We start from the raw sequence: 72,089 nt of genomic DNA, 5'->3' as shown, positions 1-72,089 counted from the left end.
CACTTTTAGTAGCTGGCTATGTCAATTTTGCTTTGGCAAATGACCTACAAAAAATCCTTTCGCTGGACTGTAGTTACCTGCTATATTATTTTCCACATTGTGCTCCAACTTAAGTACGTTCCCCCTTGTTTCAGGCATCTCATACTATTCATCAGTAAAATATTGATAGAGATTAAACCTAGGCACTATGGGGACTTGGCAAGATGGCGGCAATTCTGTAGAACTGCTGTGGACAGCTCTGCCTAACGCCAAGACATACTGGTGTTTTTTGCCATCCCTGGCCAACTTATGAGGTGCAATTATTAGTTTTAAACCTTATTTGGGAGTGGGAAGGATGCCAAAGGGAAAAAGAGCAAGCAAGCAGCAGCAGGGAGGACACTCCCCTGCAGCATCAGGCATACCAGAGACAGCAGCAACAGCAGCCTCTCCTGGACCCTCCGGGCACCTGACAGACTCGCAGGAATTGGCTGCGGCGATGGAGAGACTTACCTTGAAAGTTGGAGCTGCGATTGAGGAGATCCATGGCGAGATTCGTGCCCAGGTCCAACCTATCGCATCCATGCTGCAGAAGCATGAGCAGGAAATCCAGGACCTCGGGGAGTGGCTGGAGGACGTGGAGGTTTGAACTAAGGCCTCGGAAGTTGCGATGGAGTCCTCATCCAGTCAGATCCAGGTGCTGGAGTGAGAGGGGCAAAAATTGCGAGACCATATCGACAACCTCGAAAATCAAGGTCGGAGGATAATCTCCGAATTGCCGGGCTCCCTGAAGGTGAGGAAGGTGAACAGCCAGTCAGCTTCTTTGAAAGCTGGCTGCTGAAGGTTTTGGACCTTCACATCGAGGCTACAGATTGAAAGGCTTATTGGGTTACAGTGCACAGGTCAGGGCCAGTGCAGCACCCCCGCCCGGTCCGAGTGCACTTCCACTCATGTAAGGACATTCAAAAAGTAATAGAAGCCTCTCGATTACTGGGAAATGATCTGCAGGCACTGCTGTACAAGGGTCAAAAATCATGATTTCTTGGCAGCTTTAATTCGAAAGAGGAAGTCCTTCAATTAAGTTAAAAAGAGGCTGAGGAACCTGGGCATCCAGGACTCCATGAGGTACCCCGCAGTACTCCGTTTCAGCCACGTGGACTCAGTTTATACATTTGACTCAGCGAATAAAACTAAAAGCTTTGTAGCCACTTTAAAATAGATGGATTGGCCTGAAGAATACAGTTAATATTCATCCTCTTTTCTTTCTTTTCCCATGTTTTCCCTTCTTTTTTTTATTCTTTTCTTTCTCCCTAATGATTTCTTTTTTGGATAGGGGGAGAAACAACTTGGAATAAGTTGTTCTGTTTTTTTATAACTGGATTTGATAATGGGACATTTTGTGAATGTTCTTTGTTGTCTCCCTTTTTTTGTTTGCTCTGTTTCTCTTTTAGTCACAAGTAGGGATGACATAAAGCCATGGTTGGGTGGAGTGCTCATCCTGACTTTGTCTTTTTTCTGATGATACAAGGATCGTCTAGTTTTTTTTCTGGCCGAAGGCTGGGGCACAGTTCATGTTTGAAGGAGCTGTAAAGGAGGGGATGGATAGGGTGAGTGCCCCCTATGAGCGGGGGAAGAGTCTTCCATTCAAGGTTTTCTTTGAGTTTTTTTGGTACTAATAGTTGTTTGTAGTTATGATAGAGTAGTTTTTGTATACATAATTCTTTGATTCGATGAGTGTTTATTTACTTATGCTCGGCACTGTGGAAGCAGGGTTCCCCCTCCCAGGGATTCAAGGGACTCTGAAAGGGGATATAGCTAAGTGTCTTATTAAATGGTGCACCTGGAGCATCAAGGGAAGTCATTTGCCTGTTAAAAGGGAAAAAAAAAGTGCTTTCTAGCCTTAAGAGGGAAAGAGTTGATATTGCTTTGTTGCAGGAAACCCATTTTGATGATGGGGAACACCTGAAGTTATGACCGAGTATTCCTTTCATCCTTTACTACTAAAAGTAGGGGAGTGGCAGTACTTATCCAGAAAGTCCTTCCGTTCACATTATTAGAGCACGTGAAAGATGAGCAGGGATGGTTTGTGATACTTGAAGCCCTGACACATGGGGAGGAATATGGTATTTTAAATGTCTAATGTCCTCCGGTGCATCCCCTCAAATTTTTGATTACTGCTTTCTCTAAGCTGAGTGCCTCTGGAACATGGCACATTATTATAGGGAGGGGAAATTTTAATTGTCTTTTGGATCCAACAGTGGACAGGATACCTTGTGGGTCCCCAATTATTTCTTCACAGGCCAAGCAGGTGGTTGACTTATGCAAGGAGTTGGGGCTGGTGGATATTTGGAGATGTCTTCACCTTACCGGCAAGTACTTCACCTTTTTTTCAAACCCACATAAATGTCACACGAGGATTGACCTCTTTTTGGCTCCCTTGGCCCTTCTAGATTCGATTATGGATTGCAAAATTTGGAATATAGCTATCTCTGATCACTCAGTAGTCAGAGTGAAGTTAAGGCCAAGTGTGAGGGGCTAGGTTTGTGGCACTGGCGTTTGGACCCTTTTCTCCTTAAGGATTCCAAATTTGTGGAATACGTTTTGAAGGAGTTTCAGGAATTCTTGACTATCAACTCAGGCACGGCTAGTAGTCTGTCTATGTTATGGGAGACTGCTAAGGCCTTTGCTAGGGGATTAGCTATTTCCTATTCGGCTAGCCAGAAATGACAGAAGGAGGAACAGCAGCGTCTACTTGAGATGCAGTTGAAAGCCGCCGAGGCAGCACATGTTGCGCGGCCTTCAGTGACGAAACTACAGCGGATCACGGCCATCCGGGCTGCCTTGAATTCAATACCGACACAAACTGCAAAGAAAGAACTTGCTTTTGCTAGGCAAAGCCTGTTTGAATATGGGGATAGGCCAGGGATGTATTTAGCAGAACTGACTAGGAAAACGCGTGCTCTCCAATCCATTACTGCAATCAGAGACAGCGCTGGGGTCCTTACATACGATGCTAAAATGATTAATGAGGCTTTTCAGAGATTTTACTCTGAATTGTATCGGTCTGATGGTTGCAAGGACAGGAAGGCTAAAATAGATGTCTTTTTAAAGAACCTGGACCTCCCAGGGGTAACCTTGGAACAGGCCTCTCTCCTTAATGTCCCCTTCACAGTTCAGGAGATACAGTAAGCAACTAGGCAACTTCAGAGTGGGAAAGCACCTAGCCCTGGTGAGTTTTCCAAGGAGTTTATAGGGATTCTAACAGGGCTGATGTTGGAGATGTAAAATCACTCCTATATGCATGAATGCCTACCACCATTATTGAGAGAAGCTAGTATTTCCCTAAGTCTTAAGAAGGGGAAGGTTCCTGAGGATTGTGCCTCATACAGACCCATCTCTATATTAAATTCAGACCTCAAGATTCTGTCTAAGATCCTGGTGCTGAGATTGGAAAAGGTGTTTCCCCATTTTGTTAAAGAGGACCAAATAGGTTTTATAAGGGGCCGCAGGTCCTCTAATAATATTAGAAGGTTGCTGAATGTGGTCCATGTTTGTCAGCAACGATCGATTTCCTTAGATGCAGAGAAAGCATTTGAACGAGTGGAATGGCCATATCTTTTTTATGTCTTAGAACAGTTTGGGTTAGGTGGAGTCTTTGCAAGGTAGGTGGAGGTTTTATATTGCCACCCTCTTCCCACGGTCATCACCAACGGGGGGTGAAGTCTGGGAATTTTAGGATTGGTATGGGGTAGTCGGCAAGGCTGCCCCCTCACCGTTGTTGTTTATGTTGGTGATAGAACCGCTGGCAGAGGCCATTCATCAGAACGTCCACATAACCGCTCCAGAAGTGGGATCGAGGGCACACAAGATTACACTGTATGTGGATTATGTCCTTTTTTTCTCAAACCTGATCACCTCTGTACCCCATTTGATACAATGTATCAATTCATTTGGGGCTATTTCAGGATATAAGATTAACTTTGCAAAATCAGAGGCTATGCGTTTGGGGAACCTTAAGGATGTGCCAGAAGTTGAAGGTGGCTCTACATTCCCTTTTAAGTGGACACAGGCAGGGTTCCAGTACCTAGGCATTTTTATTACCCCCAAGTTTGTTCTCTTATTTCGGATTAACTTTGCTCACTTGCTTGAAAATATTAGGTGGGATCTCCAGAGATGGGAGGCTCTTCCAATTTCATGGCTGGGCTGAATATCTCTCATTAAGATGAATGTTCTTCCTCATTTGCTTTATCCCATGTGTATGCTCCCTATAATGTTTCCCAGGTCAACGCTGCGGAAGATTATGGGAAGATTTGGTTGCTTCATCTGGCATCGTGGGCAGCCCCTCATCAAACTTACTGAATTGCAGTTGCCTCAAGGAGGGGGAGGAATTGATTTCTCAGACATCAGAAGGTATCAATTGAGTTCCCTGCTGTCCTTTGTCTGCGATTGGTTAGATAATGATCCAAACTCAACATGGCTGTATATTGAGGCCTCCCAGGCAAAGTGCCCTCTTATTAACCTGGTGGGATATTAACCAGTTATGTGAGGAATGGGAGCAAGAGCTAGGAGTGGACATCTCTTCTGAAATATGGGAGAACATATGGGAGAATAGATCTCAATCTGTAATAGGACATGCACAACGCAGTTAAATGTTCTGCACAGGGTTCATCTGGCACTAGGCCGTCTGGCGAAGTTTAAAAAAGGGGCAACTTCAGTGTGCCCCAAATGTAAAATAAGTGTAGGTACTCTTACTCATTGCTTCTGGACATGCCACAGGCTCCATGTTTATTGGAGCACTGTGGTGGGAGAGACAGGGAGGGTATTGAGGACTGAAGTCAAGGTAGACCCGATATCTCTCCTCTTAGGTCTACTGAATTTAGACGGGCATGGGAAGAAACTATTTAATATTCTTGCATACTGTGCACGGAAGAATATTCTGATGAATTGGGTGTCTGAGAACCCGCCGGGTTTGCAGGGATGGCAGAAATTAATTATGGAGCACATCCCCTTGGGCTTTGTTACAAACATGGTGCACCACACAATAGACCATTTTTATAAGACATGACAGCCCTACTGGAGTTATTTGGATATAGATTTGTCAGCTATCTTGACTAGGGCATTTGTTTAACCAGGATGGTTAGGTTTGTCAAGTCCTGGGCCCTGGCGGGGCTCGCCTGAGTTAATACGGGTATATATACAAGGCTCCCGTTCCTTTGTTTGGGAGCTTTGTGCTGAGCATAGCTGTACTGTATCCTGTGTTTTTTGGGGTTTATTTTGCTTTCCTTTCTTTTTTTGATCTATTATTTACTTAATTATTGGTGTTGCTTTGCACAGTGCGAGGGTTTGTTTTGTATTATAGGATAGGTTAGTAATCAGTAGACAGTAGTTGTATTCCTGATGAAGGGCTTTTGCCTGAAACATCGATTTTACTGCTCCTCTGATGCTGCCTGAACTGCTGTGCTCTTCCAGCACCACTAATCCAGAATCTGGTTTCCAGCATCTGCAGTCATTGTTTTTACCTTTTACGTAGTTGTATTCTAATTTGTGGTTTTTTTCTTTTTATTATACTGATATTTGTTATTGATTGTATTTTTCAATAATTTTATATGTTTGTAATATTTTAAAAAAATTGCTTATAAATATATTTACAAAAAATACCATTTTTTTCAGCTGTCTGAATTCCTCTATTTTCCTTGCCTACTTCACTCAATATTTGAATGTATATGTTCTTCCTACAACAACTCATACCACATACTTCTTACTATCTCAGTTATTTTTCACCATAATCTTCTGACAAGTACTGATTATTTTTCTTTTACTTTGTTATTGGTGTTCAGGCCTAAGCAACTAAACCTCTCTGCTAATTTAAACCCAATACACAGTAGCTCATCTCACACCATAATCTTAAATTTTGAGAGGCAAAGAACTCTCCCAGATTTCACTTTTAAAGTAAAAATTAACAATTCTATTTTAAGTCCAACAGAGATAATTAAAACCACAATTATTTACAATTCCTTTCTCTTAAACCTATCATTTATCTCCCACTCTACAATATTGATCTGATAAAAAAAAATAAGATTTACACAATAATAATCACATTTCAAAACCAATCAGCTTTGTCAATTCTCCTTTTGATTTTCCTCTGGATTTTCCTCTGTGTTTTCCTGGCTCATCTCTTCTTTGGTCTTCTGCTACACAACGTTTTTTATGGATGGGTACCTTTCAGAGAGCTATTTGGATAGCAGACTACTTTGTTGGTGCTCTTGGCAGTTCTCTGCTGTTCTCCTTATAACTGTTCAAAATATCTAGTTTATACCCCCAAACATCAAATCATCTCATTGGTTTGATGTCATCAAAACACTAAATTCAAATTCAATTGGATTTTGGTATCTCGGGCATAATTTAAACTGATTGGCCAAATTTGGATTGGTTTTTGTACCATGGCAGCATAACACCAGCCATTTGTGTCAACCAAATGTTACATTTTTAAATTGTTCAGCACACTCAGTGCTTTCAGTCAGTCCTAACCAGCTTCCTCTCTCTCTTAATGGTACAGTACACACCTACACCTTCATAACAGTACTCAGAATGTGTATTAAACACTAACTTGTAAGGTGAGCAACCTGTTGCAGAGTGTTGTGTTTATTCTGTAAAAGGACAGAAAATTATCTAATTGTGTTGATGAGAAATATAGAGATTACTACCCAGCTTATCACCAAATACTCTGCAATAAACTCTTCACAATCTATACTCTTCTTTCTGAAGTAGCATCTGATGCTGACTGATATGATATTAGAGTGTGATATTGGAGTGTGAATGACTCCAATCTTGCTCAGAAATATTTCAAAGTCTTCCAATGTAAACTGTGGACCAATATTTTACACTAATATCTTTGACAACCTATAAATTGCCAACAAATTTTCAAAACCTCAATAGTTTCAGCACATGGTATTCAGCATAGATTTAACATTTATTGATTTGCAAAATTTATTGATAAAAAACAAACATTTTCTCCAATCCATTCAAAGAACTTGAAATGTACTCACTTCCATACTTTCCATGTAATTGACCATGAATTAATAGAACCTTGTTTGGAACATTTGTCATTCTGAGACACACTTCATAACTTGCTGGCAAATCTTCTATATCTCTATCGTCCTTTTGATATGAGAAGTATTGTCTTGCTGTTGCTTTCATACTGACTTTTCCTTTTCCTCATGAAATAACGACTCTTAGGCTCCATAGGGGACAATCTTCACCTACACTCTGTTCATTTCCATGTCTGGGATACTCCTGCAATTTCTGCATTTAGCCCTTCAAGCCTGCTCCACCATTCATCACAATTACGGCTGGTCGTCCAACTCAACAGCCTAATCTTGCTTTCTCCTTTGATCCCATTCAGTCCAAGTGCTATATCTAGCCACCTCTTGAATAGATGCAAGGTTTTGGTATCAACTAATTTCTTTGGTAATGCATTCCATAGGCTCCAATGTCTCCTCATCTCTGTCCTAAATGGTCTACCCCAAATCCTCAGATTGTGACCCCTGGTTCTGGACACACCACCATTGGGAACATCCTCTCTGCATCTACACTGTCCAGTGCTGGTAGAATTTTATGTCTCAATTAGATCCCCTCTCACTTGTCTGAATGCCAGTGAAAATAATCCTGACCTAGTTAATCTCTCCTCATTAGTCAGTCCCACCATCCCCAGAACCAGTATGGTAAATCTTCGTTGCAGTCCCTCAAGAGGGGGATATTTAACATTGTTCTGACAGTTAATTTCATCATTTGGTCCGTTTTGCTCAAAAACCATTTTGTGGTCACCTGAACATAGTGTGCATTCACATGCAGTAATATATCAGATTGCTCATACTTTCCTCAAAATCAACCTTAGGAGTGCCAAAAATGTGACACAATGTACTTTCATCCTTGATTTCTCAAATGAAGCATGAACGGAAATTCTATCCAAACTACACTGACATCTGTGAATTATATTGAATAAGGCTAACAGCAGGCAAATGGGACTAGTTCAGTTTTGGGAAACCTGGTTGGCATGGAAAGTTTGGACTGAAGGGCCTGTTTCCAAAGGGCTATTTGACTCTATGACACTCAACAGCTGGCAGCCACTATTAAACAAGATTTGTAACATCATTTACACCTCCCCAACTGAGAGGGCAGCAGTAAATGCAGCTAAAAAAAATCTTCCAGTCTGCTACAATATTGTTCCTACATCATATTGAAATGATAAAACTATATAACACCTCAACTTTTATTATTCTTTCCCTCCACTTCTTTCCCTGTTTCTGCACTTGCTTAAAAATTGTTACACGTTTATCCAGTTCTCATAAAGGGTTACTTGAAATGTTAACTTTACTTCTTTCTCCACACATATTGTTTTTATTTCATATTTCTGACAGTACTTTGCTTTGAACTACACCTTTGGTCAATTTGTGAAATGTTGTCAATTTCTTGTCAACTTCTTTGTGGCAACTTTTGGAACAATTTGTCTCATTTAGGGTACCTTACAAGTGACTGCAATTTGGGAACATGTTACTAAACTGACAAAATTGTATGAAGTTTCATAGGAGCATTAAATGTGAGTTCATATATTAACACAACCAAACATACAAGCAGAGATCTGCCTTAACCATTTGCTGGGCTATTGCTTCAATCAGCGCTGAAAATGTGTTGCTGGAAAAGCGCAGCAGGTCAGGCAGCATCCAGGGAACAGGAGAATCGACGTTTCGGGCATAAGCCCTTCCTGATGAAGCCCTGATGAAGGGCTTATGCCCGAAACGTCGATTCTCCTGTTCCCTGGATGCTGCCTGACCTGCTGCGCTTTTCCAGCAACACATTTTCAGCTCTGATCTCCAGCATCTGCAGACCTCACTTTCTCCTATTACTTCAATCACAAAATCAAAGATCAGTTTTCAAAACTTTTAGTACTTGCAAACATCTTCGAGATTTATTTCTGTTCAGAATTCTGTACAGCTGAGTTAATTTGCTTATTTTACATTTTCTCTCACCTCTGCAGGGTAAAACAATTATTATGCAGGCAAATACTCCCACAGTTTTGTCAGATAGCCAAAACGTTTTTAAATTGCTGTGTAACTCTTTTATGATGAAGGCAAGTGCAGACTATTCAATATGGGGGTCAATTTGAAAACAGGAATGGTGCAAATGATATCTGATCATTTTGCATCTCTCTAATCAGCCTGTTTGCTGTTATCTAGCTTTACCTATGAGGTAGAAAGGCAGACAAAGCCGCACTGTAATACTTTGATTGATGGTACTTAACACTTCAGGTAGTCAAACAAATAACAAAACATCCTGGTTTATTTTCCAAAGGGAAATAGCAGCATTTACAAAGCAAAATATTCCTTTGATCAGGAACCATTTCTGGCAAGCTGATGTAAAAAAACTCGTCTCCTGTTCATGAACTTCATAAGTTTTGAAATCATTCACAAAAGTGAGCTTAATTCAGAAGGTCAATTCTGTGTGCTCCTTTAAAATAACTGAAGAGGTTGACTGTCATTTTAGAAATTGTCTCACGTGGAGCCACAAATGCCACTGTCAGACTGCCATGTATTATTTTGGGGATTACAATTCCTGCTACAGTTGTTGGTTCTTTGTAAGAGAAACATCCGAGTTACCCATTCTCCAACAGTGCCTTGGTTCCTTTAGTTCAAAAGTTCAAGTGCATAGTTAACAAACATGGCCAGGCAAAGTGTGCTGGAATTTGTGAAGGGTGACAGAAAAGCCCTAACTTGCCCAAATAGCACTGCAGTATATTTTTATTCTCTCTCAATTCACATGTGCTCCCATTGAGTTAATTTTCTAAGAACAAAAGATGGGACAAAATATAAAATTGTAATTTCTATCTGCAGGAGCCAAAAGAAATCTCAATATATAGATCATCCACTCGTGACTCTAGTTGTCTGGGAGCGTACAAAAAACTAACTTATGTGGCTGCCTAATCCTGCACAGGATTAACATAAATTCTAGTAATAGTGTTAGTGGGCAACGCACAACAGAATATTAATCTCAAAAGGTTTTACTAAAACTGAACAATGCTATTACCAGACTGCATCTTTTCAAACTGCAATCAATTCTGGTCATCATGATACAAGGAAATCATTGAAACCATGGAAGTGGTTTCATGGAGTGAGCCAGGAGAGTTGATTAAAACAAAGTAAATTGATTTCATTGATATAGCATCTTTTACAAATCCAGGGGATCTAAAAACATTTTACAGCATTTTTTCTTAATTCAGCTATTGTTCTATGCTGAAACTTAATTGTGCACAGTGAGATCCCATGAACAGCAATGTGTTAATGATAAGGTCATTTGCGTTTATGTTATTGATTGAGGGAGAAACTTTCTCAAAGACAATTCAATAAGTCTACTGCTCTACTTCAAAATAGTACCATGACATTTTTACATGTCGATTTAAAGGAGAAGGTAGGATTTCAGTTTGACATCTCACCTGAAAAAGAGCATCTTCAGCAAGGCAAGCCATGACTATTACATTCAATACTTTCAAATGGAATGTAAACCCATAACTTTCAACGAACGGAGCCACAGCAGACAGCGGAAAGAGATTACTAAGTCCTCTGTTTTCAAAGTGCAAATGGCAGGACTTTAAAGATAGGAAAAAAAGTTCAAATTCTTTTACACAGATGTGATTTTAAAAAGTGAACATCAAGCCAAAGAAGTAACTTATAGAGAAACTAAAAGACATTTGATCAAAAGGGTGCTGTTTTAAGAAGAGGGTGAAAGTAAGAAAGGAGAATGGAGAAGGGGATGGGGAATGGGGACATGGGGTATGGGGGTGGTATGTTTTGGGAGCAAAATCAGAGGATGAAACCTTGGAGACTAAGGCAGTGTCAATGGTAAAGGATGAACTGTTGCAAAATTATGACTTATCTATCTCTTAGGTTGGGTGGGTCTGTCTGAGCAGGGATCTCTAATTGCCCCAGGGTTCCCAGTGCATGTTCATTGCATAAGCATGAGAGGCTGACAAGCTGTGCATTCTCTTTGCCTTTCCTTTTTTACTGTTCAATGAACCAAACAGCCCTGGTCACTAGGAGTGCATTGATCTACCATTAAAACCAGAATCATAGGCTCTGTGAAAAGAGCACAAAAGAGCCAGCTGAATGCTTCGGGGTTTTGAAAATTTGGATCCAAAGGTGGTCAAAGTTGAAGAAGGATCCTGAGGGTTATGAGAGAAATAACCCAAGAGACCAGAAGAAGCTGAGAAACCAAAATCCAAAATGACAGGGTCCAGAAAGCAAGGAGGTAGCTCCTGACTGACTGGATGGAGACTACCAAGAGGTAAACTGGCAGAGGAATAAAAGGAGAGGTTCCATGCAGTGAATTGGTGCTGTGTGCAGCTCCCATGTAAGCAGGACTGGGAAAGGCCTTTGTAAAGCTGAGTAAAAGCTGAAGGTTTGCAAGGGATTCAGTGTAAGAGCACAGTCAGGAAGACTCATTGAAGCACAGGCAGAAAGCAAATGTTTTGGCATTCCAAGTCAGACTGGCATCAGAGGGAGTTAAGAAGCAAAGTCTTTGACAGTGAAAAGTAAATTTCCTCTGGAGAAAAATATTAATTTTAATGAGAATTTTGTGAATCACAGTACATTCTGACAGCAGGGTCGATTGTAATTGGATCCATAGATTGTATTTGTTGCATCTGGCTTATAATGTACTGGTTGTTATGTTTAGACAAGATTTGCCTCATGCTGATTTTGGATATTAGAATATAAGATCGACATTGTTTTACTTTCTCAATTTGGTATAGTGAGGTTTACATTTGGTTCTTCAGAAACATGGAATCTTGTCACATTATTCTTATTAGGGGAGAAAGTGAGGGCTGCAGATGCTGGAGATCAGAGCTGAAAGTGTGTTGCTGGAAAAGGGCAGCAGGTCAGGCAGCATCCAAGGAACAGGAGAATCGACGTTTCGGTCTTAAGCCCTTCTTCAGGAATGAGGAAAGTGTGTCCAGCAGGCTAAGATAAAAGGTAGGGAGGAGGGACTTGGGGGAGGAGCTTTGGAAATGCGATAGGTGGAGGGAGGTCAAGGTGAGGGTGATAAGCCGGAGTGGGGTGGGGGTGGAGAGGTCAGGAAGATGATTGCAGGTTAGGAAGGCGGTGCTGAGTTCGAGGGATTTGACTGGGACAAGGTGGGGGGAGGGGAAATGAGGAAACTGGAGAAATCTGAGTTCATTCCTTGTGGTTGGAGGGTTCCCAGGCAGAAGATGAGGCGCTCTTCCTCCAACCGTCGTGTTGCCATAACAACACGACGGTTGGAGGAAGAGCGCCTCATCTTCTACATGGGAACCCTCCAACCACAAGGAATGAACTCAGATTTCTCCAGTTTCCTCATTTCCCCTCCCCCCACCTTGTCCCAGTAAAATCCTTCGAACTCAGCACCGCCTTCCTAACCTGCAATCATCTTCCTGACCTCTCCGCCCCCACCCCACTCCGGCTTATCACCCTCACCTTGACCTCCCTCCACCTATCGCATTTCCAAAGCCCCTCCCCCAAGTCCCTCCTCCCTACCTTTTATTTTAGCCTGCTGGACACACTTTCCTCATTCCTGAAGAAGGGCTTATGCCCGAAACGTCGATTCTCCTGTTCCTTGGCTGCTGCCTGACCTGCTGCGCTTTTCTAGCAACACACTTTCAGCACATTATTCTTATTAGTCATGATATGGATTCCCAAACTTTACCTGATTTAAACTAAATTTTACTCACCCCTAACCAACCTATAACCAAACTTAACAGGTTGGTCTGAATCATAAGAGGATTGGAACAAAATACACCAAGTAATCAAAAAATCTATCATCAGACATCATTCTGTGCTGAAAATCTGGGGAAATTTCAGGGCCTAGATCATAACCTACACTTGCTTTCATTGTCATAATTTTTGATAAAATTCTGAGAAACAGAAACCCAGCATATCTGGAAAAATCTCTACCTCCTTCCCCACCCACTTGCTAAGGTTGTTTCATCCTTCCATTAATTAAGGCTTAAAGTCTTCAAATTCAAAATGATGCAGGAGAAAGTTAATAGAGAGATCTCAGATTACAGGGCTAAACCCCATGGTATTTGACCACCTCCTGATTTGGTTATGGACTTATCCTGAGAACTTTAATACTCTAAGCTTTTCCTTTCTTTGACTTGAGTGTTCCTCTGTTATATAAGGCAGGCAGGACCTGAAAGGATTAAATGACATGATGAGTGAACTCCACCCAGCAGGTAGAAAAATGTTCATGAGGGAATAAAGATTTGGGTGGAGATGTAGAGTCATGAAACATCAACAGAATATGGAATGATGATGCCAGTGTCATATGATTATAGGGTGGGGCGGGGGGGGGGGGGGGGGGAACTGGAAGGCAGAATGTTCCAACATGGTTTTCAGAGGATGTGTACATTTTAGCACACAACAAAAGAACAAAACAGGCACACCACTAACCAATGATAGGTGAAGTCACATCTCTGATTAACCACATCCATAGGTAGTGTGAGATACATATATACAATCAAATTGCATTCAAATATTCCAGCAAGAAGGAATGGAAACCTCAGCTGAGTTTACTTTCTTTTGTTGCAGGGATAATGAACTAATTTTAGCAAACTGAATTCACTCTCTGGTGTGAACAACATTTTAGACTAGGTCTCATCATAGAATCCCTACAATGTGGAAGCAGGCTATTTGACCCAACAAGCCCACACCCCACACTGAACCTCCAAAGAGTATTCCACGCAGACCCATTCCCCTACCCTATTACTCTACATTTACTGCTGATTAATGCACCTAACGTATACATCCCTGAACATTATGGGCAATGTTTTAGCATGGCTAATTCACCTAACCTGTACTTTCTTAGACTGTGGGAAGAAAACAGAGCACCAAGAGGAAACCTACAAAGACATGGGGAGAATGTGCAAATTCCACACAGACAGTTGCCCGAGGCTGGTATCAAATCTGGTCCCTGGCACTGTGAGACAGCTGTGCTAACTAGTAAACCACCATGCCACCTAGATCTGGTTTGTGTACTTTCCCAACTTAAGCTGCTCAGTTCCATTAACCTTTAATGGAACATCACAAGTCAGCTTTCCAAGAAAAGACATATTCTTTGCATCCACAATTAACTGTTCTTAATCAGTATTCAATGCCTCATATTCCAAAGCTTGATTCAGAATAAATAACTGTCAAACAGCAAACATTACAAATGTAATGTTAGTCATGCTAAAGCCTCATTCCCTGTGATCTTTCTTCCTCATGAAAGATGTATAAAAGATGCATTGTTCTTCAAGCACTAAAAACACAAACTACTAATAAGCAACTTACTGAAGAAGATTAGAAAATTTTACATCTCACTTTGTATTTTGTATAGGATCATTTTTTTCAAGTGCTGACATTTCAGTACTAAAGGTGGAGTTCAAGGCCAAAAGTAATATATTTAAGTATCATATAAATAGAATGTTAAATGATGAACTGTTCAGTATAATTTACATTACACTCATTATCCCAACTCATATAACTCACTTGAAGCATTGTCACTCGTGACTTATGCATTGTTGCCGCTTGCACAGTATAATTCATATGTAACACTTCATCATTCAGTTTTCAGTGTGTACATCAGCTTTAAAAAAATAAACTTTTATTTTCTGAAAATAGTGATTCTTTTGATAATAATACTTGATGCAAAATTGCACAAAATAAATTATACAAGGAAATCTATCCTTGAAATATTCATTCTAATGATACGAAGTCTGAAATGAGGTGAGAGTGACTGACCTTGATATCAAAGAAAACAGTGACCTGGTGTTGCATAGTAAAAATTGTAAAAATGATGTCAATATGAATTAAGGAACAAGACTCCATAGCCTGGAGTCATATCTATCACAAAATAAAATGGTTGATGTGGTTGGAATGTAAACCCCTCAGCTTCAGGGACATCACTACAAGAATTCTTCAAGGTAATGTCCGAGTCAAAATCAACTGCTTTCTTAATGACCTTTCCTTCAACATAATGTCTGACATTTGGAAAATAACAAATTGTGCAGCATTCAGTTCCATAGGCAGATCCTGAGATAACCAAGAGTCTGCATGTAGCTCGACAGGAATAACATTCTCCTTTAAATTAATAAGTAACAGTTAACATTTGTGCCACAGAACTGTCAAAAAATTACCACCCCTATCAAGAGAGAATCTAACCGTCTTCCCTTGATATTCCTGATGTTACTATCACTGAAACACCTATAATCAACATCAAGGGAGTTACCATTGGCCAGACACAGAACTGGACCAGCTTTACAAATACTATGGCTGCAGTCAGGAATTCTCTCATGACTACCTCACTAGGTTAGAGACAAAAAAACTGCAGATGCTGGAATCCAAAGTAGACAGGCAGGAGGTTGGAAGAACACAGCAAGCCAGGCAGCATCAGGAGGTGGAGAAGTCAATCTTTCGGGTCGATTTCTCCACTTCCTGATGCTGCCCCTGGCTTGCTGTGTTCTTCCAACCTCCTGCCTGTCCACTATGAGAGTACCTTGCTGCCTGACTCTTCAAGGGCTTTCAACATGTTTGCAGTACAAATCAGGAATGTATTGCTGCAGTTCCTGCTCCTCTGATCATTATGTCAAAGGAAATTGCATTTTGGCTGTAGCAGATGGCGAGCATGTATTTAACACTCAGATAGGTGTTAAGTTGGTGGAGGAGAAGAGCATTCCCCATTACAGGAGGAAGTTCTTCCATCAAGAAATGCCAGCCATTACAGGACTGTGGGAGGCACCGCAAGAGACCATTGCTAGAGTGGAATAGAAATGTATGTTTGGGGCAGAGTGGGGGATGGGGGTGGTGATGTTGGTTGGTGATTCTTGGTGGAGCAGGGCTAAGAAGCCCCAGTGAAGAATGAGAGGAGTAAGGGATGGGGTATACTAAGAAAGCAAAGTGAAGAAAAGTAAGGAGTGAGATTTTGGGAGCCTCTAATAAACCCAGAGGGACCCAACAAGGGAATATTCCCCTTTCATGCCAACTGCTTGAGGAATTAGACCTGGTGGGCTTGAAGGTGGGTTCACTCCTCCATACAGTGAATGAAAGATATTGCTGCAAGGCAAAAAGAGTGCCTTAAGATGCCATTAATTGGTCATTTAAGGACCTTAATAAGCACAAGGGTGAGTGAGCTTCCCAATGTTTCATCTGCCATGTATAAAATTGTACTCTGGTTAAAGTGGGCAAATAGGCTCCAGGTAAGGCATTCATGGAATCATGCTTAATTTTATGTTCCCTTCCCATCTGCCAATTATCAAGTCACAGAGTCATAGAGATGTCCAGTATGGAAACAGACCCTTCAGTCCAATTTGTCCATGCTGACCAAATATTGTAACCTGATCTAGTACCATTTGCCAGCACTTGACATATATCCTTCTAAACCCTTCCTATTCATATACCCATCCAGATATGTTTTAAATGCTGTAACTGTCCCAGCCTCTACCACTTCCTCTGGCAGCTCATTCCATGCACACACCACCTCCCACATGAAAATGTTGCCCCAAAGTACCATTTAAATCTTTCCTCTCTCACCTTAAATGCTCCCACCCAGGGAAAAGACCTTGCCTTTTTGCCCTATCCATTCCCCTCATGATTTTATAAATCTCTGTAAGGTCACCCCTCAGTCTCCAACACTCCAGGGAAATCTGCTCCAGCCTATTCAGCCTCTCTCTTTAGCTCAAATCCTCCAACCCTGACAACATTCTTGTAAATCTTTTCTGAACCCTTTCAAGTTTCACAGCATCCTTCTGATAGGAGGGAGACCAGAATTGCATGCAATATTCCAAAAGTGGCCTAATCATTGTCCTGTACAGCTGCAACATGATCTCGCAACTCCTATACTCAATGCTCTGATCAATAAAGGAAAGCATAACCAAACGCCTTCTTCACTATCCTATCGACTTGCAGCTCTGCCTTCACGGAACTATGAACCTGCACTCCAATATCTCTTTGTTCAGCAACACTCCCCAGGACCTTACGATTACGTGTATAGATCCTGCCGTGATGTGCCTTTCCAAAATGCAGCACCTCACATTTATCTAAATTAACTCCATCTGCCACTCTTTAGCCCACTGACCCACCTGATCAAAATCCCATTGTACTCTGAGGTAACCTTCTTCGCTGTCCACTACACCTCCAATTTTGGTGTCATCTGAAAGCTTACTGACTATACCTCCTATGTTCACATGCAAATCATTTATCTAAATGACAAAAAAGCAGCAGACAGCATTGATCCCTGTGGCACACCACTGATCAGGGGCCTCCAGTGGCAACCCACCACCACCCTCTGTCTTCTACCTTTGAGCCAGTTCTGTATCCAAATGGCTAGTTCTCCCTGAATTCCATGTTATCTAATCTTGCTAACTAGTCCACCATGAGAAACCTTGTTGAACACTTTACTGAAGTCCATATAGATCATGTTCACCGCTCTGCCATCATCAATACTTAATTACTTACTACATTCATTACTTATTCAAAAAACTCAATCAAGTTAATGAGTCCATTCCTGATGAAGCATAAAACTCCATCTGCATTGTAATACTCTCTACTTATCTGGTTGAGGGTGGCTGCAACAACACTCAACAAATTTGAATAAGGCAGCCTGTTTGATTGTCACCCCCACCACCAACTACAGCATTTAATCCCTCCACTACTTGAGCACCATAGCAGGTGATTACCGATGACATGATATACTGCACCAACTTACTGATAGTCCTTAAACAGTACCTTCCAAATCTGCAACCTCAATCACCTAGAACGAGAAGGGAAGCAGATTCATGGGATCATCGAAATCAAATAGCTCCCTGCTCCATTGCACACTCTGAATTCAAACTTATGTTACCATTTGTTCTCTTTTGCTTGGTCAAAATCTAAGAACTCCCTTTCTAATCGAGCTGTGAATGTACTTATGCAGGGACTGCAAAAGTTCAAGAAAACATCTCATCTTTTCAATGGCAATTCAGGATGGGCAATAAATAACTAACCTGGCTAATGATGTCAACACCCCATGAACAATTTTTTTTAACAAGTACTGTTTGTGGCAAAACAAAATTCTGCAAAGTCTGATGGCCTGTCACACTGCCAACCCTCCCATAAAAACAAGTAGAACACCATAAGGAGTTTAACTCAGTCTCTTGTGACATCAATAGAGGTGGCTGTAGGTAGTTTATTAGTTATCCGTATACTTGAGCGTGGGTGGGGAAAATGTTTCCTGAATTCTTGTAAGGGTTTTTCTTTTATTCACTCACAAATGTGGGCACCTCTGGCTCAGCCAACCCTGCAGGATTGGCCACAAATCTTTATGTATTAAAGATTAATCTCAAGGACACTGGTGTTTGCAATCCTGGAGAAAATTTCATCTGGACATTAAAGAAAAGGCTTTATGTGAATATTTCTCTTTGCAAGATACAAAAATACTGAAAATGGGAAAGGTTTGGCTGACAACCCAGCATCATTCAATTGGGAAACAAATCTTTCTGCTTCCAATAGGAAAGCAGAGTGTCACACGAATTGATGTACTGACCCACTAATGGCTTGATCTTGGAGACAAGTTATTTGATAAAGCTGCTAGGAGTATATTTAATCACAGTTGGAAACCTAATTCTCACTTTGAATTGAAATGTAATAACTCCGAGCAAAATGTATATAAAAACAGGCTTGTGAAGACAGCAATAGTGCTCTCCATGGTCAAATTGGTAATGAAGTATTGAACCTTCCTTATGAAAAAAATTGCATGGATACAAAAAGGTGACCACAGTTCTTGCCTGAGAACGAATTCAATAATATTTATTTTTTGCAATAATAATCTTTTTTGTAGCTTTTAATAAATGTGGTTTCCTCACTATAGAAAAGATGTTGTTAAACTTGAAAGTATTCAGAAAACATCTATAAGGATGTTGCCAGGATTGGAGGATTTCAGCTATAGGGAGACGCTAAATAAGCTGGGTTTTTTTTCTCTGGAGTACTGGAGACTGAGAGGTGATCTTATAGAGGTTTATAAAATCATGAGGAGCATGGATAGGGTAAATAATCAGGGTTCTTTTTTACCCAGACTAGGTGAGTCCAAAACTGAGGGTGTGGGTTTAAGGTGAGAGGGGAACCTGAGGGGCAGATATTTTCACACAGAAAGTGGTCTGAGTATAGAATAAGCAGTCAGAGGAAGTGGTGGAGGCAGGTACAACTACAACATCTAAAAGACATCTGGACAGGTACATGAATGGGAAGGGTTGAGAGGGATATGGGCCAGGTGGGGTCTGATCATAGGATCCCTACATGTGGAAGCAGTCTATCATGTCTGCACCAACCCTCCAAAAGCATTCAACCTAGACATAGCCCATACCCTACCCCAGTAACCCTGCATTTCCCATGGCTAATCAACCCAGTCTATATATCTTTGGATGTGGGAGGAATCCAGAGCACCCAGAGGAAACCCATGCAGACGTGGGGAGAATATACAAACTCCATTCAGACAATCACCTGAGGCTGGAATCAAACTCAGTTCCCCAGCACTGTGAGGCAGCAGTGCTAACCACTGAGCCACTATCAGCTATTCATTGAACCTATGTTAAATAGTGTTTTTTTAAAGAAATGACTGACCGCATTGGATTTTCTGGCCGTGTTTAATAAGGCTTCCGGACCTTATTACAGAATCTCAGTTTAGGATATTTGGTTGGTGTGGATGAGTTGGAGCAATGAGTCTGTTTCAGTGCTGTATCTCTCTTTTACTCAAAGACTCTAAATCAGTGTTTTGAATATTCATGTTCAAGGTGTCCATGAATAATAACAATCATAAGTCTTCCGTCATCACAACAAATATAGATGTTGTTGATTTTCAGCCTGTCTCAGACGTTTAGTGAACAAAATGTGTAAAGAAAGTCATCTCAGAAGCAAACATCCCAGTGTCACTGGAGGAGATTACAAACCCAGGAACTGGATAGTTTAAGGTATAAAGGAATCCACGTGGAAAGATTACAGGAATGATACAAGTTTGTTCGAAGTGAATGTTGCAGCTCTGAATAATGTGATTTAAAACATGCACTAATCAGTTCAAGTATTCAAAGAATGTTGATTTTGTCTCAAACAAGGAAATTACTGTGATTGTGATGAATGCCTAGGCTGTATGTACATTAAACACGCAGAAATTTCAAAAGCATAGAACAGAGCACATATTTATTAAACACATCTTGAATTGATTTTTAAAATAACTGACTGATTGTATTTGGGATTTCAGGCCATGTTCAATAACGTGTCTGGAACCTTATTCTCGAATCTCAGAAGTACTGCGTATAAGGAAATAAAGAAGCAGAGGTAAAAAATCTGTGCAGAAATTCACCAAGGCTCCTCAAACATAACTTTTGCAAAACCACGGCCACTACCATCTGGAAGATTCAAGACAGATTCAAGACTTCTGAATGAGCCTCTCAAATTTCAAATTTAATGTTGACCTTGCTCTTTGTGCACCTTCTCTGCAACCGTAACATTATATTCCTCACTCCGTTCTATTTCCATTGTGCATTTCTCATGATATAATCTGTCTGCACTGCACACAAAACAAAACTTTTCACTGCACCTAGGTAAAAATGACAATAATGTATCAAATCAAATCAAAGAAAAAAGTCAGCACATAATGGAAATACTACCACCTGCAAGTAACTCACCATTCTGACTTGAAAATATATCATACTTTCTTTGCTATTTCTGATTTGAAGGTGTTGGACTGGGGTGTATGAAGTTAAAAATCACACAACACCAAGTTATAGACCAACAGGTTTATTTGGAAGCACTAGCTTTTGGAGCGCCGCTGAGAGCACCAGGTGGTTGCGGAGTATAAGATCGTAGGACACAGAATTTATACCAAAAGTCTACAGTGTGATGTAACTGAAATGATACATTGAAAAAAGACCTGGATTATTTGTTAAGTCACTTATCTTTTAGACTGGGCATGTTGGTTTCAGTTGGGTATGGCCTCAACCAGGATCTTGGGTTCATGTCACACCACAGGTGACCCCACTGCACTACACACACACAGACACACATACACACGCACGCACACAAACCAATACACTCATGCAGGCCCTCTCTCATACACAAGGTCTCTCTCATATGCTCACAGATACACTCCCACTGTCAGATGTACACATGCACCCTCTCACACCCCTTTACACTCAAAGTCATACACATACACACATTCTCTCAGATACACTCATACACCCACCGCACACACACACTCACATGCACACATACAAACACTCACACACACACACACACACAAGTTTTTGGCGTGAATTTGTACTTGCAGATTACATTTTATTTTGCTCTAAAGTTGCATGAATCCATGTAAGATTCTGTAAATCCCTTTTTTAGAAATAGAATCAGTCTGAACATTGGAGCACAGACAGCCTCACACAGGGCACCTCAATCCTTCAATGCATTATCTGGGCCAACATGGCACCTATTGTTAAAGTTCACTTGAGAATGTAACTTTAAGAATGTTCTGGGACTTAAATATGAAAGACCAGAAACCGCATGTCCATTCTAAAAGATGAAACACTTAACAAACAATCTAGGTCTTTTTTCAATATACCATTTCAGTTACATCACATTATAGACATTTGGGTGGCGCAGTGGCTCAGTTGTTAGCACTGCTGCCTCACAGCACCAGGGTCCCAGGTTCGATTCCATCCTCGGGTGACTGTCTGTTTGGAGTTTGCACATTCTCCCTGTGTCTGCATGGGTTTCCTCCAGGTGCTCCGGTTTCCTCCCACAATCCAAAAGATGTACAGATCAGGTGAATTGGCCATGCTAAATTGCCCCATAGTGTTAGGTCAATTAATCAGAGGGAAATGGGTATGTGTGGGATCCTCTTCGGAGGGTCGGTGTGGACTGGTTGGACCGAAGGGCCTGTTTCCACAATCTAATCTAATTCTGTGTTCTACGATCTTATACTCCACAACCACCTGATGAAGGAGCAGCGCTCCGAAAGTTAGTGCTTGCAAATAAACCTGTTGGATTATAACCTGATGTTGTGTGATTTTCTTTGCTATTGTTTGGTCAAAATCTTAAAATTCCCTCCTGAACAGCATTGTGCACTAACAGATTGCAATGGCTTGAGATGACAGTTGATCTTCTTAAGGATAATTAGGGATCGACAATAAATGCTGGTCAGCCAGCAGCATCCATATCCCTTACATGAGTATATAAAAGTTGATTGACCAACTAAAATTAACAATTAGTGTTAAAGGGTATATTGAATTGGAGAAAGATTGGAAGTGATTTCGTCTCTCAGCCTACTTTGGTTAATGCTCTGCTTTATTGAAAGAAGTCTGATTAAGTGAAGACCAATAACTTGGGGCTAAGGGAGGAAATCTATTGCTCCCCAGCTGACCTATTTTCAGGTGGGTCTGGGGGCATGTGTAATAGAACAGATGGCTAATTCATTGACTTCTGCTTACCCTCAGGCTGTAGCCATTAACAAGGTGTGTGGATAAAGTCCCAGATAAGCCATCTGCTGTTAGATCTGTTGAGATCAAATTAATTGTTAACTTAAGGTTGTTTCTGCTCCTTGGTCAGCAAGTGAAAGGATCTTTTACAAATTAATCTTATTGTAACCTGCCAAAGGGTGGTTGAGTAAAACAGGGAGGCAGTTCTTCCCTCCTTACCCAGGAGCCTGGTGGTCTTGCATAACCCTTCAGGAGCCATATCAAAAGGGCAAATTCACCCATGGAATCATGATAACAGAATGGACTAATCCAATGGATATCCAAGGCGGAACCTTCAAAAGCAAGAATAAGAGAAAAGACCGTTGTTGATTAGCTGTTCATAGAAATTGTAAATCTAGATTCAATGTATAATCTAAGCCCAAAAAAGGATATGTCTTAACAGTGCCAGATAGTTTCATAATGTCTTTCAAAAGTTTGAATAATGCATAAACTCTTGTGGAAGTTCTCTTTCCTTGGATTCATCTTTAGGGTTTAGTATGTAGAGACTTAAGACATCACACCGCTTAAATAAAAATATTTTTTCACATTCGTAAGATAACTTAAGGTTTTATTAAAAGTGACATCTCAACTCAGACAATGTATTAAAGTTGTGAGGCTAGAGTCTGTCTGCATTTCATTCTTGAGTCAGACTAGTTCTACTTCCAAAATAGGAATTTTATAAAATGTCACATGTTGACTGCCTGCATTGACTGCCTGCAGATTGTCTGCTTTTTGAGCAAAATAGAATGTTTCTGCAAATACAATTCTGCAAATATAAATTCACCCCACGTGTGTATGCACACATGTGAGGGGGAGAAAGAGAATGTGTGTGTGTGAGAGAGTGCGAGTATGTATGTGCATGCTTTTGAGTGTGTGTGTGTGTCTGTGCGTGCTTAGTAGAGTGTGTGCATGAGTGTGACAGACTATAAACTGTGAGAGGGTGTGTGTGTGGGTGTAAGTGTGGGGGTGGATGTGTGTGTGTCCGAGAGAGAGCTTATGTATGAGAGAGGGTCTGTGTGAGCATGTAAGGGTGTGTATGTATGTGTGTGTGTGAGAGTGTATAGAGTAGTGGGGTTGCCTATCACCAACTTCTACACTCCCCCAACCCTCCACGCCACCATCAATTAAGGACAGTTCTTTAAAACAATACAGGAAAAATATCACATAATGGCCATTTTGAGTATTTCAATTATTATTGGGGTGGAAAGTTACTGCAACTGCTCATGACCTTTCACTCTTTTACCAAATGTCAGTAAAACTGTACGGCATATCACAGTTAACTACAAGCAACTACAAATGTGTGCAGGCTTCATTTGTTTCTTTATTTGTGGGTTAAATGACGTGATGCTTTCTTTAAGAAATTTAAGACGAGATAGAAGATAAGCAAAATTTCATGAACAGGAACATGAAATACAAGCATATTTGGTAACACCCCAGCTTCTAAGTGTTACAATTGTTTCTTCTCCTTTCAAAGGCTTATAGTGGCAGTGACCCGCTTATCAGATGTTTTCATTCGAGATCAGTATCTCAGTCTACTGATGAGGGTGTCACACAGGAAAAGCATGAAAAGCAACAGTTCTGTAAGAATATGGGTATTTATAAAACATACTTAGATTGTTTGTTCAATGTCTCCGAGCAGTATGTTGGTGTTACTATCTGTGAGTGACACTTGACGTTTTCAAAGTGTTAGCAACAAATTTAGTGAAGGAGAAATTGGTCTGCATTTTGTCAATTTTCTGGATGTAGCACAGGCGCCCCCAAGTAGAATTCTGCAGAGCAGCCTCTCATGACAGAACAAGGTTGGAAGTACACCCTATTCCCATTGGTTCAGGCACTCATTCAGTGTCATTAACATAGATGAAAATATATTCTGCACTTAAATAAAGATCCATTTGTAAAACCTGCGCCTGTTTACCCTTGAAATGCCAGTTAAGGTACTTTCTCAGCTTACCGTGTTGAGAACAGTTACTTGCAGTGGCATTTAAAGCAATCCTTACCTCCAATAATGGTCTATTCTTCATCTCTCCTTATGGAGAAGGATTGGGTCATTTCAGTGTTCCTCATCTGTGTGAGAAAACATACTGGTTGCTCAGCATATTGAGGTGAGATGCAAAAAAAAATTTCTATAACTCATTGTAGAGAACCACTGAAACCATTTACATGTGGTATCTATGTAACTGTGTCATTTCAGTTTGCTTTTCTTTGTGGGCTTTCGTGAGATGGTCATTTCAGGCTTCTAAAGTGTTTTGGGATCCAACTGCTTTGCTTTTGAAATGCTTTCAAAGGTAAAGGATGAGGAGTTCCTGAACGTTTAAGAATTGTTTATGTGCATTCAGAGAACATGTAAATCCAATTCCTGGGCTTCTTCTTGAACAAGAATTCTAACTTTAATGTTCCTACATGGGAATGTAAGCATCACTGGCATGGCTGGTATTTATTGCACATCCTAAATTGCACTGTTTGGTAGTCTTGGCTATTTCTGTGGATCTGAAATCACATGCAGACCAGGTAAAGATAAAAGATACCTAAGTGTCATTAATGAACAAATTAGATTTCCATGACAATCACCAGTGGAGTTGAAGCTCAACACAGCGCCAACTAGGATACTGAAGTTGCAGACAGCTTGATTTGTCTTTGTGTCATAAGTCAAAAAGACGAGCAGGAGTAAATAAGACCAGAAAGACAAAGGCAAACAGCAAGAAGAAAGAAAGGAGGGAGGAGAGGACTTTGGTTTCCTGTGTCAGAATTGAAAAGTTGCTGCAGTCAGCCCTTCCACTATCTGGAGAGTTGGTGGGAATGCATTCACAGCCACGTCCAGGAGCCTGTCAGGATTAAATCCCAATCAGGCTTCCTGTTGATCACCATTGGGGTTCCTGCCTCCTGCAGGGGAATTCCCAACTGGAACTTCTTCTGCAGGGTAGCTGGCCTGCCTCTGCATTCTGCCTGGCAACCAGAGGCTGGCACCTCTTTAGCACTGAAAGTACCAGCAGGAGATGTGACCATTTCCTGTACATCAGTAGAGCCAAGAATGAGAATCAGTGTAGAACCCTGGAACACAGATATATTTGACAGGATTGCTGGGACCAGTCACAGATGTTGAGGAGACAGAGTTGTGTATAATGGTCAAGGTATCTTCCCATGGCGGTGTATCTAAACTTTGTGTGCCTTGCCCATTGCTTTGAGTACAAGAGCAATGAAGTCTTACTTCAGCCACTTGCAATGAAAGTCAACATACCGCTTGTCTTCCTAACTGCTTGCTGCATGCTTGCGTGGAATGACCTGTGTACAAGGACATCCAGGTCCTGTTTTACTTTGGGGAGGTGAAGTGCAGTCTGGGTGACCGCTTTGCTGCAAAAACGACCCTGAGCTTCTGGTTGCCTGCTATTTCAACACATCACTGGCCAATATCTCTGTCTCAGGCTTGCTGCAATACTCCAGAAAGCTCAGTGCAAGCTGGAAGAGCAGCACCTCATTTTCCACTTGGCAATGCTGCAGCTCTCTGAACTTAGTATCAAGTTCAGTAATTTTAGGACCTGAGTACCTTCTCCCCTATCCTTACCTCAACCTCCTCAAATTAGGCCTTATCATCACATAGGGCTGCTACCACTAACAATATTTTGTCAATCACTAAGGTCCACGTTAGCCCCTATTCATTATCCTAGGCTGACCTTTACCCACTCCAATGCCTGCCCAACTGTTTTTCTCTCTCTGGATTCCTTCTCCACCCATTCTTTACTCCCCCCCTTCACCCCGCCCATCTTCCAAATATATATCAACATTTTCCTAGCTACAATCAATTCTGTAGAAGGGTCACCAGACCCAAAGCGTTAATTCTGCTTTCTTTCCAAAGGGGCTGCCAGATCTACTGATTTGCTTCTGCAATTTCTGAGTTTGTTTCTAATTTTCAGCACCAGCAGTTCTTTGGTTTCCTGTTTTACGTTATCATTTCTCAATCTATCAACTTTAAGCTCTGCAAATCTCTTCAGGCCAGGCATGTTCCTGTGAAAATGAAGGAAAGGAATGGCAGGATTCAGAAACCTGGGATGACAGGGGAAATTATCAGCTCAGTCAAAGAAAAGGAAGCAAAGGTCAGTTCAATTAAAAACAAAGTATTTGAAGAATATAGAGAAAGGAGGAAGAACCTCAAATGAGAAGCTAGGAAGACTGAAAGGAGCTATGAAATGTCCTTGGCCAACAGGGGTAAGGAAAATACCAAGGCACTTTATAAATATATTAGGAGCAAGATGGTAGCTAGGAAAACAGTAGGCCCATTCAAGGATAAAAGAGGGAGGTTATGTGTTGAGCTAGATGAATTAAGTTAGGTTTTAATAAGTACTTTACATTGGTCTTCACCAAAGAAAGAGATGTTGAGGTTAAGGGAGGATTTTATGAATACTCTTAGGCAGGTCAACATAACGAAGGAGGAAGTGTTGGATGTCTTGAAATGCATTAAGGTAGTCAAGTCCCCAGGGACAAATGAGACCTATCCCAGCTTAAACTGTGAGAGGTAAAGGATGAAATAGTTGGGGCCTTAACAGATATCCATATGGGCAGCACGGTGGCACAGTGGTTAGCACTGCTACCTCACAGCGCCAGAGACCTAGGTTCAATTCCCACCTCAGGCAACTGTCTGCGTGGAGTTTGCACATTCTCCCCGTGTCTGCGTGGGTTTGCTCCGGTTTCCTCCCATGGTCCAAAAATGTGCAGGTCAGGTGAATTGGCCATGCTAAATTGCCCGTAGTGTTAGGTGAAGGGGTAAATGTAGGGGAATGGGTCTGGGTCGGTTGCTTTTCGAAGGGTTGGTGTGGACTTGTTGGGTCGAAGGGCTTGTTTCCACACTAAGTAATCTACTCTCAAATGTAATCTAATCTTTGCATCCTCTTTGGCCTCAGGTGAGCTTGCAGAGGACCGTAGAGTGACCAATGTTGTTCCTTTCTTTAAGAAAGAAAACAGATAATTACTGGTCGGTTAGCCTGATGTTCATGGTGGGAATGCTGTTGGAGAAGATACTGAGAGACAGGGTTTAATCACACTTGGAAGTGAATGGACTTGTGATTGATATACAAAATGGATCTGTGCGAGGAAGGTCATGTCTCACCAACCTGATTGAGTTATTTGAGGAGGTATCAAGAATGATTGATCAGCAAAGGGCAGTGGATGCTGTCTACATGGACTTTAGTGAGGCATTTGATAATGCACCTCATGGTAGACTGGTACAAAAGGTAGAGTCTCTTGGGATCTGGTGTATGTTGGCCCGATGGATACAGAACTCGATTCATCATAGAAGATAGAGAGTAACATTGGTAGGATGCTTTTCAGAATAGGGATCAGTAACCAGTGGTATTCCACAGGGATCAGTGTGGGATCTTTGTTGTTTGTAATATACATAAATGACCTGGTAGAAAATATAAGTGGCCTGATTAGTAAGTTTATGGATAACACCAAAAATGGTGAGTTGCAGATAGTGAGAAGGATTATGAAAGGACACAGTGGGATATAGATAGATTGCAGATTGGTGCAGTGAAATGGCAGGTGGAGTTTAATCCAGAAAAAAAGGTGATGCATTTTGGAAGATCAAATTCAGTTGCGAGTTATCCAATTAATGTCAGAATCTTTAGGAGCATTGAGATTCAAAAGAAGCTGGTCATATAGGTCCACAGGTGCCTGAAAGCAGCAACACAGATAGATAAGATGGTCAAGAAAGCATAGAGCATGTTTGTCTTTATTGGCTGGGGCTTTGAAAATAAAAATTGGCAAATTAAGTTGCAGCTGTATAAAACTAATTTAACCTCATTTGGAATATAGCAAGTCTGGTCGTCTCTCTACCAGAAGGAAATAGATGGTGCAGAGAGGGTGCAGAGAAAGTTCACCAGGATGTTGCCTGGTCTGGAGGGTTTTGGTTGTGAGGAGAGGTTGGATAAACCCACATTACTTTCACTGGAAAGACAAAGGCTGAGGGGCGACCTGATAGAGGTCTACAGAATTATGCTAGGCATAGAGAGGGTGGATAGTCAGAGGCTTTCTTTCCAGGTTGGAAAGGTCAACTACAAGAGGGCACAAGTTCAAGGTGAGAGTGGAAAGGTTTCGGGGAGAAATGCGTGGAAACCTTTTCACCCAGAGAGTGGTGGGTGCCTGGGACACACTGCCAGCAGAGATGGTGGAAACATGCACATTCACAAGGTTTAAGGTGTATCTTGACAGACACATGAACAGGAAGTGAGCTGAGGGATAGAAACCATAAATGGGTAATAAACAGCAATTGTAACTAAGGATTAGGATTTGGCATAGGCTTGATCAACCAAAGTGCCTGTTCCTGTGTTTTATTATTTTGTATTGTATACTTTGCCTGCTGAAGTGGACAAATTCACATTTATCCATGTTGTACTGCATCTGTCACACATTTCTATACTCACTCTAACTGTCCACATTGATCTAAAATCTCTTTACACCCTCCTCACCACTTAGACTCCCATCTAGTTTTCTGTCATCGGTGAACTTGAAAAAATTGTACTCAATTCCCTCATCTAAATCATTGATAAATATTGGGAATTTTTGGGGTCCAAGCAATCTCTTTGTGTCAATTGTGCCATCCACATATCAGTTAATATCAAAGGGAAATAATTTTCAAGATGCATAACTATTTTGACACACTGAAATGCAAATTAGTAAGTTTCCTTTAGTGAGAAAACATTCTGATTTAATATATCATAAACACTCGACACAGATTGAGGTTAAAATCAGGATTGCCATTATCTTATTTAGTTGCAAAGTCAGCTCAAGGTGTTGAATAGCCTGTTCCTACTCTGTGTTCATACATTTGGAATGTAATTTAAGATATGACTTGGCACTTATCCCAAGTCTGAAGGAAGAAAATAGTTTCAAACCTGTGGTTTTCAAAGCTTTTCAACAGGCAAAGCTTTTATATCATTTTTGTGTCTTTTACAAACTAATTCCTTCAGCACTATCCTCCAAATATGCTCTCTCCATCACCGAGTTTGGTTGTGCAACCAAATTATTTTACTTTTTTTTCTACTTGCTATGCTAATGTTCACCTCTTAAGGCTTCAGCTGGGAGAAAAGAAAAGCTCCTCATATCTACTGTTTGCCTCCTGAGATGCTCTTGGCCATCATCCCCTGGGCTTTAGAAGCCACGAGAACCCCACCAAAGACTGCACCATATACAACTGTGCAGGTACAGCCTTAGAAACAGATGCTTGTGGGACTGTGGCTAGCAGAGATGGTGTGAGTTGTTAAAAAAAAAGTTAAGCCTCAAATCCCATAGCTTCTTTCTCCATCTTCCCTCTCATGGCCCATTCATATTTCCCTGCCAAAGAAACAAGCTGGAGTATCCTTTGCTGCATTCAGTGAAGTGCTGAAGGATCAAGTTGAGTTTATCATTGCTGATGTTTAAGGTTGCATGTGAGTGTGCAAGCTATTGGTGAGGGAGATCTTTCACATCTGATATCCAATGCCAGTGACCATTTTTTCCCCCATGGGTGTAAGCAGCAATGCACATGCTGTCTGTTAGTCATGTTTGAGCCGAACTCCACTCTCCCTCCAAGGAGACTGTAGCTGGAAAGGCTGCCAGCACCTCACACAATTTCTGTTGTTGTTCCAATGTTGAACACCTATTTCATGACCATCAAGCATGGCTACAGTTTAATCAGTGAACCAGTACGTTTTCACACTTGTTATCTAGTCTCTTAGTATTTTTTTCATGTGTATTCACAATTTAAAATATCCAGCAACAATATTGTAGCTGGAAAACAAAATTAAAGTTTAATTTATTGCACAATTAGTACGCAATTTCTAACTTAAAATTGGATAGGTTTGTTGGATAAAATGCAGATACAAAGGGATTAAATAGGTACAGATAAAAGACATTTATAAAAGCTAAAGTCAGCTCAGTCCATTATTATTGCAGACCCTTTACTTGCTTGAAAATTTCTCTTGCCAAGTTGACGAGGTTTAAGCTTCAAAATCAGAATTGAGTAGCTTTGATAGCTTATGTAATTGAATAGTTAAAGGTACACTCAGCTGGGCAGCACATTATGGGACAGAGTGCAGATTCTGGAATTCTGATTCTGTAGCTGCAGCACTTTAATCTACCCAGTTACTCAGCAAATCATTAGCTTCTTTACAATGTGTTTTTCTCTCTCTCTGTCCTTCCCTCTCTCTCTGTCTCTAGTTTCTTCCAGATAATTTGAGATGCAGGTTTTTCTCTCTATTTTGGCAGCTCTTTTGTATCATTCCAACCCTAATGTGTCTCAGTGAGGATACTTCAATCTGATTTGTTGAAGAGTCACTCCCTTGCTTGTCCTGTCACACACATCACAGATTCTCTTGCTGGTTGCAATCGGATACTTTGGGACGGGTCAAAACTTGTAAAAATATATAAACCATAGTTTTCTCAGCAACAACAAACACCCAGCCAAGGAAATGATAGAAAGAAACAAAATAAAAGATTAGCCGAAGAAAAAGAGATTGGAGGGAATTAAAGACAATAAACTATTTGGATGGAATGCAAATCAACAGGAAGTTACAAAGCTGCTGACAGCTATTGAATTAGTCTTGAACTCGAGTTACTGTCATTAAACGTAACTGTCATTAAACGTAGAAACCACTTTACTTTATGGTAAGAAAAAGTGCTGCGACAAATGACTAATTCATCTATTTTAATGTAGGTATCATGAATAAACATTGTCCAGAAAGTGGACCACTCCATCCTAATCCGCCCACCCAACTTTCTTTCACTCCAAGCCATAAGATCTTTTATATTCATTAAAGGGAAGGAAGAGACTTGGATTGTAAATATTAATGAAAGGCAGTGAGGATTACATTAGTGTGTGGCAGCAATGGGGAATTATATTCAACACACATTGTTTATTTTCAATTGGCTGTAATATATTGTCAATTTCTTTTCATTTTAAATCAATTTAAAGTGACAGACCACAAAAACAAACCTCCCAAAAGATTTGAGCTACTAATCTGTGAACTTTGGGGCGAGAATAATTAAGCATGGCTGCCATTTTGCTATGCTCCATTTTACATAGCTGACATAGAACAGTTCCAAACTTTTTGTATTTACTTTTCTGTAGATGTTAGTTTTGGTTTTCTTGAGTTATAATAAGTAAAATTGTACTAGTGTGGCATGCATAATGTAAAAACTGCTCCTGCTCCTTTGAAGTGTTGAAAGGTACAGAATTCCTTTATATATTGATTGCAAAATTCATGAATGCAAATCATAGATATTGTAAAGAGAATGAGGAACTGTAATTTGGAACTATAGCACTGAACATTGACATTGAATACCATTGAATCTAATGAATACATATTGACCATTTTTTATCATGTAATATTTATATGATTCATGTCGGTTCACCATCACTTTCTTAAAGGCAGCTAGGGATGGGCAATAAATGGACCCAACCAGTGATGCCCATTTCTCAAGACTAAATTTTTTAAAATGTAGCTAGGTTGAAAAATGGTCACTCTACACCTAAAAATAGTTTGGTGTTTCAATGCTTAGAAGAACTTGGTAATTGTGTTAATTGAACCCCAGCTTTCTTCAGGATAAACAAACAGTTTAACCAGTGACCTTACCTTTTGCTAACAAAGGCTACACACAATAAAAATGATGTCTGAGGTAAGCAGTGATTCAACCTTGCTTGTTTTGACTAATTTTCCATGCTGGCCATGCAATAACTATAGGATCAAGGAAGTAAAGTCTTTGGGCAAGGAAGTCCTGCGTGCTTTATTGTAAATCAAACACTTTGAAGAAAACCGTCAACCTCGAATCATTTCCATGTGGACTCACTGTGTTCCGGAACAGCAACGCTGCTGGATTGGCAACGTTGAACCATCAGCCCAACCACCACAAAGCAAACAAGCAGTGAAGTGTTAGTGGGAAAACAAACTTTCTTTAACATCAAAAACTGCAAACAGCAGCTAGTTTAGCGAGTTACAATCACAGAACAATTGTGATAATAAGGAAACAAAAGAGCAGATTGTACCCCTTACCACACAAGCCTCCAGAGTTTACAGATAACATGTAATCACAACCATTCATAATGCTTTGCTTGCTTTTCCCTGACAGGTGTTTAAATGTTATCTGATTAAATATTTTTTGGAACAGTAACATAATCATCCACACTTCAAAAGCTAACTTAATGATATTGTATTCTTTGTTCAGAAAACAATACTTTAATAAGAAAATCAATAATGCTATAAATGACTACAAATATAATTGTACTTTCTTTTGGATTGATAAAGGTGTTTTTGGATTGGTAAAGCTGAGCTCTATTAAACAAATAATGTCAAAGTACATGGGAGTTAGTTCTGGACAGCGAGAAAAAGAACGCCAGTCCCAAAGGTATCTGTAAACAAAAGGCTGTTGGTCAGCTGCCTATTGACATCACTGGCACTCCTCTGAGATGATAAAATGTACCTTTTCTTTTCTGATAAAAATCTCAGTGTTAACCTCAACAGTGTCAACAGGAGACATCACAGCAGAGCCAAATTCCTTCACACAGAAAGACGTCTCATGATCAGGATTTAAGACTTTGGTTGCTTTTTCTGCTCCCTAACACAGGGATACTGAAAAGTGTTCCAACACCCTCTAGCCTTTTGCTTCAAATCTATTTAGGACTCTATGCGAGTAATCCAATGTAATTCAGAGAACATACCCAAATTAGTGTTTTGGGGACTGTTCATTGTTTTAGTGAAGGACAACTTCATATAGTTGTATTATTTAACACATCACAACAAATGAATATGATACATAAGATATATGTTTCTGAAGAATTGAAAAGTATTTGGTCTTATCCAATGTTCAAACTATAAATTATTAACTTTTTTTTTAAAGTGTGGAGGACACAACCTTGAAATAACACCCATAAATTTCACCTTTGAACGTAACACATCTCACTTGTCAAAATTTATTAGCTTGGTCCGTAGACATCTTCAGTGAGGAGAACTGCAAGTATGGAATGAAGTCATGTCATATGTCTGTGTTAACATTGTGCTAAGACATGTCGTAAGGGTTGGTGAGGTAATGCATTTATTGTAAGTAGTGTCTGATTGTACTGTTTCCATTTGAATACACTTTGCCTCCCAAGATCATTTAACAAGGATGCATGAACCACTTTCATTCTTGATCATTATAAAGCGCACCTGAGCCTTTTACACAGTTTGTATACTGCAAATTGCAGCGTAATGCAGCATGACATGATTGAGCAAGAGTCAATTAAGAAAGGCTGGGTCAGTGTTGCACTGATTTGATTGTAAAGTGGGAAGCTGCATATGAGTTGGTAAATATTTTGGTTATGTCTTCAGTTCCAGTCACACCTCATTCCCTCGCCACCATCTCATTCCACTCCCTGCCAAATGTCTGAGGCTGAAGCAACCCATTCACAAACTTGCTATTGTTCTTGACTCAAATTTAAGTTTCAAATCAGATAGCCACTGCATTACTATACTGCACATTTTTATCTATGAAATGTCATCTGGTGAAGTTCTTCTGCAGAAATGTACGTTCAGACCTTTGTCAACACGAAACACAACTTTGTTTTTATCCACTTGTGGCATGTTGCCGTCGCTGGCTGGCCAGCATTTAATGCCCGTCCCTAGTTGACCTTGAGAAGATGGTGGTGAGCTGTCATCTTGTACAGCTGCAGTCCATCTGCTGCGGATTGACCCAGAATACCATTAGGGATGGAATTCCAGGATTTTGACCCAGTGACAATGAAGGAACAGCAATATATTTCCAACATAGGATTGGGAGTGGAGAGGAACTTGAAGGTGATCGTGCTCCCATATACCTGTTGCCCTTGTCCTTCTAGATGGAAGTGGTCATGGGTTTAGAAAGCTTTTTGAATGTTGTTGGAGCTACACTGATCCAGGCAAGTGTGGGGTGGGGGGGTGTATTCCATCACACTCCTGACTTGTGCCATGTTGGATACGCTTTGGGAGTCAGGAGGTGAGTTACTCACCGCAGTATTTTTAGCATCTGACTTGGTCTTGTAGCAATTGTGTTTATGTGGTGAATCCAGCTGAGTTTCTGATCAATGATAACCCCCAGGATGTGGACAGTGGGGGACAGTGATGGTAATGCCATTGAATGTCAAGGGGTGATGGTTAGATTGTCTCTTATTAGTGTTGGCCATAGCCTGGCATTTGTGTGGCACAATTGTTACTGGCCATTATTCCTGGTAGGTCTCCAATCTATCATACTTGATAAATTTGCAATTATTCAAAGCCTTGCTATATATTTCCTAATTCCACTAAGTTCTATTTACCTATTGCTCCTGTGCTCACTGATCTACCATTGTCTCCTCATCAAACAATGCTGCAGTTTTCATTTTTGCACTTTGCTTTCAAATCCCTCCATGGAGTAGCACCTCCCTGATGAAGAGTCATTGCCCCAAAAGTTTAATTAAATTTCTCTATTTCGATATCCAATTGAGTGTTTCCAGCATTTCCTGTTTATGCCAGGTATTTCTACATCTGCAACCATCTCCAGCCCATAAAGTTTTGAGATCCCTGCACGCATCCAATTCTGTCCTCCTGTGCATCCCTCTGCTATTGGGGCTGTGCCTTCAATTGTCTAGGCACAAACATCTTGAGTTCCATTCCTAAATCTCTCTCTCTCTCTCTCTCTCCATTCTCCTGTGATCATTAAAACGTACTTCTTTGGTGACACTTCTATCATTTTCAATATCATCTCCTTTGCGCTCATTATCAAATTTATTTGATATAATGCATGTGAAGCATCATGGGACATTTTAATACTTTAAAGCTGCTATATAAATGCAAGTTGCTGCCGTTGGGACAAGAAGGCACTATCTGTTAATGGACATGCTTCTTCACTATCATTATGCATTAAAAGATACTTTCTAAAATACAGGCCATTTCAAATCAAAATTGGTAGCATATACAATCCATTTACATTCATCCTATTATTCAGTTTGTCCTTCTAATTCAAGTTTAAACATTGCTCAGAGGCAATAAATCATATTAATGGAAGTAATTTGATTTGAATCTAAGCTTCAATGGTGATACATGATTTTTCTTCAAGATGAAGGTTAACGTCACCATAGAGATATTGGATGGTAAAACAGTTCAATCCTGCACTGTAGAAAGTTATGCTCTTCCATCTTTGATGAATTTTGTTGTATGTGGAGGATTGTATTTCTGTCCATGTAGCTTCCAAATTTTTTGTCACCTATTTCCCACACCCAAAAACCACCCCACCACCATTTTGCACAATCTGGTGGTTTACCTGACTGACTGCTCCCATGTAATCTTCCCTTGCTACCACTGACATTGAAGCACTTTGTAGAGACGTGATGCAGTACATTTGAACATTGTTATCTGGATGCATCTCAGCTAAAGTTAGGCCACGTTTCAGTTGGTAACAGTCTATGTAGATTGTTCTGAAAAATGAATTGAATTAATGAAATCCTTCTCCTTAATATTGTTAAAAACATAAGAACAGCATAATTTAGCTACTATCTTGTGATTGCCTTGTTAGTATGGTGCTGAGCTACTGATTTTTGACCTAAGATAAAGACAACGCAAAAAGGGCCACCAAACTGGAGGCAGGAAGCCAAAGGAAGGATAAAATTGCATGAAAAACAACATCCTGAAGAAATAAGATCTCATGGTGAATAAACAAGTCAAGTCAATCCAATGTAAGATATATATCATTGTGCAATAGTTGGGTTTACCTTAGTTTTTTTATGGTTACTCATCCATTGGTAGCTGTATCGATCCTGTGGCAGGATGTGTCAGTTTTCCCAGTGTAGGGTAATGCATCTGTCAGGTCATCTAAGAATTAAAGAATAGACAAAAAAAAAGATGACTAGGTATATTATTTGCAAGTTATGTATTGCCAGGACATGAACTGTTCTCATCATTAAACAAAGTAGTACTTTCAGGTCATGTACACAGTCGTTCTGAGGATCACAATGACAACCTTTACTGGCATTTGACATATTACTTTCATCTATTTCTGTCAATTTGCTTTCCCCCCTCATAATTATGCTCTTTAAAGTGTTAAGTCTCCTAACCAATGCAACGTGTAATCTTTTATCATGTTTCATGGAGTTGAAGACCATAAATTAAAGCAGCTGTACTGGCTCCTGTGTCAAGTTACTGTCTGACGCTGAATGAACACAAAGACCGTTTCTGCATATCTCTGCCACCAGCCTCTCCACTGCACATTGTACGCATGGTGAAATCAGTCAATAATTGTTTTTCCTGCCTGAATGCTCTAAGGCGACATCAAACAGTCCGGTAGTGCAGAATCAATACCCCAGCGCCAGCAGTAGCGGCAAAGCTGTTATCATGATTGTGTTTACCGTTGATCAGATTACAACCTTTCCATCAAAACCCACTAAAAATACCAGCAAGCGCATACACCAGCAGTTGCCAATTCCTCTCCAAACTGCAGGTATTGAACAATTTCACTTTTATCTGCAGCAACAAGTACCAGAGAAATCAAGATAAAACAAGTGAGAACGGTTCGCTATGTGCAGTTCATTAAGTGATATGTACTGGGCACTGTTTCAAACAGCAGAGCTCATTTGCCTCTGTCACTCTCCTGGCAAACAGAGATATGACCTCACCCAAGTACATTTCAGAGAATAGAAGAAGAGTAAGCAAATTCAAAGTGAAAATGACCTTTAATATAGAAGAGGCAATGACATAGAGGTGATGTTTCTGGTCTAGTATTCCAGAGACTAAGATCATTTTCTGAAGATCGAGTTTAAAGAGAAAAGCAGAATGAAAAGGTGAACGATGACCGCAATGTCATGATTTGCTTGTGGTGAATCGGGTTCATGAATGAAATCTGCCGTAGTTACCTGGGTCTGGCCTCCATGTGACTCCAGACCGACAACCATGTGATTGATGCTTATCTGCCCTCTGAAAGTTAGTAGCAAATCACTCAAAATTAAAGCAAAACTGCTAAAAAGCCTACAAAAGGAAATGAAACTGGATGGACCACATGGTGGTGATCTATGCGCCAAGAATACAGCAGCAAACATAATCATGTTCTCTATGCAAAGTCATCTGGGGATGAGTGCCAAAGTTACGAGTGCATTCTTACAGATTAGTCAAGCCACAGCCTGAAATATTCATATTCACATAATCACATAGTCACATCTTACAGACAATATTCACAATGTCTGTATGTCCTATCTCATCAGCAGGATAGAGCCAACAGAGGTGACAGCATAGTTGAGAGCGCATCAGTGCAACAGATAAGGTTGAAGCATTTGCAGCAATCTTCATTCAGAAGTGCTGAGTGGATGATCCAGCCCAGCCTCCTACAGAGGTCCCAGCATCATAGGTGCCTCAGCCAAGTTGATTACGTTACCGGTCCATGACATCATGAAATGATTGGGGCAGCACGGTGTCTCAGTGGTTAGCACTGCTGCCTCACAGTGCCAGAGACCTGGGTTTGATTCCACCCTCAGTTGACTATCTGCGTGGAGTTTCTACATTCTCCCCATGTCTGTGTGAGTTTCCTCTGGGTGCACCACTTTCCTCCCACAGTCCAATTTGTGCAGCTTAGGTGAGTTGGCCATGCTAAACAGTCAGTAGTGTGCAGGTTGGGTGGGTTAGCCACTGGAAATGCAGGGTTACAACAATGGCTTGGGTCTGGTTGGGATGCTCTTTTTTGGGTTGAGGGTGGTGGTGGGTGGTGGGGGAGGGGTGGGGGGTTGGTGTGGATTCGATGGGTTGAATAGCCTCCTTCCAAACTGTAAAGATCCTGTGAAACAGCTGAAGGCACCGATGCTGCAAAAGCTTTAGTTCCTGACAAAACTCTAACAAAACTACAGAAGGTGTGTGCTTCCAATCATTCTGTGCCCCAGCCAAATTGTTCCAGTAGCAGCTACGACACTGGCTCTACCTGACAACATGTAAAATTGCTCAGGTATCAACTTTACACAAAATAGTAGGACAAAGTCAATTCAATCAGTTACCACTCCAAAAGTCTACTCTTGATCATCAGTAAATAATGTTAATCATCAACAGTCTGTCAAGCTACACTTACTTAACAACAACCAGCTCACTGACATTCAGTTTGAGTTCCACCAGTGATACTCAGTTTGTGGCCTCAGTAAAATGTTGGTCCAAACAATAACAAAAGAAGGCAGGTAAGAGTGACTTCCTTTAACATCATGGCTGCACTTGACTGAGAATTGTACCATGGAGCCCTATCAAAACTAGAATCAATGTGAATCAAGGTGAAAACTCTCCAGAGGTTAGAGTCAGATAGGAAGATGATTGTGGTTAGTGGAGCTCATGGACATGTCTGCCTGAGTTGCTCAGGGTAGTCCATGGCTCAACTATATTTAGCTGTGTCATCAGTAGTTTCCCTCAATGATTACATCAGAAGTGGGAATATTTACTGATGACTGCTCAGATACTGAAGCAGTCCATGTCAAAATGCAGCAAATGGAAAATGGCCAGGCTTGGCCTGACCAGTGGAAAATAACAGTTGAGCCACACAAATGTCAGGCAATGACTGTCCTGAACAAGATAGAATTGAAACAGAACTCTTTTTTTTCAATGATGTTATCATCGCTGAAAGCCCCATTGTCTTTACAATTCACCAGAACCTGAACTGGACTAGCTATATAAAATCTGTGGCCACATGAGAGGTCACATGTTAAGAATTCAGCAAGATGTATCTCCGCTCTTGACTCACCAATGTCTGTCCATAGCTGCAAGACATGTCAGGAGTGCAATGGAATATTGTCCAGTTGCCTCCAATTCCAAAAGCAGTCATGAAGATTCATACCATCCGGACAAAGTGGCCCACTTGATTGGCATCACATCCAAAAACTGCCCTTCACTGCCAATTTACAATAGCTGCAGTGCATTATGTCTGCAAGATGTACTGCAGAAATGTACCAAGACACTCCTTAGACAGCATCTTCGAACCCTACAACCGCGCTACCATCTGGAAAGACTATGATAGCACATAAAATCATCAGAAGCTAAAGGTTCCCTTTCAAACTTCTCATCATCCTGATTTGAAAATCTATCACTGTTCCTTCAGTGTTGCTGAGTCAAAATCCTTCAACCTTAACATCATTGTGGATCGACTCCACTAAATGGACTGTAGATTAGATTAGATTAGATTACTTACAGTGTGGAAACAGGCCCTTCGGCCCAACAAGTCCACACCGACCCGTTGAAGTGCAACCCACCCATTCCCCTACATTGACCCCTTACCTAACACTATGGGCAATTTTAGCATGGCCAATTCACCTGACTTGCACATCTTTGGACTGTGGGAGGAAACCGGACCACCCAGATGAAACCCACGCAGACACGGGGAGAACGTGCAAACTCCACACAGTCAGTCGCCTGAGTCGGGAATTGAACCCGGGTCGCTGGCGCTGTGAGGCAGCAGTGCTAACCACTGTGCCACAGTATGCTTCAAGAAGGCAGGTCACCACTATCTTCTTGGAAGAGAAATTAAAGTTGGGCACTAAATGTTTGCCAAGCCAGTGAAGTCCACATCCCTGAACGAATGTGGACAAAATCCGTTAATAAACAATAAACTGATAAAAAGAATTACTGCTCATTTATTTCATTGCTGTTTTGAGGTCTGTGCCATGTCTACATTTATTTCTTCATTTTGTACATCGCATGGACCATAAATATATGAACCCGTAAATTGTGACCAAGTGTCACCCCTCATGGCAGATCTGATTGTGGTTTCAACTCCACATTCCTTGACACCCAATTATTGGGTAGCCTGTTTGGAGATAGAGGAATTCTAACTGGTGGTACGATACAGAGCCAGTCATTCGGGGCGGGGTTGGGGTGGGGAGGAGGAGGTGGTGGTCTGTTTTTCAAAGATGCTTCATGCCTGATCAAGAAGTCCAGCATTCAGAAAGAGTGGGAAAGAAGCATGCTGAGAGCCAACCTTCCCATGATCCCTGTCGGAGTTCCATTCTCTTGGTGTCAGTCTTTTTATGTGCATTGTTCTCTGGAGTGTGCATTACCAACAGTAACTCCTGGTGGCACTGATGGACAATGGAGAATGACCAGCGTCTGATTGGCTGATAGCTCCTGGTAGGGAGGATATCTGTCTCTGGGGTTCTACATTAGGAGGAGGCTTTTGACTGGATGAATGTGTACTTATTTCGATGGGCCTCACCAGCTGCGAGGAGGTAGATTCTTATTGGTTGCTAGCTGATGGTCAAGACCCCGAGCATGAACATTAAGTACTGCCCCTTAATTCAAAGTGCTTGCTTGTCCTTAAAGGATTTTTCAATCTCCTGAGCATGTAAAAAGACAACATATGAATGCACTTTCTTCTAAGTACAGTGTATCACTGTGATTGAAGTTTATTGTATGTGTTGCACAAATTTCAATTCATAGAGTCATAGAGATGTACAGCATGGAAACAGACCCTTTGGTCCAACTCGTCCATGTCGACCAGATATCCCAACCCAATCAGTCTCACCTGCCATATCCCTCCAAACCCTTCCTATTCATATACCCATCCAGATGCCTGTTAAATATTGCAATTGTACTAGCCTCCATCACTTCCTCTAGTAGCTCATTCCATACACATACCACCCTCTGCGTGAAAAAGTTGCCCATTAGGTCTCTTTTATATCTTTCCCATCTCACCCTACCCTATGCCCTCTAGTTCTGGACTCCCCCACCCCAGGGAAGAAACCATGCCCCTCATGATTTTATAAACCTGTATAAGGTCACCCCTCAGCCTCTGATGCTCCAGGTTGTTCAAGAGGATTGAACAGACACTGTAGTTTGACTCTTACAATTTTAAATAAGCATCGGTTTTGTCGAGCTTCATGGAGGGTTCCTTATCATGAGGCCTGGCTTTTATGGCATCCTCTCGCCTCATAGCACCAGGGACCCAGGTTCAATTCCATCCTCAGCTGAATGTCAGTGTGAAGTTTGCACATCCCCCCTGTGTCTGCATGGGTTTTTTCCAGGTACTCTGGTTTCCTCCCACAGTCCAAAGATGTGCAGGTTAGGTGGATTGCCCATGCTAAATTGCCCATAATGTCAAGGGATGTGTAGGTTCTGTTGACTTGCCATGGGAGATGAGAGGTTATGGGAATAAGGTAAGTGGGTGGTTCTGGGTGGGATGGTTTTTGGAGGGTCGATGTGGATTCAATGGGCCAAATGGCCTGCTTCCATGCTGTAGGGATTCTATGATTCTATAATTCTAGCCCAGTCTTTACACTTGCTGTTCCTGGAGCAATTTGCCACTCAATTCATACCCATCGAAAGGCCAGCACTAGCTGTGGTACCAGTATCATCTTTCAAAGGCTGTAGTTCTCCCAGCCAAGCATTGGCATTCTGGCATTGCCCCTCAGTTGCAATGTAATGTCACAGCAATCCTGAAAGCACACTGCTCACAACACATAGCCAGCATGGCTGACAATCTGTCACACATACAACCCCATCCTTATAATCTAATCACTGTTTAACCATCAGGTCACACAGTTTACCTGTGCTTAGCTGCATCCTATTTAAACACCCTAAGTCACTCTTATTTTTTGTAGATCTTGTCACTGTCCAGTGGGGGAACCATCACATACAGGCAAACAGTCAGACAAATGCAAACATGAGCTTTTATTTACAGCCAGCAAAAGTAAACACAACAAAACTAATAGATATTGCAGTTCACACTCACAATGTAAACCAAATGCTGGCATGATCACCAACAACTGTTTAACATTCCATCATGGTCTGTACCACCCAGCTGCCATTTCCTGGAAATGGATATCTATCAGGTCCTGTCTGGTTTGTAGCACCAAATGCAATTGAGCTCTGACATGGACGAGGAGAGATGTCTGCACGGTACATTCATCCTCCTCAGAAGAAAGCTCTTGTTTCTCAGGTTCATCAAAATCTAACAAATCACCTTGTTTTCTGATCCAATTGTGCACAGCACAGCACACCAGCACAGATTGACATCCCCAGACTAATCCAAGCTGATAACTGCACCTTCTGCAGCTCTATCATCTGTGCCACCAGCCCTGGTCAAACCAAGGGTGGAAATGAAATTCCTCATCAACTGGGGAGTTATGCAAAGGTGTCATAAACCATGGTTGCAGTGGGTACCCTTGTCCCACAGTTACCAGCCTTGTAAGGCACCTGGACCCTCAAATGTGCCAGTTAGTTGGGAGTGTTCCAGAGGTTACAGGTTAAGGCAGCTGCCAGGTTAGTGGGTACAGGAAGTAGCAGGAATAAGCAGCTCTCTGTGCTCTGTTGACAAATGAAAACTGCTATATTTTTCGCAATTGGGTGACGCATTGAATTAATTTTTATGACTTTTCATGCTTTCATTATGAATTTCATTCAAAGTCTCAAATATTTGGGACTTGACTTGATGTTTCAATATCATATTATGCGATGAGAGCTTTGGATCATACCTGTGCTTCAGAACTTGGAAAGTTCATGGACTCTTCCAGCATTCAATCCATATGGCAGCATGAGTTGATAGCTGGAATATTTCCTCCTTATCCTAGACTGATGCAGCTGGAGCCACTTCCCTTGGAGAAGAGAAGGTTGAGAGGAGGCTTTATGTTCAAACTCATGATTGGTTTGAACTGGGTACATCCAGAGTCATTGTTCCCATTATTGGAAAGATTGAGAACCAGAGCATGTGGATTTAAGGTGAGTAGTTAAAAATAAAGCAACAAAAGTTTGAGAAAAGCAAACTTTTTAAAAATGCAGTTACTGATTAGGATTTGAAATGCAGTGCTGAGAGTTTGTTGCTGGCAGATCCAATCAAAGCTAGAATTGGATAATGATCTGGAGAGAGCAACCTTTCGGGTGAAAAGGCTGGTGAATGGGAGTGTGTGAGCTATCCTTGCAGAAGCTGGCATTGATATAATGGGCCTAATAGCTTCATTTACACCTTACTTTTGGATGCCACACATGTTGGCACAGTGGTTCAGTGGTTAGCACTGCTGCCTCACAACACCACGGTCCCAGGTTCTATTTTAGCCTTTGGTGACTGTCTGTGTGGAGTTTGCTCATTCTCCACATGTCCGCATGTGCTTTCTCTGGGTATTCCGGTTTCCTCCCACAATCCAAAGATGTGCAGGTCAGGTGAATTGACCATGTTAAATTGCATGTTAGGTGCATTAGTCAGAAGGGAGTGGGTTGCTCTTTGGAGGGTCGGTGTGGACTTGTTGGGCTGAAGGATCTGTTTCCACACTGTAGGGAATCTAATCTAATCAATCTGAATCCTTCTATGCTCTAAATATTTATTCATTCATTCTGTGATCTTGCGCAGATTTATTGCTGTCTTATCCAAAAGCTACTAAAAGGTGTTGGCATTGAATTCCAACTTGCATTCCTTTAGCCAGAAAAATCCCTGATGAAAAGAATTGGAATTTGTGGTCTTCTCCTTTTTAGTCATTTCTGAGGCTTAAAGGATTTTGTAAAATCTAAAATCTAAGATTCTGCAGAAACAATGAGAGCATTGTGTGAAGCAAGTTTGTGAAGGCTCAAGCCTGAAGTGCACAGCAGAATTATGCACACCATCAGCCCACAGCTTACCAACCATTAACAATCTGCATGAGTACTTGCAGTAAGAAAATAAAAAAAAGCCAGGAGTAAATTGACAGGCGGACAGGAAGTGGTAGATGTCCCTGCGAGTACACAATAGATTACTAACAAGTCGGCTGAAATGTTTGATATGTGAGACATAGAAGAAGGTGGGAGGGGAGTTACAGAGGTTAGGAGAGCTGTTGAAAGATTTCCAAATACAGTTTGGTTTCCATTGTGCAATGAACATAAATCTATTAGACACTAGCTGGAATATATGTTGAGAAGATTATAAGAAATACAGTGTAAGGACACTCATGTGGAGCATGTAGCACAGTATAAATCAGTCGGAACGAACTACATATTTGTGTCCTTTAAATTATATCCAATCTTGTATGATTGAAGGAATCCCGCGTATTGACAAACTCTGAACTCCTCATATCTCATGATTTAAGGGTTTGACCCATGCAGATTGCAACTGGGTAATTAATAATAGGACCTGTTAACAACCTATTAATGGGAACAAGGAAATGGCATTATTTTGCACTGATCTGCACAGTGGAGGCCTTTAGAAATATTCCAAAGATAACAGATAAGCAAGATGCTAAAGGTAGGAAAGATCTTGTAACAGTTTCTATCATGAGGGACAAAGTATTTGACAGAATGGTGGGACTGAAGGCAGACGAGTCTCCAGGATCTCATGGCCTGTCTTTTTAAGGAAGTGGCTGCAGAGATAAAAGAGGTACTGGTTGAAATATTCCCAAATTCTCTGGATTCTGGGAGGTTTCAGCAGAATCAAATACTGCTAATGTAGTAGTTCACAGGTCGGTACAACATCGAGGGCTGAAGGGCCTGTTCTGCACTGTTTTGTTCTATGTTGTTCTATCTGGTCAAGAAGGGAGAGAGAAAATAGGAAACTATAGGTCAATTAGCCTAAAATCTGTTATTGGGTCAATGCTACTGTCCATTAATAAGGAAGAACTAGCAGGACATTCAGAAAGGTTTAATGCAATCAAACAGAGTCAAAATGTTTTCAGTAAAGGAAAATCAATTTTGACATATTTGCGAGACCTCTTTGAAGATATAACAAGCAGAGTTGATAAGGGAAATTGGTAGATCTACTGTATTTGAATTTCCATAAGGTAATTGATATGCTTCCCTGGTGCCAGGATCAAGACTGTCTCCAAGAGGGTGCACAATGTTCTCAAGGGGGAGAGGGGCCAGCAAGAGGTCATTGTCCACATTGGCACCAATGACATAGGAAGGGAAAAGGTTGAGATTCTTACGGGAGATTACAGAGAGTTAGGCAGGAATTTAAAAAGGAGGTCCTCGAGAGTAGTAATATCTGGATTACTCCCGGTGCTACGAGCTAGTGAGGGCAGGAAGAGGAGGATAGAGCAGATGAATGCATGGCTGAGGGGCTGGTGTATGGGAGAAGCATTCATATTTTTGGATCATTGGAATCTCATTTGGGGTAGAAGTGACCTGTACAAGAAGGACAGATTGCACCTAAATTGGAAGGGGACTAATATACTGGCAGGGAGATTTACGAGAGCTATTCGGGAGGATTTAAACTAGTAAGGTTGGGGAGGAGGGGGGGGGGGGGGGGGGGGGGGGCAGTGGAACCCACGGAGATAGTGAGGAAACAGATCGATCTGAGACGGGTACAGCTGAGAACATAAGAGAGTCAAACAGTCAGGGCAGGCAGGGACAAGGTAGGACTAATAAATTAAACTGCATTTATTTCAATGGAAGGGGCCTAACAGGGAAGGCAGGTGAATTCAGGGCATGGTTAGGAACAGGGGACTGGGATATCATAGCAATTACAGAAACGTGGCTCGGGTATGGGCAGGATTGGCTGCTTAATGCTCCAGGATACAAATGCTACAGGAAGGATTGAAAGGCAGACAAGAAAGGAGGGGAAGTGGCGTTTTTGATAAGGGTTAGCATTACAGCTGTGCTGAGGGAGGATGTTCCCGGAAATACATCCAGAGAGGTTATTTGGGTGAAATTGAGAAATAAGAAAGGGATGATCACCGTACTGGGATTGCATTATAGACCCCCTAATAGTCAGAGAGAAATTGAGAAACAAACTTGTAAGGAGATCCTCAGCTATCTGTAAGAATAATAGGGTAATTATGGTAGGGGATTTTAACTTTCCAAACAGAGACTGGGATTGCCATAGCGTTAAGGGTTTAGATAGAGAGGAATTTGTTAAGTGTGTACAAGACAATTTTCTGATTCAATATGTGGATGTACCTACTAGAGAAGGTGCCAAACTTGACCTATTCTTGGGAATTAAGGCAGGGCAGGTGACTGAGGTATCAGTGGGGGAGCACTTTGGGGCCAGCGACCATAATGCTATTAGATTTAAAATAGTGATGGAAAAGGATAGACCAGATCTAAAAGTTGAAATTCTAAATTGGAGAAAGGCCAATTTTGACGGTATTAGGCAAGAACTTTCAAAGGCTGATTGGGGGCGGATGTTCGCAGGTAAAGGGACAGCTGGAAAATGGGAAGCCTTCAGAAATGAGATAATGAGAATCCTGAGAAAGTATATTCTTGTTAGGGTGAAAGGAAAGGCTGGTAGGTGTAGGGAATGTTGGATGACTAAAGAAATTGAGGGTTTGGTTAAGAAAACAAAGGAAGCATATGTCAGGTATAAACAGGATAGATCACGTGAATCCTTAGAAGAGTATAAAGGCAGTAAGAGTATACTTAAGAGGGAAATCAGAACGGCAAAAAGGGACATGAAATAGCTTTGGCAAATAGAATTAAGGAGAATCCAAAGAGTTTTTACAAATACAGTAAGGACAAAAGGATAACTAGGGAGAGAATAGGACCCCTCAAAGATCAACAAGGTGGCCTTTGTGTGGAGCCGCAGAAAATGGGGAGGATACTAAATGAATATTTTGTATCAGTATTTACTGTGGAAAAGGATATGGAAGATATAGACTGGAGGGAAATAGATGGTGACACCTTGCAAAATGTCCATATTACAGAGGAGGAAGTGCTGGATGTCTTGAAATGCATAAAGGTGGATAAATCCCCAGGACCTGATCAGGTGTACCTGAGAACTCTGTGGGAAGCTAGAGAAGTGATTGCTGGGCCTCTTGCTGAGATATTTGTATCATCAATAATCACAGGTGAGGTGCCGGAAGACTGGAGGTTGACTAACTTGGTGTCACTCTTTAAGAAAGGTAGTAAAGACAAGCCAAGGAACTATAGACCAGTGAGCCTGACATCAGTGGTGGGCAAGCTGTTGGAGGGAATTCTAAAGGACAGGATGTACATGTATGTGGAAAGGCAAGGACTGATTAGGGATAGTCAACATGGCTTTGTGTGTGGGAAATCATGTTTCAAAAACTTGATTGGGTTTTTTGAAGAAGTAACAAAGAGGATTAATGAGGGCAGAGCAGTAGATGTGATCTATATGGATTTCAGTAAGGCATTCGACAAGGTTCCCCATTGGAGACTGGTTAGATAGGTTAGATCTCACGGGAATACAGGGACAACTAGCCATTTGGATACAGAACCGGCTCAAAGGTAGAAGACCTTTGGTGGTGGAGGGTTGTTTTTCAGACTTGAGGCCTGTGACCAGTGGAGTGCCACAAAGTTTGGTGCTAGGTCCTCTACTTTTTGTCATTACATAAAAGATTTGGACGCGAGCATAAGAGGTAAAGTTAGTAAGTTTGCAGATGACATCAAAATTGGAGGTGTAGTGGACAGCAAAGAGGGTTACCTCAGATTACAACAGATGGGCTAATGGGCCGAGAAGTGGCAGATGGACTTTAATTCAGATAAATGCGAGGTGCAGCATTTTGGGAAAGCAAGTCTTAGCAGGACTTATATGCTTAATGGTAAGGTCCTTGAGAGTGTTGTTGAACAAAGACACCTTGGAGTGCAAGTTCATAGCCCCTTGAAAGTGGAATCGCAGGTAGATAGGATAGTGAAGAAGGCGTTTGGTATGCTTTCTTTTATTAGTCAGAGTATTGAGTACAGGAGTTGGGAGGTCATGTTGCGGCTGTACAGGACATTGGTTAGGCCACTGTTGGAATATTGTGCAATTCTAGTCTCCTTCCTATTGGAAAAATGTTGTGAAACTTGAAAGGGTACAGAAAAGATTTACAAGGATGTTGCCAGGTTGGAGGATTTGAACAATAGGGAGAGGTTGAACAGGCTGGGGCTGTTTTACCTGGAGCATCGCAGGCTGAGGGGTGACCTTATAGAGGTTTGCAAAATTATGAGGGGCATGGATAGAATAAATAGACAAAGTCTTTTCCCTGGGGTCGGGGATTCCAGAACTATAGGGCATAGATTTAGGGTGAGAGTGAAAGAGGGTGGTACGTGTGTGGAATGAGCTGCCAGAGAATGTGGTGGAGGCTGGTACAATTGCAACATTTAAAAGGCATTTGGATGGGTATATGAATAAGAAGGGTTTGGAGGGATATGGGCCAGGTGCTGGCAGGTGGGACTAGATTGGGTAGGGATATCTGGTCGGCATGGACAGGTTGGACCGAAGGGTCTGTTTCCATACTGTACATCTCTATGACTCTATAAATGCCACAGATAAGGTTATTGCACAACATAAAAGTTCACAATATTGGAAATAATATATTGGTACAGATTGAGCATTGGTAAACAAACAAAGGACTGATTCAGAATTAACTGGTCTTTTTGCAGGCTTGAAAATTAGAGCAGTGCCACTGGATCAATCTGAGGTCCTCAATTATTTATTACCATATTAATGATTTGGTAGAGTGGGAGCAAGGTGTAATCTATGCAAATTTGCTAATGACAGCAAAGTTGCTGGAAAGATATGTTGTGTGTTATGGGCCAGGCCAGACCCCCTCAAAATAGTTTAAGAAGGTAGCGCAGACATTAACCTTTCTAGTTGTTTTAGGCAGATGTAAGGTGGATATCCCAGGGGTTATGCAGTTGGTCAAACCACTTGGCTTCAAATAAAACAGAATTGATTTGCACACCACCAAATGAAACACAAAAAAAATTAAACAGAATTGAGAATAACAATGATTTGAAAATCTAACTGACATGATATCCCCCACAACTTTACCAAGTGTTGTTCCAATTTCCTGTAACATCGCCATCAACACACACTTTGGCAAAAAAGGCAAATTCTACACAGATTCTTACAGGAGAGAGAGATGGTGGAGAAAATCAGCTAGGGATCATTTGCTGAAGCATGGAACCTCTTTTCACTCCAGCAGCTTCTCTGACTCCCCAGCTAAAACTAAACCAAACTAGAAAAAATCCCTGAGTTGGGAGAACTGACCGTTTCATTGTACAACTGTTGTTAAAAAAAAACGCCTTTTCTTTGATTGTGGCCTTGGCACTATCCGTTAGCCATTACCAAAGATCCCAACTTCCAGAAAAATCATAACCTCTGCTTTTTATAACCCCACTTGAAAAAAAAACCAAGGACACCATAACCTTGTTAAAGGAGCAGCATTATCACATGTTGAGGACATTTAGAAATTAGAAAGGGATAGGTTGAGCAAGTGGGTAAAAACTTAATAGAGGAATGTACAAGACTCCAGATCCCCAACTTCCTGTCTCAATACAAACAGATGCCAGTATCTTCCTCCTGGACATTCCAGATGAGCATGTAGCAATCTCATTTCACTGCTGCTGCTATTGATCAAAATGAGGAGGGTCCACACCACATGGGAACCTTAGCTACTTGCATCATGTAATGGGGCAACCTTAATGTCCACCTAGTCCACCAGAAATACCCCACTAGGTCTTTCCCCACTGTCTTGAGTTTCAAATACTATGGCAGTACTCAGCTCCATTTTGCAGTTATTTGTCAGAATGATTGACAGCTTTACCAAGTTATGATAACATCGTCTGCCTTTGATATGGTTTCAGAGTAACAATGATCATTTGTTTTCACTAACTAGTGGCCATGTAAGGGTTTTTACTTCAATGGAGTACATTTTGTTGCAGGATCAATGATTAATTATTAAATCAATTCCATTATATTGTCACAGGTATACCTTTTACAAATACAGTTAAAATCATTCACATTGTGACTTAATGCTTTCTGCAGACCACATGTAATAGATATTTGCTGAATGTCTATGAAGGACACATGTGGTGCATAGAGACTACATGGGTGATTTGAAAGAGTACAGAGTAGCATTGATTATTTGAGGAGGTATAGAGGTGGCATCTGGAACTTAAGGGGGCATGGAGGACCTGAGGGAGCACGGAGAGACAATGGAGGAGGCATAGTGTATCTGAAGGGTGGTGGAATGGCTGATCTGAAGGGCATTCAGGGAGCATTCAGGATCTAATGAGGCTTAGAAGGGGCAGACCCTCTCCCTGCCCTTCCCTTACCACAGATAGCAAAAATAATCCAAAAGTTAGAAGTTCAGGATAGAAATTCAATGAACAATATTGAGATGAAAATAGGACAACTGAAAAGAGAATTGTTGATAAAGTGTGTACAAAAAGTGATTCAGATAACACACTCAATGCTGAGGTAAGCTGTTTTTGTTTTAAACAAATGATGGATTGGATGTAGTAATTAGTAAAAAGTATATCTGATGACATGGCTGCATGACATGTACCGATTAATATTTGTGAAATTGAAAGCTGTGCTTCACAATAATGTACAAGTTGGCCACGGATCAGGGTGTCTTTGAAATATTTAAGCAGTTAACCTTGTAGATAAAAGTGGATCTGAAATACAGAAGCAAGAACTACCAGTTTTATCTGAGTTCAGCATTGCCCAAGTGACAGACATTTGGATTATCCTGTGCCTTCTCTGAGACATTTCTTCACAGACTGCATAATTTCTTACAAAAAAAAAATATTGATAAATATAATAACCAGAGTAACTATTTTCTATTAATCAATGGATTCATACACACAACCCAAGTTAAAGACCTAAATTTTAAGCCAATTCCTCAAGGATAGAACATCTAAGATTTTATGATTGTCCAAACCAAAACGCACCTAACCCCATTCCTATCCTATTCAATTTTAAAGTATGACATTCACAGCATAACAGAGGCTCCTAAGCAATGCAGTTGTATTCCTAACTAATATACCAATGTTGCAATTGATAACATGTTCAACATTGCAGCATACATTTACTAATCAGTGATGGGAAGACTCAGTCTGTGGCACTTTCAATAGTTGACCTGAGGCAGAAGCTGCCATCTACCCAAGAAAGATGGCTTTTTAACCTTACATTGTAAGCCCAGCCCCTCAATAAGGTCCTCAGCTTCCAGTAGTTCTGATCTTCAGACTTGCCTAGCTCACCCAATTGCCACCAGAAGCCAACACATCCTTCCCAGATGCCAGGAACAGTTCTCAGCAGATGGCAACAGCTAACACGCTAATATGCTAGTGAATGTTAACTATTCAGATATCCAAGATCTCCAACGTCTTAGGCAAATCATGGCATAATTGTAGCCAATCGTACATCCTTCCCAACTATTCAGATATCCAAGATCTCCAACGCCTTAGGCAAATCATGGCATAATTGTAGCCAATCGTACATCCTTCCCTACTCGCCATTAATGTTGGAGTCCAACACTCAGGATTAACAGATTGCAGGGTGCTGCAGCAAACTTACCATGGAATATTGTGGGCACACAGCTAAGATGTTTGAGACAGTAATTTTAATGGAGTGAATATCGAGTGAATATTGTATTTTCATGCTATGTGATTCTTGGATGAGCCTTATGAACTTGTAGGAGTTGGGTGTTTTTTTCCTAACCCGGTCCAATAATCAGGTACCATTATTCTCGATTTCCATTGATCAAGGAACTAATTTAAGAGCCCCCAAAAATAACATGGATCAAGAAAAGGTGAATCAGGCAACAATAGCATATTAGTGAGTTTTGAGAAGATTTGTAGCTCAGATTGAGGTTCTGGATGTAGGTTTGCTCACTGAGCTGGAAGGTTCATTTCCCAACATTTTGTCACCCTACACACTGAAGATGTTACCTAGTAGGGTGACGAAACATCTGGAAATGAACCTTCCAGCTCAGCGAGCAAACCTACATCCAGAACAATAGCATATATTTAATTGGTATACAATTGGAACAATATAAAAATAAGTGTGATTTATAAAAGTGTTCAATGTTTAATTGAATTAACTATTTTTGTAAGTAGCTTTTAAACCAAACTCATAAGGCAGGCTAAAATAATGTGAAAAATAAACATGAAGAAACTGTCTCTAGTAATGTCAAAGACTACATAATACCATTGAAATCTTCTCTTGTGATTTTGAAATATACTCTCTTAATTTCAGAAAGCCAATTACACTTAATGCTTTGGTTCTAGTTCAGAAAATGTCTGCTTCGGTTCATTGCAGTAAATGAAAATGATTACCACCATCCTACAGAAAAGAAGAATTGAAAATTATTATCCAAGAAAAGTGTCTGGCAGAAGACGCCACTTGAAAATTATGCAGGTTGTCAGAGATGGGAGATGACGTGACCAAACTGCATCTTTTTGAAGTAGTGAGAGATGGTCTGTTTGACCTTTCATTACCTGTTCCACAACATGTAAATATCTATCGCCACTTCAAGTGTATATGTAGGAATGTGACAGATTAGGTCAACTGCCCATGGATAACAAACTGTTTTGAATTATTTGGAAAATAAGAACAAAATCCTTGTCGAGTACTACCAACCCGAATTCTGTTAAAGGTTTTGTGAAAAAACACAAAAAGAAAACTTGCTGTTTAATTTTATGAAGATATTTTATGAAGATAAAGATGGTTCAGGAGCCAGTTTTAAAAATTCCAGCAAATTCCAATCTCATAGGGTTGAATTTTATATACCTGCCCTCTCCAAACCACATTCCCACTTACCTTCAAACCCATCTGCAGCAGAGCATAAAATCCAGACCATGATTTGATGGCGTGCAACAAAATTTCACAGTCTGTAATTAATACCATTTGTATTTGCATCATTATTTATTACTACTTCCTTTCTAACATTACAAACTTCTCTTAAAATTGCACATAAACTGGGGTCTCAAAGTAAAGTTAATGTGGGAACTTCATAGATTGCAAATAAAAGATGTATTTTCAAATGCTAGCAAAAGAATTAACAATCAGTTGTTGTCAGTTCATAATTAGATTGGATTCCCTACAGTGTGGAAACAGGCCATGTTGGCCCAACAGGTCCACACTGACCCTCCGAAGAGTAACTCACCCAGACCCATTTCCCTCTGACTAATGCACCTAACACCATGGGCAATTTTAGCATAGCCAATACATCTAACCTGCACATCTTTGGACTGTGTGAGGAGACCACAGCACCCGGAGGAAACCCACGCAGACACTGGGAGAATGTGCAAATTCCACAGAGACAGTAGCCCATGGCAGGAATCAAAGCCAGGTCCCTGGTGCTGTAAGGCAGCAATGCCTAACCACTGAGCCACCATGCACCCTCTACATATTTCAAGGAGATCACTCTCATTCATTTAAACTCAAGAGGACAGGCCCGTTCTACTTAATCTCTCCTCACAAGACAATTCTGCCTTCTCAAGAAATCTATTAATTGTATAATTTCTTAGATAAATATGCAAAACCTGCATGTGTTCTCACAAAAGGTGTGTACAATTGCAGTGCAATGTTCTGATTCTTACACCCTAGCCTCCTTATTATAAAGACTAATATGTCATTTGCTTTGTAATGACTCAATTATGGTAAGAATATGTGAGAAAGCCTGGAATATTATTGGAAATAAAAAAGTGAATAATATATACAAATGTATCAATGCAAAAGTTAGGTACCGATGCACATTTTAAAGTCAAATCAAAACCGAATCTCCAGCTTATCAGATACAAGAAATAAATAATGGATTTAACCGAAACTTGATCACCTTGTTCAAAAAGGTCAATCTGTCAACTTCCCACATGAAATTAGCTTTAATATATAAAAATGAGAACTTAAGAATAGGCAATTCAGCCAATTGAGCCTGCTACACACAAGGCATCCAGCAATTCAGCAAAAAAGACTTTTAATGTTGCCTTTCTTTAGAAAAATCAACATCAGGCTTCCAATGTTATGATGTACATGTCTTGGATGGTGCCAGGATACTGTTACAGCTCTGAAGGTGATAGTCACAGTTTTAAAGTTGTCACTATAATCACTGTAATTAGAGATTGACCATACTGAATCAATCATATTAGTTTGAAATGTGGCCTGAAGATGTTTCAACCACTGAGGTGGCATATTTGGATATTGTCTGGAGCCAGAACCACTGACTGGGTGGAAGATCAAAGTGAAAGTTGTTGGAACCAATTGTTAATTTCTCTGACTATTAATTGCACACAAAGTTAATGTTAACACTACTCCCCAAATAAATTATATGTGACAAGATCTTGTTAGAGTAAATTGAGTTTAAAGTCCAATTCAAACTAACATAATGTAAGCAGTTATTTTGATTTTTATTTTATTTTCTATTTAAAACTTAAATTATTTTGGCCAGTTAGACAAAATAACTAATACCTGTACTACCACATGACAATGATGATACATCTGTCTTCATCAAGATCTCAAACTGAACTCATTCTCTACCTAAGTCTATATGATACCATCAAATTGTACAGAGCTTAATGCTATCTCCAACATTCAACCTTTTAGAAGCAATACCTTATACAACATCAGTTTAATCTAAGTATGAGTAGATTAACTCACTTGACTGGTGGACTGGTTTGTGATTTGGAGAAAGTGAGGACTGCAGATGTTGGAGATAATAGTCAAAAAGTGTGGAAATGCACAGCAGGTCAGGCAGTATCCGAGGAGCAGGAGAGTTGACGTTTCAGGCATAAACTGATCATCAGGACATTCCTGAGGAAGGTCTAAGGCCCGAAACATTGATTCTCCTGCTCCTCGGATGCTACTTGACCTGCTGTGCTTTTCGAGCACCACACTTTTTGACTGGTTTGTGATGCACAGTAACACCAATAGCATTCCTTCAATTGTTGCAAGGCCCAGTCTTCTCAACCTTGTCCCTCACCTGAAGTGACCTCAGGTTAAACTTACAACCAATTGTCTCCCTCTAATGGCTGACCAGCAATAGACCTCTGAGACAATGCTGTCATTTGTAATTATCTCATCAATGTCCTAGAAAGCAAATGCCTCAGGAAAACATTCTGGCTCCGAGTAGCCAGGAAAAAGGCAGTGTGCAGAGAAATCTATCCATGGGATAAGAGGATTTGCAGTCTGGTGTGGCAGTCTCATATCACTATAGCTCCACAAAAGTTATTAATCCTGGACACTCCTTTGACAAGACTGCCAACTGAGTGTTGACTTGTCATCCAAACTGGCAATCACTGTACTTTGTACATTATTGGATACATATTTGCGTTTTAAAATGGGTCAATGTAAAAATCACACAAATGTCTCAGAACCCTTTGAAGCGGTGATGGCTAAAATAAACAAAGTAGTAAGAGTGTTTCTATTGCCACCACCCCAATTATGTCAAATGATACAAATTAAATTCAAAACCTCGTTGTGGGAATGTAGAATACTGTTTAGACTAGATTATAACCTATTGAAGGGAAGTGACAGAATAAGTGGACACAATTTCTTTCAGCTTTTGGAAGAAAATCTCAGTAAACCATCTGCCATTTCCAAGTCTGAAGGATACCAGTTAAGAAATGATGGACCAAGTATAAAAATGAATTGTAATTTAATTGAGTAACTATATTTACCAAATTTCCATCACACAGCAAACATTTTCTCTATTATTATTTGCTTTCTTAGGTTTGATGCACATATTTTTAAAATAAAATATGAAAGAAAAATAATAAGCATTCTATACATGGAAAACTATCTGAAGACTCATATTAAGATGTCACGTTGAGCTAGTTATTATATGTGGTCTTCAGTAATCTAATGTCAATTATATCAGCTTATTATCAAATATTTTTTTCCCTGGAAACAGTAAATATATCAAGGGTGTTTGTTCTGTATTTAACAGAAAGAGTTTACTTTCTCTTTACCTTTTCAACAATAATATGGGTTCAATTTTTTTTTAAGCTGGCTGCTTTCATTCATCAGTCATATGTCCAATCGGGAGGATTTCCTTCTCCATGCTGACTGATATCTGAGCAACAGGGTCATGTCATCAGCTGAACTTGAGAGAGGCCATGTGCCAGTCGAGAGAAGAGAGATGGTGGTCCTGTCAGGAAGGAATAAACAGAACACAAAGGCAAGCCAGGATTTCAGGAAGTTGAATATGACACATAGTTGGTAGAAAATGGATTAGCTCTGAGCCTGTAAGTCAGGATGAGCTGCTTCATTCCTGCAAAGGCTAAACAATCCTTAGTAAAGTGTAATTAGCAATAAATTTTTCAGAACCAAGTACTGACCCTTGGACACAAACTAACCATAGCAGCTCATCTACAATATGTGTTTGACATGCAGTGCTCAAACTGAGGATTTGCAGATGTTAACCCTTTCAAGCTGTCTGCAATGCAGCTAACAAAATATCAGTTGAATTAAGTCACTCTCTTTCCCTCATTGATGAAGATCAGTATTTGCAGTTGGGCAGGTAATATGGAGTAAATTCAATAAACAGAAGCATGGAATTCAATCAATTCTAATCAAATTATACACATTGATATGACTCCAAGGAAAAGAAAATTGCATACTTTTTTGAACTGTGGATCAAGAAGGTACCAATTATGATGAAGCAGTCAATTATTTTGTTGAATGTAGGATCATTCTATTTTTGATGAATATTGCCTTCACCAAAATGAGGTGTATTCGCCCTCCAAAATGAAATATTTTCCTAATTTCAGTATGCAGTGTTAAAGAGTGCACTTACTTTAAAATTATGAATCTGGATTATAGTTTTCGAACTCTCCCCCAACAATATGCATGGGCCCCAATATGAGAAACACCTTTCCTAGAGCTACAGTAAAACATTTTTAATTTTCTATAACATTGACATCGCTTTAATTGGGGTTGTTAAACTTGTGTCAATTTTAACACATAAACTTGGAACTATTTCAACTCTAACAAAGTTTATTCAAATAAAAAAATCCTGCAGCCAACATGCAGGTAACTGAGGAGATATTCAGATAAGGCTCGTTTTACAGTTAAAAGATATTGACACTGTCAATTTTCAGTAAAAATGAGCTACATTCAGAGCATGGAATGCTTGTCACATAGTTATTGTGCAAAACAGAAAATGCTGCATTTTCATGATGTTAATATTTACATACTCCCGTTTTAAATAGTCACCTAGTATTGGACATAGCAAATTACTAATGAATAATGTGAGCAATGACATGATCAATAACATCATTGCATTTGTGGTGAATTCTCTATGCTTCTGGCTTAGATTGCGTAATATCTCGTAAGACAATGCATCCAGTGACAACGGCTATTAAGCTTTGTCTTCAGTACGACTCTGTATTCTAATTTGATGTGAGTTTTCAACAAACTTGCAGTATATATGACAACATAAGCAGGATGAATACTTTAATCTAGGCCTAGTTCTGTGTAAAAGCACCTACCACCCTGATGTTTACAGCTAACCGTGAAAAGAAAGTGTGACTGATAGGATTGGTGCAAACTGTTTGATTGAACTTCTGCTCAAATCCTGCTCAAAAAAATGAGGATGAATTATTTGTGTAAAACATGATTCCGTGGGCAGGAATGACTGTAAACTCTCCGCTGAATTTTATTTGATACACATTGTGGCAATTCCATAAAATTACCTTTCAGGTGCCATTGCTGTTGCAGCAACAATTTTCGTTGGAGAAAAGAAGCATTCTGCTGCTTAGTTTTTAGAAAAGAAATATATTGGCCTTGGCATCAGTAACTTCAATGTGAAATTAAGACATATAGATCAGATGGTTCCATGTTTAATTCCAAGAACTCTCAGTCCAAGGAACACATAGCATGATGTTAAATTTGGTTGGAATAATTCTGGGCTGCGGACGTAAAACAAGAGTAAGAGTTCCAGTTCCTGATCTCTGCCAAAGAACTTCAACATAAATATTTCTATGTACATATCAACATCCAGTTTGGACTCACTTGCGATGCCTTCTTTTTGAAGAATAGTACAATCCAGATTAAAAATGTCCAGAGATACTAGAGGACACCCATTCAGTTTGAAACATTGGCACCAATTGTCCAAATTTGATAGGACCAATATTTCACCAGTACCTCTCAGTCCTAAACTTGCTTCTTCCTGTGTTGGTATGCCCTTCTTGACACGTAGTTCACAAAATACTTGGAGTGCAGGATGATCAGGTGTATGAATTCAGAAGTTACTTCTCTAGAACAATGTTCCCAACAACTGAAGAGGTGAGAGGACAATAAAGGGATGTGGGTGTAGCTGACTAGGTCAGCATTTATCCCTTAGTTATCCAGAGGGCAGTTAAGAGTCAATAATATTGCTGTGGGCTTGGAGTCACATGTAAGTAAGAATGTGCTTCCTAAAGTACATCCCTTAGTGAACCGGATGGGGTATTCTCAACAATCATTAACAGTAGCAAGGTTATCACTCTTAATTCCAGATTTTTATTGAACTCAAATTACACCATCTGCCATGATGTGATTTGAATCCAGGTCCCCAGAAATGACCTGGACCTCTGGATTAATCGGCAATAAATAATACGGCGAGGCCTCCCTCTGCTTCTATTTCCTATCTTCTAAAGTAGCTTTCATGTGATTTCCTAATCATTACTGAGGTCAATGTGGAACTCAGAAATAATGTTGGTTGTTATGGATGAGGCTGATGGTTGAGCTCTGAAAATTGTGTAAGAATTTGCAGAAAGAGAAAATTTGCAGAAAGCAGGAGTATCTCTTTTGCATTAGCGGCACAGGACATTGCAATTATCAGGCTGATACCACCCAAGGTGGTGAGGTCAGGGTCACTCACTGATGTATTGGAAGCAAAAGGACAAGTAACATTTATAGGACACCAAAGTGACATGCATGTTCTCACCTGTAAATATATCCCATTATATTTAATTCACATTGTTCATGTTTGTAACAAATTCTTTACTGACCTTACTTAGTCAGAAAGCATGTTGTATTGGCATTCCCCATGGTTGAAAAGTGTGGTGCTGGAAAAACACAGCAGGCTAGGCACCATCCGAGGAGCAGGAGAATCGATGTTTCGGGCATAAGCCCTTCTTCAGGAATGCTGTCAAACTCATTGATCCAGGAGCATAGGGGGATGAAGGTGAGGCCTCTGCTGAGGACTGATTGTTCAACTTCAGAGAGAGGGAGGTCTGGAGGGATGGTGAAAATACGGCAGGGCTGGGAGCTGGGATCTGGTGTGGGGCTGGAGCTGGAAGTGGGGGCGGAGTTAGGCATAGGACGGAGTTAGTGGTGGGGGCGGAGGTAGTCGTGGTGGAGGAGTTGGTCGTGGGGGTGGAGATCGACGTGGGAGTGGCATAGCGTGCAGTGTGGTCCTTGAGCAGGTGATGTCACTAGGGGCGGATGTGGCACGCCGGGCAGAAACACCGATATGGCTAGGAAAAAAACGTTTGTTCAGTGTATGAATTCTTCTGAGGATGAAGAACAGCAAAGGTCCTTTGCATGTCTGGGAGTGTGTTGTCCTGAGCTGGCGCAGCGCTGACTGCATGGAGTGTAGGTAGCGGCGCATGGCTGCGAGCGTGGAGCGGAGGATCCGGAGTGAGGTCTGTTGCTGGAGGCTTCGGATTTGTTGCAGGTACTGGTTGTCCTGGTTATGTCCAAATTGTGTTGGTCTGAATGTAGTCCGGAGTCCATGCGGGGTCAGTTGGTTCCGTAGGCAGGTGCTGAGGAAGGAAATGTGGCTGTGGTAGTGAGTCTGTTTCAGGATGTGGCTGAAAAGCTTCAGGACAGAGGAGATGACCTGGGGGGTGCAGTGAGGGAGGGACTCACTGAGATCCTTGTAGAGGGAGGAGGAGAGCTTCTTCAAGGTTGGCATCCTTGGTTGACAACCATCAATTGTTGCAGGGGATGGAGGGGCATCTCAGTTGTTACGTCTTTATTGGATGTTTTTAGAGAAAAGAAAGTTTGTATCCTCAACTCTATGAGACATGGCTAAACAGGTAATCTCTGGAGGCACATCCTCATATGCAGTGGCAAAGCGACTAGCTGAGATTATTTGCTGTTGAGACAATTAAATAACAATGCAGGCACTCGTACCCTATCACAATGAGCCAGGATCTAATTCTCAGCCATGGTATCTTCAATGGCTTTTTGTCCAAATTGTTTTTGGGAACAGTATTCGCTTGCACTTGGCCTTCTGGGTAATAGAGGAGGCAGGTTTGAAACTCACTGCAGGGGGCGGATGTAAGGATGGGCATCTAGGTGAAGCAGACAATGGAAATGCTGGTAAGATAGGTGCCTGTACAAAGCAAGGTCGGTTCAAGTTGTTTCTACCACCCTGACACTTTCTTCCATGGCTCTGTCATTGTGGGCAGGTGCCAAAACATTTTAAGACTTTTCCTCACAATCTTCAGTGTCATGCTTATCCTCTGAATCAAAGTGCAGCTCTTCCATGTCCTCATGTTGTAATACCTCTCCTCATTGTCATTGTTGTGCAATACATAGCAAACAATGACCATCTGGGATACCTTCGATCATATTATAAAGCTACACTGACCACAGAGTCATAGAAGCATAGAGAGTTACAGCAAGGCACAGACCGTTCGATCCAAATTGTCCATGCTGACCAGATATCCTAAATTAATCTAGTCCCACTTGCCAGCACTTGGCCCATATCCCTCTAAACCCTTCCTATTCATATACCCATCTGGATGCCTTTTAAATGTTGTAATTGTTCCAGCCTCCGCCACTTCCTCTGGCAGCTCATTCTGTACATGTACCACCCTCAGCATGAAAAGGTTTCTCCTTAGTTCCCTTTTAAATCTTTCCCTTCTCACCCAAAACCTATGCCCTCTAGTTCTGGACTCCCACATCCCCGGGGAAAAAAAACATGTCTATTGAACAGTCACAACAACAGAAGCATCTTCAGCAACTTGATGTTTTGTACTACAATTGTTGTGATTAAAGCTTTGTATTTCTCTTCCACAGGGCTGTGAGGATGCTACACTGGTGTAGTGAATCTTGTACTGAGGGTACAGCTCTTTAAGATATAACAGAGGCAAACTGGAATTATAATTTAAGCATTTGTATGGCTATCATTCCAGTCTTATGCTGTTCTCCCTATATGTACACATACAGAATTCTTTAAATATTATGAGAAAGCAATCAGAAATAGAAACAATGGTTAAATTTTACAATTAAAAATCTATTATGTGAGAGTGCTGCCAGTTTAGAAGATTATTTTGTCATTTCTCCAGTTTCCTCATTTCCGCTCCCTCCACCTTGTCTCAGTCAAATCCCTCAAACTCAGCACCGCCTTCCTAACCTGCAACCTTCTTCCTGACCTCTCTGCCCCCACCCCCCTCTGGCCTATCACCCTCACCTTGACCTCCCTCCACCTATCGCAATTCCAACACCCCTCCCCCAAGTCCCTCCTCCCTACCTTTTATCTTAGCCTGCTGGACACTTTCCTCATTCCTGAAGAAGGGCTTATGCCCGAAACGTCGATTCTCCTGTTCCCTGGATGCTGCCTGACCTGCTGCGTTTTTCCAGCAACACATTTTCAGCTCTGATCTCCAGCATCTGCAGTCCTCACTTTCTCCTAAACAACTTGTGAGGCCTTGGGTTTTCTTTTTAATTTGGAACAATGGAAGCAGTGTGGGTGTGGCCAGCTCTCAGAGACCTGGCTTCCTAGTTTCTTTAGCTTTAAGCAGCAGAAGCTGTTTGGGGTCTCAAAACAGTTGGTAGCCTCAGTGAATGCTTCCTGATTGCTACACTCTCTGAACCATCTCTTGATACTTTTTCACCTCCTGGTTTGGAGAACAGCTATAAGAATCTGTGCCTGAATTTGCCTTCTTGCCAAGGGGTGTGTTTATGGGATATTACTATACTGGAACAGTTAATTATTAATAGGTACATTATCTATTATTCGGTTAACTTTTCCAATAGTTAAGTTATTCTAAATTCTGCTTTCTTGTGTTTGTATTTTAACTATAGTGGTTAAATAAATTGTGTTTTGCTTAAAGTCAAGTAGTTTGACCAGTCACATTGCATCTGACTCTTCACATCTACCTTTAAAATAAGAAAATGTTTGTGCCAAGGCAACCTTAAAATATTTCGAGGGGATCTGGTCTGGTCCATAACAATTGCAAACTTGTAAAAGACTTCATACATGCTCTTCAATCCAGGGTTGAATTTGACATTAAAAAGAAGTTAATCAACTCAGTAGTCAAGAAGATTACTTTCAACATGCTTCTTTGGTTACACCCATATATCCACAGAAAGATGAGAGGTATGCCCAGATCATATAGTCTCTGGCTAGTTGGAGGTTAGACGTACAGCCAGAAATGTGGATCACAACCCGTCAGAGTTGCCAAAGCACAGATTCCATGAGAATTGCTGGAGAAGATTGAACTTGCAACGGGCAGTTCTTCAGCTCATCACAAACTTCAAGAAATATCTCTGTTGTGACAAGAACTTTGGACATTTTCAATTTACTTTTTCAAAATGTTTATTCTTTTAAGGGATATGGCATCACTGGGTGAGTCAGTATATATTGCCTATCCTTAACTGATCTAGAGAAGGTGGCCTTAAGCTGACATCTTGAACCATTGGGACCTTGGAATGTAGGTGTACCCACACTGTAGTTAGGAAGGGATTCACAGGAGTTTGGGATGTACATGTAATTACACTACTGTTAGGAAGGGATTCACAGAATCTTAGGATGTAGATATACTCACACTGCTGTTAGGAAGCGATTCACAGGATTTTGACCTAGTGCAGTTAAAAAAAATGGCAAATTACAACACTTTTAATTGAGGATGGTATGTGACTTGAATGGGAAAGAGCAGGTAGTGGTTTTCAGTTTGCCTGTTTTCTTGTCCTTCGAGATAACAGAATTGGCAGTTTGGAAGGTGCTATGAGAAGAGTCCTGATGTGTTGTTAAAATACATTGTGTCAATGGGGCACACTGCTGCCATTGTTTTTCAATGGTGGAAGGAGTGAAAGTCTCAAGTAGTGGACGGAGTGCCAGTCAAGCAGGTTACATTGAACAGCATGGAGCTTCCTGACTTGTTTCTTGTGAATGTTGGACAAAATGTGGGAAGTCAGAAGATGAATTATTTGCCTTAGAATTGTCAGATTCTGAACTGCTTTGTAGCCAAAGTGTTTATATGGCTAGTTCAGTTCAGTTTTTGATTTACTGTAACTCCCAGGATGTTGTTCAACACCAGGTTAGAGTGCAACAGGTTTATTTAGAAGCACTAGCTTTCAGAGCGCTACCTTCATCAGGTAACTGTGGAGCAGGACCATACAACACAGGGTTAATAGCAAAAGATTACAGTGTCATGCAACCGAAATGATATATTGAACAAACCTAGATTATTGTTAAGTCTTTCATCTTTTAGAATGCATTGCAGGTTTCTGTTCATTACTATGTAAATCTGAGAACTTCTTTTAAGTCACATTTTAGATAACTTAACGATTTGGAGGTGTTGGTGTTGGACTGTGGTGGACAAAGTTAAAAATCACTCAACACAAGTTCTCAAGGCAAAGAGGGGCTAGCAGGAGGTCATTGTTCACATTGGAACCAACGACATAGGAGGGGAAAAGGTTTAAATTCTGAAGGGAGATTACATAAAGTTAGGCAGGAATTAAAAAGGAGGTCCTCGAGAGTAGTAATGTCTGGATTACTCCCAGTCCTATGAGCTAGTGAGGGCAGGAATAGGAGGATGAATGCATGGCTGAGGAGCTGGTGTATGGGAGAAGGATTCACATTTTTGGATTATTGGAATCTCTTCTGGGGTAGAAGTGACCTGTACAAGAAGGATGGACTGCACCTGAATTGGAAGGGGACTAATATACTGGCAGGGAGATTTACTAGAGCTGCTCGGGAGGATTTAAACTAGTAAAGTGGGGGAGTGGGACCCAGGGAGATAGTGAGGAAAGAGATCAATCTGAGACTGGTACAGTTGAGAACAGAAGGGAGTCAAACAGTCAGGACAGGCAGGGACAAAGCAGTGAACAAGGTAGGACTGATAAATTAAACTGCATTTATTTCAATGCAAGGGGCCGAACAGGGAAGGGAGATGAACTCAGGGAATGGTTAGGAACTGGGATAACATAGCAATTACAGAAACATGGCTCAGGAATGGACAGGACTGGCAGCTTAATATTCCAGGATACAAATGCTGCAGGAAGGATAGAAATGGAGGCCAGAGAGGAGGGGGAGTGGCATTTTTGATAAGGGATAGCATTACAGCTGTGCTGAGGGAGGATATTCAGGGACGTACATCCAGGGAAGTTATTTGGGTGGAACTGAGAAAAAAGAAAGGGATGATTAGGGATAGTCAACACAGCTTTGTGCGTGGGAAATCATGCCTTACAAACTTAATTGAGTTTTTTAAAGACGTAACAAAGAGGATTGATGAGGGCAGAGCAGTAGATGTGATCTATATGGACTTCAGTAAGACGTTTGACAACGTTCCCCGTCGGAGACTGGTTAGCAAGGTTAGATCTCACGGAATACAGGGAGGACTAGCCATTTGGATACAGAACTGGCTCAAAGGTAGAAAACAGAGGGTGGTGGTGGAGGGTTGTTTTTCAGAGTAGAGGCCTGTGACCAGTAGAGTGCCAGAAGGATCGGTGCTGGGTCCACTACTTTTCATCATTTATATAAATGATTTAGATGCGAGCGTAAGAGGTACAGTTAGTAAGTTTGCAGATGACACCAAAATTGGAGGTGTAATGGACAGCGAAGAAGGTTACCTTAGATTAAAATAGGATCTTGATCAGTTGGGCCAATGGGCTAAGAAGTGGCAGATGGAGTTTAATTCAGATAAGCGCGAGGTGCTGCATTTTGGGAAAGCAAATCTTAGCAGGACTTATATACTTAATGGTAAGGTCCTAGGGAGTGTTGCTGAACAAAGAGACCTTGGAGTGCAGGAAAGTGGAGCACCTTGAAAGTGGAGTCACAGGTAGATAGGATAGTGAAGAAGGTGTTTGATAAGCTTTCTTTTATTGGTCAGAGTATTGAGTACAGGAGTTGGGAGGTCATGTTGCAGCTGTACAGGACATTGGTAAGGCCACTGTTGGAATATTGCATGCAATTCTCGTCTCCTTCCTATCAGAAAGATGTTATGAAACTTGAAATGGTTCAGAAAAAATTTACAAGGATGTTGCCAGGGTTGAAGGATTTGAGCTATAGGGAGAGGCTGAACAAGCTGGGGTTGTTTTCCCTGGAGCATCGGAGGCTGAGGGGTGACCTTATAGAGGTTTACAAAATTATGAGGGGCATGGATAGGATAAATAGACAAAGTCTTTTCCCTGGGGTGGGGGAGTCCAGAACTAGCGGGCATAGGTTTAAATTGAGGGGGAAAGATATAAAAAAGACCTAAGGGGCAACTTTTTCACATAGAGGGTGGTACATGTATGGAATGAGCTGCCAGATGAAGTGGTGGAGGCTGGTACAATTGCAACATTTAAGAGGCATTTGGATGGGTATATGAATAGGAAGGGTTTGGAGAGATATGGGCCGGATTCTGGCAGGTGGGACCAGATTGGGTTGGCATATCTGGTTGGCATGGACGGGTTGACCGAAGGGTCTGTTTCCATGCTGTACCTCTCTATGACTCTATGACCAGGTAAAAGTCCAACAGGTGCTTTTGGAAGCACTAGCTTTTGAAGTGCTGCCCCTTCAGGTGGTTTTGGAGCAGCATCATAAGTCACAAACTTTCTCGCAACAGTGTTATGGAATGTAATATTGAACAAATTTAGCTTAAGTCTTTCATCTTTTAGAATGACCATATTAGTTTCGGTTCCTTCATATGTAAATCCCAGAACTTTTTTAAAATTACATTCTCAAGATAGCTTTTAACAATAGGTGTCATCTCAGCTCAGATAATGCATTGAAGGTATGAATTTAAAGTCTATCTGTGTCCCAATGTTAGATCAGACTGATTCTATTTCTAAAGTGGGAGTTACAGAATCTTACATGGATTTATGCAGTTTCTGAACAAAACAAAGTGCAATCCTGCAAGTTCAAATTCACCTGTTGGACTATAACCTGATGTGTGATTTTTAACTTAGCTAACTTAAGGTTTTATAAAACAAAAGTGACATCATAGCTCAGTCAATGTATTAAAAGTGTGAGGTTAGAGTCTGTTTGTATTCCAATCTTGAGTCAGACTGGTTCTATTTCCAAAGTAGGAATTTATAAAATGTCACATGACTTGACTGCCTGCATTGACTGCCTATAGATTGTGCACTTTTTAAGCAAAATAGAATGTATCTGAAAATATAATGCTGTAAATGCAAATTCATCCCATAGACTTATTTGTGTGTGCGTCTCTCTGTCATGCACGCAGACATACATATAAGTCTGTGGGGTGAATTTGCATTTGCAGAATTAGATTTACAGATACATTCTATTTTGCTCACAAAGCACACAATCTGCAGGCAGTCAATGCAGACAGTCAAGTCATATAATATGTTATAAACTCGACATTAGAAATAGAATCAATCTGACTCAAGATTGGGATACAAACAGACTCGAATCTCACACCTTTAATGCATTGTCTGAGCTATGATGTCACTTTTTAAATAAAACCTTAAGTTATCTCAAGAATGTGACTTAAAAGAATTCTGGACTTTACATATTAATGAACCAAAACCGGCAACTCATTCTAAAAGATGACAGACTTAACAGCAATCTAGGTTTGTTCAATCTATCAATTCAGTTGTCTGATACTGTAATTTTCTTCTATAAAATTCTGCATCTTATATTTCTGATACACTGCTACCTGATGGAGGAGCTCTGAAAGCTAATTCTTTTGAATGAACCTGCTGGACTATAACCTAGTGTTATTGATTTTTAATTTTGTCCACCCCAGTCCAACACCAGCTCCTCCACATCTCAGGATGTCGATAGTGGGGGATTCGGTGATAGTCATGCTACTGGAGGTCAAGGGGTGATGATTATATATTTTTTTATGGAGATAGTTTTTGTCTGCAATGTGTCTGTTGCAAATGTTACTTCCAATTTATAAACTCAAGCCTGAATGTTGATTCATATGGACATGGATGATTTCAGTGTGTCTGAGGAGTTACAAATAGTAACTGTACAACTCACTCCCTCAATTCTCCATTCAATGTTTCAACCAAACCCCACTAGTTCTCCAACTTCCCCAATCCAATTTGCTGGGACTGCACTGCATAATTCTCCTTGATCATTCCATCGCCATCTCTTTGACAACACTTGAACCGTCCAACTCTGACTCTCTCTGACTTCCTAAAGTCCTGCCACTGCTCTTTTCCAACCAACCTACCACCCTGCTATTCCAATCAATTGCCATCCTACTCACCCACTATCTTACCTGTCTACCAAGGCACTTACCTACCACCCTTCCTATTTACTGACTTACCATACTTACCATACCCACTCATACAAGAACACATTTGCCCATTCAGTCTTGAACATTAACCAACTGAGTCATCTGAGATACTTAATTTATTACCAGAATACAGCTGCTAGTGTGGTAATAATGGGGTTTGCCTTCTGTGCAGCTTTTCTGTGCTATTCACTCAGCAGTTTCTGACACTGAAGGAGCTTTGCAAAATCCTCCAACAGAAGATTGGTCGGAAAAATCTGAGGAAAGTCAGTGGGTCGTATTTTTTGTAATCTGTTCACCTTTGAAGGAGGAGTTTTAATATTAACCAGAAGATTTGAGCTTTGGTATCCCTGAAACATTGCCACTACACTCAATTGAAGAGGTGAACTAGGCAGAAGATTGTAAAGCATGTGAGACGTAATTTAACATAATTGGATGTAATTTAAGGAGCATTCTGTTAAAAAAAACCTGCTTAGAACTCTGTTATCCCGCTGTTTCTACACAAGGAAAATAAATGAATGATCAAAAGAAATATCAGTCATTAACAGTTGGTTTAGACAATAGCCTAGCATTGATTAGAAGTGATTAACAGTTCATGAATGCATAGATATTAACGGGGTATGTAAGCCTTAAGTATAGCAATATCCACAGGGTTTCTTTTACTTTACAACCAAAAAAGACTTCTAAAACTGGAAATAGAAGGAAAATGGAAGCACTGTGAAATGAAGGAGATCTTTTAGAACATAGAACATAGAACAATACAGCACAGAACAGGCCCTTCGGCCCACGATGTTGTGCCGAACATTTGTCCTAGCTTAAGCACCTATCCATGTACCTATCCAATTGCCGCTTAAAGGTCACCAATGATTCTGACTCTGCCACTTCCACAGGCAGTGCATTCCATGCCCCCACCACTCTCTGGGTAAAGAACCTACCCCTGACATCCCCCCTATACCTTCCACCCTTCACCTTAAATTTATGTCCCCTTGTAACACTCTGTTGTACCCGGGGAAAAAGTCTCTGACTGTCTACTCTATCTATTCCCCTGATCATCTTATAAACCTCTATCAAGTCATCCCTCATCCTTTGCCGTTCCAATGAGAAAAGGCCTAGCACTCTCAACCTATCCTCGTACGACCTATTCTCCATTCCAGGCAACATCCTGGTAAATCTCCTCTGCACCCTCTCCAAAGCTTTCACATCTTTCCTAAAGTGAGGCGACCAGAACTGCACACAGTACTCCAAATGTGGCCTTACCAAGGTCCTGTACAGCTGCAACATCACCTCACGACTCTTGAATTCAATCCCTCTGCTAATGAACGCTAATACACCATAGGCCTTCTTACAAGTTCTATCCACCTGAGTGGCAACTTTCAAAGAGCTATGAACATAGACCCCAAGATCCCTCTGCTCCTCCACCTTACTAAGAACCCTACCGTTAACCCTGTATTCCGCATCCTTATTTGTCCTTCCAAAATGGACAACCTCACACTTGACAGGGTTGAACTCCATCTGTCACTCCTCAGCCCAGCTCTGCATCATATCTAAGTCCCTTTGCAGCCGACAACAGCCCTCCTCACTATCCACAACTCCACCAATCTTCGTATCGTCTGCAAATTTACTGACCCACCCTTCGACTCCCTCTTCCAAGTCATTACTAAAAATTACAAACAGCAGAGGACCCAGAACTGATCCCTGCGGAACTCCATTTGTAACTGGACTCCAGGCTGAATATTTACCATCTACCACCACTCTCTGACTTCGACCGGTTAGCCAGTTCTCTATCCAACTGGCCACATTTCCCACTATCCCATGCCTCCTGACTTTCCGCATGGGGAACCTTATCAAATGCCTTACTAAAATCCATGTACACTACATCCACTGCTCTACCCTCATCCACATGCTTGGTCAACCCCTCAAAGAATTTAGTAAGACTTGTAAGGCAAGACCTACCCCTCAAGCAGTGTCTTTCCAGATACTCATAAATCCTATCCCTCAGTACCCTTTCCATGACTTTGCCTACCACTGAAGTAAGACTAACTGGCCTGTAATTCCCGGGGTTATCCCTATTCCCTTTTTTGAACAGGGGCACAACATTCGCCACTCTCCAGTCCCCTGGTACCACCCCCGTTGACAGTGAAGACGAAAAGATCATTGCCAACGGCTCTGCAATTTCATCTCTTGCTTCCCACATAATCCTAGGATATATCCCGTCAGGCCCGGGGGACTTGTCTATCCTCAAGTTTTTCAAAATGCCCAACACATCTTCCTTCCTAACAAGTATTTCCTCTAGCTTACCAGTCCGTTTCATACTCTCCTCTTCAACAATATGGTCCCTCTCGTTTGTAAATACTGAAGAAAAGTACTCATTCAAGACCTCTCCTATCTCTTCCGACTCAATACACAGTCTCCCACTAACTGTCCTTGATCGGACCTACCCTCGTTCTCGTCATTCTCATGTTTCTCACATACGCATAAAAGGCCTTGGGGTTATCCTTGATCCTACCCGCCAAAGATTTTTCATGCCCTCTCTTAATTCTCCTAATCCCTTTCTTCAGCTCCCTCCTGGCTATCCTGTATCCCTCCAATGCTCTGTCTGAATCTTGTTTCCTCAGCCTTATGTAAGCCTCCTTCTTCCTCTTTACTAGACATTCAACCTCCCTCGTCAACCAAGGTTCCCTCACACGACCACCTCTTTCCTGCCTGACAGGTACATACATATCAAGGACACGTCGTATCTGTTCCTTGAAAAAGTTCCACGTTTCAATGACATCCTTCCCTGACAGCCTATGCTCCCAACTTATGCTCCTCAGATCATATATTCTTAGTAGAAAACAATTAAGATATCTGCTACTGCTGCAGATACTGCTGCTTTTGTTCTCCTTTTTGATTTTGTTTTGATTGTAAAATAGTTAGTTTTCTATATCCAATGTCTAAAAAGTGTATGATGAAATATATGCATCTGTCAACATGTCCTGTGTAAATTGATTGGCATATATTGCAGATCACAAGATTGTGCAGGTTTTAGATGAGGGCCATTTGGCCCATTGTGTCTACATCGCATCTCACTTAACATCATTCCCCTGATTTTTTTCCCCTTGATCATACATATTCTTTCTTTTTATCTGATTTCCTTTTGAATGCTTAGATTGATCCTATCTCCATCACACTGTCTGGCAATGAACTCTAGATCATAAAGTCATAAATTATTTTTCTTATGGTCATTCCTGTTTCCTTAACTAATTACTTTAAATCTATTTTGTGTCTACGTTCATATTCAAGGCACTATTTAGCAATGTATTTCAGAACAATTTCCAACAATTTCTAAGCAAATCAAGAAAATAATTCAGACGGCGATTAGTCAAAGTACAGGATCTGAAAAATGCTGACTACCTGCACTCTGGCTGCTGTTGTTCGATCATTCATGAGCAATGCATTCATATATTCTTAGTAGAAAACAATTAAGATATCGGCTACTGCTACAGATACTGCTGCTTTTCAAAAGCTGTTTATTGAAATAAATGTTGAAAGGCATGGAGTTCACGGAAACTCAGTTCTGACTGCCATATTAATCTCTGACTCGAATAGTTTAGTTTGTGTTTATGATTCTATGGCAACACTGTGCTTCTGTCAATCAAATACAATTCCAAATTATGCAACCAGTCTCTGCATGCTAAAATTTCATGAAGTGTCATTGTCTCATCTAAATTCTGTGGAATTGTTCTTATTGTTCTCTTTCAACCAATGATTTTCAAACAACCCACAAAGTGCTTCAATGTATGGTTTTGCATATGTTATCAGGTTGTGAAATGGCCACTCTGCTGTGTGCATCTGCATGTATACATTATATGTAAATGTACGTATATGTAGTCACATACAATTTTTATCTATGTACACCATCGAGGAAAAAAGATCATGTGCAGGTTTTTGTGATCATTTTTGGTGCTCGCATCAGCTAACTGCTCAAATGGTTGTTTTTATTCAGATATCTTTGAGTGACAGATTAAAATACAAAAAGGACAGGCTAGCACAGGAATTAGACATTGGCCTTTCACCTTTGGGTCATATGTTAAAATCAGTTCAGACTAATGAAAGAAAGGTCCCCGTCTGCTTGTAGATGTTGTATTTCAAATTAGTTTAGTTATTTTCAGTTCAATTCATGACAGACATGAGCCCACAGCATGATGCTGCCTTCAATTCCATGGTAATTAGTGATCTTATTCAGGGGCACACAAAATGCTGATATGTGAAATGGAATCACATAATTCAGAGATGCAAAATTGTTTGAGATTGGATATAAAGTGTGTTATCTGGTCAAAACAGAACTAGCTATTCCAACCTGTAAGTGTGAAATTCACAAATATTGTTTTCTGTCTATAACTGTTCAGTTCAATACCTGTGCCGTTATACAACTTGAAAATAGGAGCTAATTTTTTAAAAAATGAATTGACACATGGTGTTTCATAAAAAGGGAAAGTCGCTGTAGTATTACCAGACGAGAGGGCTACTCTATCTTTTGAGAGAGATTACTGGCGGTGTTTTAACCTGAGTGACAGCAAACCTCAGGCAAGAGGAGA

At 40.8% G+C, this 72,089-nt stretch overlaps 1 long non-coding RNA gene across 1 annotated transcript; it reads right to left on the bottom strand.

Moving 5' to 3' along the window:
* Positions 1-20,206: 20,206 nt before the first annotated feature.
* On the bottom strand, positions 20,207-36,959 carry LOC122555482 (uncharacterized). Its single transcript, XR_015758792.1, has 6 exons — positions 36,873-36,959; positions 36,240-36,339; positions 24,511-24,577; positions 22,694-22,806; positions 22,487-22,551; positions 20,207-20,314 (listed from the first exon to the last, which is right to left on the bottom strand). It is a non-coding gene; the product is annotated as an uncharacterized LOC122555482 (long non-coding RNA).
* Positions 36,960-72,089: the final 35,130 nt, after the last annotated feature.

This window comes from Chiloscyllium plagiosum, unplaced genomic scaffold (genome assembly GCF_037043375.1).
Source record: "Chiloscyllium plagiosum isolate Xiang-an unplaced genomic scaffold, Cpla_swu_hap1 HiC_scaffold_1, whole genome shotgun sequence".
Lineage (NCBI taxonomy): Eukaryota > Metazoa > Chordata > Chondrichthyes > Orectolobiformes > Hemiscylliidae > Chiloscyllium > Chiloscyllium plagiosum.
This window is presented reverse-complemented; position numbering and strand designations above follow the sequence as displayed.